We start from the raw sequence: 72,089 nt of genomic DNA on the forward strand, positions 1-72,089 counted from the left end.
ACAAGATGGCAGGCGTATGCTGAAAAAAGAAAGGTAACATGTACAAAGAAAGGATTGGTTCTATAGAAGGAGAAGAAACACCATGTGTTGAAAAAGAAGGGAAGAGGAGGTGAGAGGAGGCTTGGAAGAAGAGTCAAATCTGCTACAATACAACCATGGCCAGCAAATTCCACCCATTATAGCCAAGCATTTCAAGTGTATCTAGTTATCTGGTCCTTCCTCTCACAACACTCCTCATTTTAGCTTCCTCCCAAGAGAGAGACTTCTTGTGCCTCTTAGAGGATTTCATTCCTTTTCAAGAGGATCATCAATACAAGTGGTATCTATGCAAAGATAGGGCTTGGATTCTAACATGAAAGATGCAGAGGGAGAAAGCAACCAAAGAAGGACAATAAATGTAGAGAAACAGAAAGAATAAGATCTTTCCCCTTTTTGGCTCCCCACATGGCCAAAGCTCCAAGTACTATTGGGCACTGAAGATTAGAGGAAGAAGAAGAAGAAGAAGAAGAAAGGAAAGAAGAGTCCTCAACAACAAACACCATAGGCCCTACACCATCCCTCCTCGTTTCCCTTTTGATCCTCCCCATCAAGCCACCCCCACGGAGCTTCGTGGAATTTATCTATTTTGCAATAAGTAGGGGGAAGGAAATGAGTCAATAGAAGATGCATTTGCAAGAGCAACTAATTTTGCATCGAAGCATGAAAAGAAGAATAAGAAAAATCCCAATTTGAAAAGTAGGTAGACAAGTGCACAACATCCCACATCGCACATTTAAGGAGCGAGTGGGTGAGTAAACTTTTCATGGCTTCATCTTGGCTTTCATATAGCAAAAAAGTAGAAGAAGAAGAAAAAAATGGGGCAAATCCTCAAGCAAACGACAAGAGAGAAGAAGAAATGCATGCATGGTTGCAACAATCTTGGGCAGCCATTATCTGCTTTCCTTGGTTATCCCATGTTATCCCTCTAACCCTTAACCTAAAAACACAAACATCTAGACTTAATTTACCACCCTTTGGAACCAGCCTCGCTCTTCTATTTGGCATCAAACCCTTCCTCATTTCCCCCTTTACTTAATGCTCTCAACTATTTCATATCCTTCCATGCATTTGTCTCTTAAGTCTACCTTGATCCCCCAAAGAAAACAAATTCAAAATAAATCATTCATCTACTTCATCCCTCCCTCTTTAACCTTCTAATACACCTCGTTGACCTCTATTAGTTCCATTTTCCTTTCTCTCATCTCATGCAACAACGAAAATCCCTAACAACAGATAAGTTTTTTTAAAACCAAAAAGATTAAAATAGCATTTCCATAACATGATAATTAAGATTAAAATATCAACATTTAAATACACACAAAAACATTCAAAACATACAATCAAAATGGTTCTTTGTATGCTCTACCCTCTTTATTCACGTATCTCCCTCATTAGCCTCACCTACTCATTAAAGGTTCCCATCCATCTCCTTATCAATGCCATGGATTGCCCATGTGGACCCCTATTTTGATCGCCCCTTCTTTAATCATTGTGAAAATATAATGCATCCACGTTAACTTTTTAAATTTGGCTTACTCTAATTACCATAGGAACATATCTTATAGAAAAATTCAAGGTATGTCTCCAAGTTTTCCCCTCTTCCCCTAACCATAGATTCATATCCATTGAAATACAAACCTATTCATAAGGGCATATTTCTATCCTCTCCTCTTTTTTCATACACAAGTAATTGATAGATTCATTTTGATGAGATGCCCTTTCAGTTACACTATGAAAGGAGTTATCCTTCTTCCTTCATTGCAAGGAGAAGTTGTTCTTGTAATGAATTATTGAAGAGTGAACCCTATTTTTCAACAAGTATGCCAACTTTTTAGTGTGGTATGATTGAGGCAAGAGTTCCCTTACTCTAGTGGTCATGGCTTTGGAGTCCCATACCCTACCATGGCTAGGCCTTGTGATTGAAGTAGTTTTACTAACAATTTTGGAAGTGTTTTGTGTTAGACAGCGGTTCTTCTTTGGCAAGGTTCATGAGGATGCTTCACGTTCCACTGTGGCAGGAAATGATGACACCAAAGGAAGCATAAAAACAAGGCACAAAAATGACCATACATACACCACATTTTCATCTTTTGTAAAGGGAATAGTATTCACTTTGTTACAAAATCACTAAAAAGAGATACCACATGAGGGGGCCACATTCACATTCATCAAAATAAATTGTATACATAAAAGTGTACGTGCATGCATTTAGAAGGAGCTAAAAAGAATTAAGATGTAAAGGCTAAAGTCTTACGAATGCAAATGTATTAAAAAATCAAAGAAATAATAAAGAATATGAAGGGTTGTGTGTCTTTTGGGGAAAAGGTGGGTTAGAGTGCATCGTTTATTATGTGCCTCTTTCTCTCCTTTCTTCCAAGACACACATTCTCCTTTTGTGTGGTTCTCTCTCCTCTCTCCTTTGTGCAAAAGTTCTATTTCTCTTTTCCCTTTCCTCTTTTCTTTTATACAATTGAAGTTATGGAGGATGAAGATGAAGATGATGATTCTATTCATTTGTTAAGAGCAAGGTTTATGATTCTTTCTTGTTTTGAGATTAATGGCTCAGCCATGTGTATAGATTTTGCAGGCTTCTACCCTGGTTTTGTGTTTGTTTCTATTTGTGGGAGGGCTGTCTTCAGTTATGTATCTTTTGGTGATTCTACAAGGAAGATTACATGTGGCAACCTCATTTTTGCTAGAGGTGCCAAGGTTGGGAGCTTGTATCCCTTACTTGTATTTAGATATGTTAATCATGTTTTGACCGTGATCAATCTTCCACATATATCTCTTTGGAATTAGGCATATGTTCCTAAGAGGAATGAATTTCTTGACTTGTTTGCAATATATTCCACCAGTGGACTTTTCATATTTTGATTCATATGATCATTGTTTATATGATTGGCAAACTAGCTCCAAACTGGTAATATGCATCAAAATCTTGGCTCTATGTGTACAGGTGAGCCATTGGCTCGAGTTCATTCATATGTTTGTGGTCATGCTCTACAATCCTTGGGTGCTGCAAAGTATTTCATTACATTCATTGATGATTATTCACGTAAGGTCTAGGCCTATCCCATAAAAGCAGAACTCATAAGCTCTACCTACATTTGTTGTGGTTGAGAGCCAATCTAGGTATAGGCTGAAATGTCTATGTTCTGACAATGGGGTTGAATATCTCTCTAAGACATTTGAGCAGTTTTATGATGAGAGGGGTATTAAGTATCAGTCGATTGCCCCTTACACCCCACCCTATAATGGTGTTGTAGAGTGCATGAATAGGACTATTCAGTAAAAGTCTACAATATGCTTACTCAAGTAGGCTTACCACACACTTTTGGGGTACAAGTAGTTACTACTACCGTTCACTTGATTAATAGATCCCCATGCATTACTCTTGGTGGTAGAGTTGTAGAGGAGATATGGTTTTGAAAACCTCTCTCACATGCCCATTTGCAAGTCTTCAGGTGTGAGACATTATGCCATATTCCCAAATACAAACACAACAAGCTAGATAAGAAGTCCATCAAATGTATCTCTTTTGGTTATGATGATACAAGTGAGATGGTCTATCACTGTTGAGATTCACAAGCTTGAAAAGTTATCTACACAACCATGATATTGTCTTTCATGAGAGCAAGATCTATAAGTTGCTAGAGCTAGTTATTGAGGTGCACAAGGTGATCTTTCAGGAGGAGCATATTGTTACAATACAACCATCCCTATCTAAGAAAAGCTACGAGAGCCACTGATTGAGGTGCACAAGGTGATCTTTCAGGATGAGCATTCAATTACAATACAACTAGCCCTAGTTAGATAACATGTAGCTCTATTAATGATGATGTAGTGGCCTAGGATTCACCTATTGTGCAGGATCCTGATGTTGCATAGAGAGGATATGATGTATAGCCCCCCTAGCCAATTTTGAGATGCTCTACCAGAGCCTCGCATCCTCTTGATCATTATGAGCCCTCTATGCATTATATCGTGGTGACAAATTTTGGTGAGCCCCTTATTTATGAGGAGGCTATGCCTAGAGGTGATAGTCACTCTTGGGAGAGGGCCATATAGTGTCTATTTGATTCACTGCATAAGAATCATATGTGGGATTTAGCTCCATTGCCCAATTGAAAACATGCATTGCCATGCAAGTGGGTGTGTAAGTTAAAGAGCACCATTGGTCACCCTAAGCCAGCATATAAGGCACACTTAGTTATTAAGGGTTTTAAATAGGAAAAAGGAGTTCACTTTGATGAGATATTCTCCCATGTGGCCAATATGATAACCCTCTTCTTAGTTTTGGCCTTGGTTGCACATATAGATCTAGATTTTTACTAGATGGATGTTAAAACAACTTTCTTACATTAGGCTGCATGAGGATATCTATATGCAGGAGCTGAAGGGCTTTGGGAAACAAGGCACGAAAAACCTAGTGTGAAAGTTGAGAAAGAGTTTTTATGGACTTAAACAAGCACTTAGGGAGTGGTATCATAAGTTTAAATGCTTTTATGCATTCATAAGGCTATTCCCATAGTGATATGGATTTGTGTCTTTACAGAAGAAAACCCATGATGGTAGCCTTATCATTTTGGTATTATATATTGATGATATGTCGATTGCTGGTAGTGCTCATGCCAAGTTGGATACTTTAAAGACTCTGCTTAAGAGGAGCTTTGAAATAAAGGATATGGGATATGCCTCTCACATACTTGGTATGCGCATTACACACAATTGCTCTAAGAGACTTCTCTACTTATCCCAAAAGGAGTACATCCACAAAGTACTTGAGCAATTCCATATGCAAGGTGGTAATTCGATTGGCACCCCTTTACCTTCCCATGTGAAGGTTAGTCATGTTGATTGTCCTTAGTCAAATGATGAGAAGGTCGAGATGGCCAAGTTTCCATGTGCATATATAATGGGCAGCTTGATATATGCCATACCCAGTAGACCTAACATAGCATTTGTAGCGGAAGTTGTGGCTCATTATATGGTGACATCTAGTGACATTGGGATGTTGTGAAGGATATTATGAGATACCTCAAGGACACTGTAGACTTGTGCTTTAGCTATGATAGCTAGGATATTAGAGTCATGGGTTACACAAACTCTAATTATGAAGGATATGCAAATAATAGAAAGTCCACCTTTGGCTATATCTTCACCTTTGTTGGGGGTGTTGTTTCTTGGATGTCTAAGGTGCACAAATGCACTACCTTGAGGCTGAGTACATTGAAGCCACTAAGGCTTGCATGGAGGCCCTATGGTTAGGCTACTTGGTTCCAGACCTTGGTATGACAGATATGACTTCTACATTGCATTCAAACTCTATGAGTTTCATTTAATTGGAATGTAATCCATTCTCTCACATGAAGATCGAGCATATTGAGGTCCAATACTACTTTATTAGCCAGAGAGGTGCTTGAGGATCACTAGATAGAGCTTGTTAGGATCTTCAGTACAAATGAGAATCCTATATATCTAATCTCTAAAATTCTCCCAATGGAACATTATACCTTCCTTAGGAAGATACTGAGATGATGTCTATCTCTCATCCTATTATGCTTATATGTACATTTTGTACTTTGTCACTTTTTTCTTATTTTCTCTATACTCAGGCACATTTGACTTTAAGTGGGAGGTCATTGGGGTTTAAAGGCCACTTATGCCTAGCCACTGACATTCACTTTGTACACAATGCCTACACACGTGCACCACAAGTGGCGGCTGTCCACAATCACTAGCACTTTATTCTTCATTCTTTATATGACAATAGAATAAGGGAAGGTAGGTCACACCTTGTGACTATTGGAATTCCCACATACCATCTTAGTCTCTCTCTTGCCTAAATCTAGGATACACCCGAGGTATGTGAAAACCAGTTTTTCATGACATCAGGTTATCTCTCCTCTTGTAGTTATTTTTTTGGGGTCTATTTTAGATAGTAGGCTAAAGATTGTCGAGAAGGAGTTGTGTGCTATTTCAAGATTCTCTTCTTGAGTTGTGGCATGTTGATCATCCAACTTCTTAAGGAAATGGATTTTTTCTCTATATTTTTGTACATTGAGCACATTTAATTGCTATTTAGATAGGCAATCTTCTTTTCTTGCCCACTAGCTCCTAAAATAGTATTGTAGGGATTCTACTTCTAGAAAATTGTCCTTACAGAGCTTTGTTTTGGCCTCTATAAGTTGGCCATGGAGATCTTCATTTCCTTTCTCAACCTAAGCTTTTAGGGTTATGGCTTCTTTGGGGATTGTTTGTCATCTCTCTCTATGAATTTGAGTTGCTTTATTGTGATGTCTCTAAGAAAATTTTGGGTATATTGAATAGCTTTCCTCAAGGGGATTTCAATGGGGTAAAATCATTGGTCCATGTTTTAAAAATCTCTTCATGCACATAGTTGAATTTTAAGAGAGTTTGTGGTCCATGTGGAACCAACCTGGCCGCATTGTTTGGGAGGAGTTGGATAATAAAAGCATTACTAGTTAAAGTAGGATGTTGTGGAATGTTTGGACCTTAGCATCCACAAAGGTAGTTTGAAGTCCTATGGTAATATAGAACCTATCAAGCCTCACTTTTCTTAGTAGGTCACCCCTATGATTGTTTGACTAGGAGAAGCAAGAATTGGGATTGGGTTCTATGAGGCTATGAATCCTTTAAGGCCTAGCCAAGATCCTCTCTCTTTACTTGAAACAATTTGCCCTTTACCCACCACAGGATCAGAGGAGATTCAACCATGATGAAATCTCTAGCCAAGATGATGGGGCATCTTATTTGTTTAAGGGATTCCCATAGTTTGGGTGAGGGCTCCCCATGCATACACAGAAATGATTGTTATTTCCTCTAAAACTTTCATGTGAATGGCTACCCATCTATTGTTAGGGTTGATGTGATCCTCCTTGAGGCTTGGAGCTAATCTATCATGGATGCCAATAGTAGCTCCCCCTACTCTAGCTTCATGTTTGGTGGTAAACCACGTGTACTCTTTATTACTGATGATTTTTAAGTTCATTTGGAGGTGCACCCTCTGCTTGTTTTAAGCTCTCGTGAGCACGCAATGTTTAGGAAAGTCCTTTAGACTTAATCCATTTTTTAATTACTAGCGCCCTACTTTTGTTGGTAACATCTTTGTAGTTGTAAATCATAACCTTAAGATTGTTCATTTCTTACCTAATTTGTTAGCCTTCTTATTCTTGCCATTCTAGGATGTCTTGTGGGGGTTGTCCATGCTTCCTCCAACTTTGGGTAGTCTTCTTTTGCTTACTTGTTCTAGTATCCCATTGGAGGGGGTAGATTGAACCATTTAAGGGTCCTCATTAGTCTTGGGCTCAAACCATCCCTCTGGTTGAATTGGTCACTCTCATCATAGGGAGAGGATTAAAGTGAGGCAAGGATTCCTCTTTGGCTTGTGAGTTGACGTCCAACTTCTTGTCTTCATGACCAGTCAAGGCTACATTAAGGTCATAATTTGTCATTTATTTCTCGAATTCATCTACAAAGCTAGTGTTCTCTTGAAAATTTTGGGTGCCATCTATGAACTCTTCATTGTGGAAGGAAGAGTCCAAGTCAAACATTAGAGGGTGAGTTTCCATTTGGTAGTCAAAAATGTGCAAAACTAGGGGGTATACTTATTGTCCAAGTTAGAGGAGGAGACATTTTTCCCTTTCAGGTTTTTCTTCCCTTTTTTGGAGTTGGCTTTCTTTAATTGGGCTAGTTGGAATTCCTTATTAGTTTGCTCCTTCCCTTTTAACAGCCTTAGGTTTGGCTTTGTCTATCTATTTGGCTTGATTTTCTTCATTATCCTTGTCCCATTCAAGGAAAACTCTAATGAAGCGACCCTATGCACGATATTTAAAGTAGGAGTTGCATAAATTATTATAGACTATTTCCTACTTCCTAGTTGTGTACCCTCTATCATTATGACAATTGCAATTTTACTCAAATCTACTTCTACTAAAATTTGGGGATGCAAATCAAACTCTTCAAACCACTCGAAAAGCATCAAAGAGGAGTTGTGTAACATACATTGGCCATGGGCCATCACATTGACAACCATTTCATGGGACTCAAACAGAAAGAGGAAGAAATTATTAGGTAAGTATCTAGTATAAAGGACTTTGATTCTTAGAGGGTGCCAATGATCCTTGACCCATGATCTTAAGATTTGGCGACCTTGCGTTGTGACATAAACCATACAAAACATGAGTTTGATATTCCTTAACCCTGTGAAACATAGATTCGTTGGGGAACTAAATAAAAAATTTACATTCTTGATCCTGCTCATCAAGTTTGGGGCCGATTGAGGGTGCTCCATTGTTGTCTTGATTGCGCTCTTGTTGGGGCAGTTGTTGCAGTAGTGATTTTGGGGGGGTTGGGGGGGACTTTTCTTCCTCTTTCACCCATGTCCTAAGAGGAGCCTTCTTGTGAACCAGTCAGGTATAGGGAGTTGTTGGTATTTTGATTGGGGTAGTTGGGGGGAGAGTGGTGGGGTTTTTAGGGGAGGGGTGGTATTCTCCATAAGGTATTCATGCAAGGGATTGATGTTGCACAAAGTTTGGCAGACAATAACAAAACAATAGATTGTTATGCATTGTTAAGAGTGGGGTGTGAAGGAGGGGACTTGAGACAAGCATCTACTCTTGTTGGTAAATGGTTGTGATTATTGAGTGAGGGGGTGGAAAAACCATGATACTGGAGCTCAATGGAGCAAAAACGCTAAAATGGAGTGGTAGATGAATTGATAGGGAGTTATTGAGTAAGGGGGTGAATTGCTAGTCATTGTTTTGGAGTAACATGATATCGGGAACCAATGTTGACTCACCATGATGGTCTTGAGCCGAGGTGGACTGTGGGAGGATGAGACTCCCCTTGGGGTTGATACTTTTCAAGATATTTGATGGATGTGATCATCATGCATGTCTTGGGAGAGGCCCAGTTCTGGCCCTAAATTTTGCTCTTAGCAGGTATGTTGCTAACAAATCCGACCTCAATGGTAGACTTGGCACACCAAATGGGCCTTATTTTGAGAGCTAAACGCCACCTAGGTGGCCTACATTTTTAACTTTCTTTTCTCATCGAGCTCTCCTACTCACCTTGCCTTTTGTGGAGATAAAAGTTGCAATTGTGGCTATGGATTCACATGATGTGCTAAATCTAGTGATTGTTCATACAAAAAGAGAGAGAGAGAGAGAGAGAGAGAGAGAGAGAGAGAGAGAGAGAGAGAGAGAGAGAGAGAGAGAGAGAGAGAGAGAGAGAGAGAGAGAGAGAGAGAGAGAGAGAGAGAGAGAGAGAGAGAGAGAGAGAGAGAGAGGACATATTTATTAAATGATTTATAATATCATATAAATATTCTAATTACAACACACTTTATTTTTATATATTACCAAATGTTATTATCTATTTGTAATATACATATTTTGCTAAATAATTTTATAAAATTTTAACTCATTTTACATATTAATATTAAGGAAACATTTTATTTATTGATACCATAGATATTAATATTTATGAATGTAATGACACTTTTTTACTTATTATAAATACAAAATATTTTTACTTATTAACATTAATGTTTTAAGTTTTATGTTTATAGAATCTTTTCACTTATTAATAATTCAAAACATTAATTTGTATTAATATGACAAATTATTGTGCTTATTAATATTATTTTAAATTATTGATATTAAAAATTTAATATCAATTTATATTGCAAAACTCTTTACTTGTATATATTATTGAAATAGTCTAGTTTTTAATATTGTAGGATATTTTTTAAATGTATTAAGACATTGTTATATAATACATTTGTGCATATCATTACTTTGTAATGTAGAAATCTATAGCTGATATTTATAATAACTAAAAAATCAATACAAATAATATTATATATTACTTTTATAAAAATAGTTTATACATAATTAGTTGGTATACATGATAAGCAAAGAATGCTTAATGTTAGGCATAGATTCAACTCTTGTGTGTTTCCTAATTCCTTTGCAAAAAAATTTATTGTCTGCCATCTATAGCTAGACAATCATTCTATGTAATGGACATTACTTTGACCAATCTTTTTTTATAGGTCAAATCTCTCTCTTCTAGTCATCCATTTTTACATGATTGTTTGCTAAATGTAAATCTGACCTTACGTTATTCATCCACTTGTACATGATCATTCAATGCACCTCATTTTCATAAGGTTACATTGATAGTTAATGGAGACATATCAAATCTTGTCCCAACATACTTCATATATTTTTACATTCTTCTATTATTATTAATGGAAGCTTTTGGGAGAGTAGACATTGTTAGCTCCCTTGAAAGCTTCAGTGGGGGAATAAGCACATGCCACATGGTGATGTGAAGTAGGTGGGTGGATAGGTTTTTGCACGAGCACACAAACTCTCCCCCCCCCCCCCCCCCCCCCCCCGCCTCTCTCTCTCTCTCTCTCTCTCTCTCTCTCTCTCTCTCGTGCAAGGCATTTCTTACCTGCCCCCTCAAAATGTATATGAATTATAATTATATTATGTACACTATAATTTATATATTGTAATAACTATAATAATTATGTTATAAGGTAATTATATACATATACATATAATAACAAAATATCTAATATGAAAATTATAACATGATTACATGATTACATGATAAATAATATGTTATAATAATTTAATATTATATGTTATAAATTATATAATAACTTATTTAAGTATTACAAGTTATATTTAACACACAATATATGCTGTAATTATAATGATATAAGTTATATTTATTTATAAATATACATAAACATAGTTTTATGTTAATTATATATTAATATCAATCATATTATATATCTTAGTTATGAAAATTAAGAACTTAATTATGTATACATTAATAATAATAATAATAATAATAAATAGACACACACACACAAATAATATTAAAAAAGCATATATATGTTATATTTAATTTCATTGTACATATACATGTGTGTGTACGACATATCAATGTAATATGTGTTGATATATAAGATTGTGACATTTGATTATGATTAGTGTATTTCACATGCGCACGCGCGCGCACACGCACACACACACACGCACACGCACGCACGCACACGCACACGCACACGCACACGCACACACACACACATTCATATTCTCGATCATTAGTTATTGATATCTAATACATACATTATTAATGCATATATACTGTATCTACATATTTCATTAATCTAATTAACATATTAAATATTAACACTAAATTTCTAATATTTTCTACTTATTATTTAATGCTTTTTAAGGGGGCCACATGTCATGCCCTTGAAAGTTTTCTAAGGGTGACCATGTGAAACAGCTTTAGAGCTTGCATGCATGCTTGCTTTGGAGCCTGCATGATTGCTTATTGTCTATTTTGCACTCCTTTTGCAATCTATTTGTGCACACAAACATTGAGCTACATGCTGTGCGATTTCTCACCCTCACCTGCCACCACTCAAGAGAATGACAATCAAACTTCATTGGAACCCACACACCCATGCATTATCTGCCCGTACCCCATTTTCAATCCACTCACACCTATAGAGCCATTGAGACCCATGCCATGTGGCTTTTCACCCTCACCCTGTCTCAAACTTTGTAGGGAAGGCTTGCCACCCCTTCAACTATTTAAAAGTGGAGATATGTACAATCTTATTTTGAAGACTCTAATACAAGGGCCTGGGTATATGATACCTCTCTCTCTCTCTCTCTCTCTCTCTCTCTAATATTTAGTAATATATGTATATATTATTTTATATATACTTTCCTTTCGTTCTCTATCTTAGATTGTAATGTTATATTTCTTATGTATTAATAATTAATATGGGATAATAAATCTATATTACCCGAAATATGTATATTTTTAATTCTTCATGTTTTCGTATGGTCGAGATACACAAACTTGTCTTATGCACTAATCTATTTATAGGATTTTAATATCACTATATGTAAGGATATTGCTTATTTATTTGTATACAAGTAAATGTGTAAGTTAAATTTCCATGATGAAATTGAATAATATTTTTGATTTAGTTTTATATGCATCTTAGAATCATATTGAGAAAAAAACTAAATAACTTGGTATATTTATAAAACATGTTTATGCATGGATACATAAATACTTATACATATACAAAAGCTTTGGGTCTCTTACATCGCTAGGGGTATTTATCCATTTTTACATAATCGTTTAGCGCACTCCGTTTCCGTAAGGCCGCGGTGAGAGTTAAACCAGCCTGATGCTTCTTCCATCGATCTGCACGCTCGCTCCCTCGTTTTAGCGATCGGCAAACAGAGGGGCTCAGGACCATGACCGCCCGTTTCATTGACACAGCTCAATCGCCATATCTATGCCTGACTTCCAGATGCATCAACACGGGCCTCCTCCCGCACGGAGGGCATCCCCCTATGGGGAAACGATGGCTAGTGGCGCACCGGCGATGAAACCAGACATCGATCCTCCTCCAAAACCATGGCCTTTCCTGCCTGCTGTGGCCGTGCTGGTTGTTCTGGCCTTTGTGTCTCTGCAGTTTCTCTTACCAGTCACGCATGTTCGTCACCCTGCGGATCCTCATCGTAACTGGATTCCCGTGGAGGAACTCAGAAATAGGGTGTCTGAAGACAAGCATATCAACAAACCTCGTGTATGCATTTTCTTTATACGATGTTTTGCTCATCTTATGAGAAGCTGTGTGCTAGCTCTATGAAGCGAGGGATCACAAGTTGCTGCGTACAGCATTTAGAAGATCACCTTTTGCAGGAATGAAAGTGAGCCGTATGTCACTTAAATGATTTGTCTTTTCATTTACGGAAGAAATGTCGGCAGTAAAAGGGACATCTATAGATGCTGGATTGCCATTGATGACGAGAATGTCTCGGTTGTCTGTTTGGAGTTCAGTACCGTGGAGATGTTTGTTGGCATGCATTCTCTTGTGTTTTCTTTAACGTTACGTTGATATCTTTATTCCAAATCCGATGGAGTGAGTGCTGGACATCTATATGAGTACAATTGTCATTGATCAGTTAGTATTCTTTAAGAGTTCAGTAATGTGTAAAATGTTTATGTGCATCCATTCTCTTGTATTTCCTTTCAATGTTGCTTTGCAGTTTAAAACACAAAGATAACAGAAGAGAAAACAAGCCAGGATGTTGAAGCTTCTATTAGATATAGTTGCTTTCTTCCTGCGTTTACCTGAATACTACTTTGTACAGGAATGAATCAAATCTTGCAAATGGGATCTGACTTTGTCAATCTTTTCTTAAGGCCAATGAAGGCAAAGGGGCTCTGATAGTTACAGCAGCTAATGGAAGAGATCTTCGCGCTGTATCTGTGGTCCTAAACTCCACATTTGCTAACTCAAGGTTAGCAGTCTCTCTATCAGATGTGATCATCTCAGTTTAATGGCAAGGTGAGCTATACATCGGTTCCGTCTTTGTGACAGGCAGCCCAAGGAGTTGTACTTCTGTGTTGTTGTACCATCTGCTCTCTCTGATTCAGAAATACAGAATTTGAAAGCTATCTTCTCAGGTTTAAATCTTGAGGTTATCAGGTACCTTTCTGTCCATACTTGAGAATAGTTCTATCTTTGGATGTAAATAAATGTGAAGTGAGAATATGCTTTGAATGGTGCTTGCTGTTGTATCCATATTAAAATCTATTCTGTCAGCAGTTCCCAATACATCTTGTCCCTTTTGGAACAGAGACGCCTTCATTCTTGAAAATATTAAACATCTTATAGCAACAGAGAGTGCTAAGGATCAAGCATTGGAGTTGCTTCCATTTTACCTTCCAAACCTATTTCCCAGTTTCAAGCGGTTGATTTATTTGGAATCTGATTCTGTCATGCAGGTACACAATGCCTGTCACATCTGCACTTCTGAATTTTGAAAGAATTGATGCTTGCTTTGTTGAAACTCGAAATATACTTAGGGTGCTTAGTAGGGCTCTGGAGAGGTTGGCCATTCCCAATGTAATGTATATGAATCATTAGGGACTGAGTAGGGTCCTTACGAATCCTATATCGCAATTGGGATCATTCTCTACAAGTATTAATCATTGTGACTGGGTTAAGTATATATGTATATTTGGACTTCATCACAGCAGCCCACTTGAACTGCTATCCTGGGCCAGCAGAAAGTCTTACATTGCATGTAATACACATGTTGAGTCAGATGCTGTGCCATTCTCTCTCTGTTAACCCATTCTGTAACTATGTCCTGTGAGTTTGTGGCTGCGTGGACTCCAGACATTAGGTCCAAATGCAGCTAAAGAATCATACTGGCTAACTTGGAATTCTACAAATCAGCTGAGGCAAAATACAGACAGTAGAAACTTGGGCAGTTCACATCAGCAGTTGTTAACATTATGATCATCTCTTGCTTGTGAGGCCTGTCAGTGAGTCAGTGGAGCATATCAAGAGCTTGTTTGTGAGGTCTGCCATTGAGTCAGTGGAGCATATCAAGAGCTCTGAACTTTTGTTGGCCATTCGTTCATTTTAGTAATTCTCTGGGTCTTTTGGGTGCTCAATGGCTGCTGCCGAATTGTCTTTTAGACTTTCCTCATCAAGCATTCCATCCATGCCTATTTATAGACAGCCTGTCATTTTGGCAACCATGCAGTTTATGCTATACTAAGTTTTCTGACTTCTCTTTTTCGCTTATACACTTGTGTATTGTGATTCAGTGTGCTCAGTTCATTTGTGCTACTCTTTGATCTTTGAATGTGGGAGCTTTCACAGAAATTGGCTGGCAATGTCATAGAAGAGGCAATAGAGCAGAGAAAGAGATGAAAGGCTGCAAAAATAGCAGGATAAGATGGTGTCACCTGCTGATGCTAGTCAGCAGTCCTCTGGCTTGGACTGCTTGTGGGATGTTTCTGTTAGAAGTGGATGTAGTGATGGAAGCGTGGAAAAACTGCTGAACACAAAGAGACAAAGGAAAGAGAAAGAGAAACGCTGCAAAAGAAAAGAACACTGCACAAGGAATTCAGAAGCAAAGAGATGCTCGGGAAATGGAATCCATCAAAAAAGATATGAGACTATATGGAACCAATGTGAGTCATCGGCTGTGAAGGCACTAGCACTTGCTCCTCTCCCTCCACTAGAACCAATTGGGTGATGAATGATCAATGAATGTGGAGGAGAAGCCTGAATAACTAGGCAAAAATAACACCGGCCAGCAATAAATGCTAAAATGACCATCATAAAATGCCAAGAAAAGTGCCCAAATAATTAGGATAATATCCTGGTGCCCCAACCCATTGACATGCACAGACTCAACCAGACATAACTGCTAACACCCTCTCTCAGATCATGGATGATTTGATACAATACAATATACAATGATAGTCCCATGATAGTACATACAAGAAGGACCACCAAAGTAGAACCATTGATACCCAAGTAGTGGGTGCGCAAGCCACCACCAAGGTGCCTCGGAGAGAACCTGATGTCGATGTTGATCATATCAACTCCTGTAAATAGAGAAAGATCATAGCAACTCTCAATATTTGTCAATAATGTTGCGCAATATTATATAAGACCAGCTTGTCAAAAATGTCTCTGAACATATGTGACCATGGATTCCTCGCCTTTGGTGTTCCCTTGTGTGAGCTCAAGCTCTCTGTCAAATAATTAGCTCATCATGAATCTGGATGCCAATCCCAGCTCCAAGATTTGAACCTTCTAAACTTCGATTGGTGTATCAGGGAAACCCTTCTCTGGAACCTGTGTACCTGTATACTTGGATAGATGAGGGTCACCTACCCCATCTCACCACCCTCTTGCACTCTCTCTCTCTCTGGCACTGGAGAGTTGTGAGGGATGATTCCATCACTTGCACTAGTAGCTTGGAAAAGGGAGGCCCTTGCAGCTATCGTCGGGGCCACATAGATGGAGCCTAAACCAAGACCCGGAGAAGAAGTCTCGTCGAGAGCGGCATCACCTGTCGTCACCGTCCGCATCGGCTCCTGTTGTAAAGTTGCTAATGTCGTGCAATCCTTTCGGAGATGGCGCTTCTGCCATAATAATAGCATTGAGACTTCTTCTTTGGCCATGTGGCACCCCTTTTGGAAACTGGAACATCTGAAGAACCAAGAGATAGCATCCTTTCAAAACCCGAAAGCTGGACATAGCAAGTCTCCAACATAACACTTGTGGATGAGTAAAGAATATTTGCATGCTAACCATTAGGAGATGCCGGAGGAGCCATCATGAAGGAGATACTGAGAATATGAAGAAAGGAAAGGGATCTTCAAAGAGAAAAGTATGCCAAAATTATAGACTCACAAGCATTGCACTAGTTCCAAGTAGGAAAGAAAGCACATAGAGAAAAGATCAACAATAACCAGAGTGTAGTGATGAGAATACGACAACCGCATGCACATGAACCCTCTATAAATGGACCAAAAATAACCAGAACTAGCGTGAAAATACAGTCGCCCAGCCTTGCACAGGAGCAAATAGCCAAAATGTAGGTGCTGATTAGTTAATTGCAGGCAGCAGACTCCAAAATGTAGATTTTGAAGGGTTAGCAATAGGTCCCTAGCCTTGAAATAGGCTCAAAAAGCTGAAAAGGAAATGGCAGTCTACACAACACGGAGGAAATGGGCTGAAAATGATCAAAAGATGGCTACATCAGTTGTAGCAGTTAGAATAGGTCCAATCAGCAGAGGAAAAGTCAAAACTCAGACTTCAAATAGCATAAAACAGCAGCAGGAATAATGATCCCGCTCTCTAATACCATGTTAGAAGTGGATGCAGTGATGGAAGCATGGAAAAACTGTTGTGATAACTTGGTGAACACAAGAGACAAAGGAAAGAGAAAGAGAAACACTGCAAAAGAAAAGAATGCTGCACAAGGAACTCAAAAGCAAAGAGATACTTGGGAAATGGAATCCATGTACCAAGATATGAGATATTAGAGAACCAATGTGAGTTATTGGCTGTGAAGGCACTAGCACTTGCTCCTCTCCCTCCACCAGAACCAATTAGGTGATGAATGATCAATGAATGTGGAGGAGAGGCTTGAATAAATAGGTAAAAATAATGCCATAAATCATGTCAGGTTGGCCAGCAATAAATGCTAAAATGACCATCATAAAATGCTAGGAAAAATGCCCAAATAATTAGGATAATATCTTGGTGCCCTAGCCCATTGAGATGCATAGACTTAGCCATGAACTGACATATTTGCTAACAACTTCATAGGCATTGCATTGGTTGTTAGTCATAGTATGTTACTCAACAAAGGGTTAGTTAACTTTAAACCTATTTTTTAGCTCATTAGGAATCCCACAAAAACTCAAATATAAATGGACCTTCAATGTTTGGGTGCCCACACTTAATACACCCAAGGTGTTTGTGCACCACCCAAGACAACCCAAGCACCACCCAAGAGAGTTGGTTGCCTCATGTGACTATAAATAGGGGTCTATCTGACCACTTTGCATATCCAGATCCTCTTGCATCCCTTGTCTCTCTAGTCTGCCAAACAACTTCAGTTGTTGCAGTGACTTTTAGAGGCTTTCTACACTTGCATTCGGTTACAATTGCTGTCCCTCCTTTCTATTGCTACAGCCCCTACTTGAGTGTTCCCAACTATTGCCTTAATCATTATGAATTGGTTGATTGCTGCCTTTTCAACCCTACAAGCTGCCTTGCTATTGTTCATTGTCTAGAGCACTTTTTCAGCATCAGCCTGATCTGCATTTGTATTTATAGTAGGTTATTTCTGAGTTTTCAGCTATTTTGTATATCATCCTTTGCTCCGATTGGTGGTTAGTACACTCAAGATTGGTCTTCAATGGATGATACACTTTTGATACCTCCTTGGGCCCACTCCGTTGAGAGTCTCGGCTGTTGGATTGCTTTGCCTTTGAGCATTGTGTACATTTGCTCATTTACATTCAATATTCATTCATTCATTCACTAGATTTTACTCTTTTACCCATTTTTATGTTTTTGTCTAACTTATTTTGTTTTAGTCTTGTTTATACATTTAGGTTTTCTTAGTGTAAACCCTAGCATATCTTTATATGGTATTAGAGCTAGTGGTCTATTAAAGAGTATCCTGTGGCTATCATGAAGGCTTGATTTTTGTAAGATACGAAAGTGACATGTAAGTAACTCAAAATGGCTGAGATACCTTACTCTTGGGAAACTATGGTATCTTCTTAGGCTTCTCTTCATTGGAGACCTTGAGATGGCATTATCCACTCAACTAGGATAACATATCCTCTCCCTCATCTTGAATAGATATTGAGGAGATGTTGGATGTGAAATTCATAGAGTACTTGTAGAAGAGATGGCTTGACCATACTTCTCTTTCAATACTTTGTACTCCATCAAGAGTTGCACATTAGTCAAAGTATCCAGTTGGTGAGGTTGGCCACCTCTCCACTCAAGGAGGACACACCACATTCGGCACAATTGGTGAATCCTCCTCTTCATCACAACTAGGCTCGCTATTAGGTTCATATAATCCTTGTGATTTGCATGAATTGAAACCCTTCTTTGTTATTCCTTTTGTTGTGCAAGATCCAGTTGTAAGTGACCATGGAGATCATGACCGTTATTACTTAGTCAATGTCCATAGGGGATGACACTAGCCTTCTTGGTGGAAAGGGTGGTAATGACTTAATTAAACACTAATTATAGTAAGCATGAAATTCACATAAATTGAAATGAAATTTGCCAATTAATCTTGGACAATGGACTGTTGTGGTATTTCTTTAGCTTTAATTGAATTTAGGTGAAGTAGATTGAGATTGCTCTCCAATCTCCTTCAATTTCCCATGCCCCTTGCTTCCTGGCATGGACAATAAGTCTTCAATTTAATTTCCCCCTTGATTCTTGGGAATTGGTCTCCCATTCACCCCTTGGGCGAGAAATTTGGCTCCAAACTCAATTATGGTTGGGAGGACTCTTGAAATAATTTGAATTTCCCCAAATTCAGCGACTAAATTCCAAGTCCTAGACCTCAATTTCTAAGCATGCTTCCCAAGGTGGCTATCAAATTTTTGTTGTAAATTAATTTGGCTGAGATCCTTTAAGGCAATTTGAAAAATGGTTGGGAGAATAGAGAGGAAGCTGCCACAGAGAGAGAGAGAATTCAGGGATTTGCCACTAGAAATTAGTTAAATGGAGCTACTATCTTTGTTTTAATGGATTCACAGCAGCAATTGGAGCATGAGAGGTTGTAATCTTCAGGAGAAAGTGCATTAACAGCACTTGCCAGCTGCCTAAGGTCATGAATATGTGGTTGTCTTCACCAAAATGGTCTCCAATGATTGGGAAATAGCTCCAAGAGCAAGTGGCAACTGTCCAACACCTCTCCCCAACAGGCCACAATTTGAAAAAATTCAGTTTTTCTCTCTCTTCTCCAGCCCCAAACAGCCCTCCCCTTATCCGTTTTTCAGCAATTTTCAGCCCAATTAATTAATTTTCAGAATATTAATTTTGAAAATTGGCTAGGCCAATTTGCCACCCAAGCTGTCATGAGTTTTTATTGGCCCTAGAAGTGGCATTAGTTAATCAATTAGTGTCAAGAAAAGTGATGGGCTAGTATGCACGCACACCATGTCAGAGAAATAATAGGGTTTATGAGGAGAAACATAGTGTGTACGGCAAATTTTGAGAGAAAAAGACTTAGAAACTCATAAGAAGACGAATGATGAACATTGAATCACGCTGAATAGATAAAGTTGGTACAATGGAGCAAAAGCTCGAAGATGATTGCACTGTCTTGACTGATTAGACGGCAGTATTTGTAGGGAATCTGCATGTGAAGGGAGCAAATCGCAGTCCTTTGGGTAGTAGGGTATAGAAGATAAATGTTGCATGATTGTAGAGGGAGTTGTTGCCTAGGTGCTAGGGTGGCAGCAAGAGTTGAAAACACACAATAATGATGAAGATAATTTGCTGTACCAATTGAGGGAGGAGTCAAACTAGCAAATGCAGTAGTAGGGATGATGAAGAATAGACCACGAGGCTGAAAACACAGCAATTTGGAGTGTTTGATGGCGAACTTCTTGAGTACATAAGTGGATGGGACTTAAAACACATTGGTAGGATATCGAGGATACCATCTCTACATTGATTAAGAGATAGATGTTAGAAACTAGATTGTAGAATGGATCTATTACTTCTACGACTTCTCCTACTTCTACTTCTATTGCTACTCCTTTATGGCTTGAGCTTTTGCCTAGTCCACATTCTTTATTATCTACTCTTATTTCAAAAAATGAGGATTCCATTGATAAGCTGGTAAAGAATGGAGGATTTGTAGATTAAATTTTCTAAGCAGGAAGATTCGAAGAGAGCTAGCCCTTCACACTCTCTACTTAGGAATACTTCTGTGCACATAGATACATATGGCATGATAGTCCTAATCATGAGCACAGAGATTGTGAAACATTTGGGGATGTTATGCAAAAGAATCTAGTTTTAGCAAGATGGAAAGATTTGTAAAACTATGATAGGTAAGACTATTGCTATCAACTTTGGGTTGAGCTAAAACACGCTTTTTAGTTGATTAGCATTCTTAAACAAGCCCCAAAACACAATTAATTAATAAAAAATCCTAAAAAGGGGAGCGGCCCAAGAGAGTTTTAGTGGTCTCCCAAAAACCCTGATTCTTTGGGTCACACTTCAACATCTATAAATAGACAGGTTGCCCCCATGGAGCCTTATTCTCGTCTGTGCAGTTTTCACACCTTTGAGTGCAGATTCTAGCCATCAGTCCACATAGAAGTGGCTCGTTGCCACACCTGCTGCTGCTTTTGCTCCTCCAATGTGTAGGCGACAGCTAGGAGTTCCTTCATCTCCATCATCAGGCAACTTGCTGTTGTGTTTGGACCTATTCTACACTTGGCGACAATTGGCGATTGTATCCATAGCTTGCGTTTGTTGTCTTCTTCCTAGGCGACAGCTTCCTCCATCAAGTGACAGCTCCTCCACACCAAGTGATAGCCGCTAGCCCTCTTCATCATCTGTCCAGCTTGCGTTTGGTTCTCCAGGTTCTCCTAACACCTGCGTTTGTTGCATCCTCTCCATCCTACACTCCGACTGGTGGCCACAGACTTGGGATCTGCCTTCGGTGGATGTTACTCTCCGACACTTTGCTCTGCCCTTGAGTATTTGTACACTCTTACATTCATTTGCAGTATTCATTCACTTCAGAGTTGTGTTCTCTCCTTTCTTCTCTTTGTGTTTGAGTTTCCGTGTTTGAGTTTTGAGTTTTGCGTTTAGGGTTCGAGTTTTGCTTTTTGTGTCTGTGTCTCTCTTTGTGTTTTTGTCGTGTTAGTACACTGTGTGTTTCCTCAATGCAAACCCTAGTAGTTTTCTTCACATGGTATTAGAGCCAATGCTCTTGTAAAGAGTATCGTGTGGATAGTGTTCTTCATCATTGGAGGCCTTGAGACGACATTATGGACCCGGTGAGGAGGACGACACTCCACATTCACTTTCATCTTCTTTTTCTACTCCTATTTTAGATTTCACCCAAATGATAGAGGAGTACTATCGCAACAAGTATGGTGATGTTTACACCCCTTCTACCAGTTTTACTACCACATTTGGACCTGTTGGTGAGGCTGGCCACCTCTCCGATCATGGAGGATATACCGCACTCGGAATGTCTAGCAATCCATGTTTATCATCTCAGCCAAGTCCAATGTCAAGTTTGTACAATCCTTTTGAGTTGCATGAATCAAAACCCTCGCCTGTTTCTTCTTTTGAGGTACAGGATCCGAATGGTTTTGCGTATGTGAACTTGAATAGAGGGGGTTCTTGAAGCAAACGTAATTCAGGTACATCTATAGCTTGTGTTTCATTTGAGCATGTAACACACACTTCTCAATTCCCTCCCATCCCACCCTCTTCTATATCACACCTTGATCACTTCATCATCTTTCCAAAACCTTGGATTACACTCCACATCCGCATAACACATACTAGGGGTTGGATCTTCCATCTCCGCTCCTAGCACTCTCTCATTCTCTACCCCATTCTCTCTCTTTGCACCTTGGTACTTTATTAGGGGAAATGTTACCCTTTAATATAGTGCCTCTTACCTTTCTGCAAATGAGTATACCCATAGTACCAGGGATGACTGTGATGGGCATCCCCCTCACTATCCCCAGATTCACATCTCACATGACCACTTAGATGCAGGGGTTTCCATCTTCAGCGTATGGTGCGTCTTCACACTCTCCTTGGGTTATACCTACGCAAGGATTCCCATCTTCTACTCCATGTGTTTCCATCCCACCTCCTTGGGTTACTCATGTGGCTACCATGCCTATGCCTAGTCAGCCTATCCCTACCTATGGATCCACCTTGCACACTATATGCATGCTTGGTGGACACTCTAGGGTCCATAGTGCACTTCACTCTCCCATCTTACCCCCATTACACTTTTTCACACTACCCATCTCTGAGCACTACCACTCCTGTTGAAACAGACAAGAATGCCTCTATGGATAAGAATAGTTTTAACGGGTCGAATTTCACCACTTGGTCAAAATTCATGCAACAAGTGTTTGAGTCTTAGGGTATTTGGGACCTCGGCATTGGTCTAGAGCCTTTGCCCTCAACTAGCTCACCTTGACTACATCTGTCAATGGAGAGTGTGTAATGCCACAACCAATGTTGAGCTGATGCAAGGATTGCTTCTTGAGTTTCACTCTTAGTTACAGTACTTCCCGCTCGCGTTAGAGCGTTGGAGTCACCTTCTTGACCGCTATGCAGCCCGAGATCGTACTCGGCGCATTAATCTCCACTTTGAGCTTCAAGAGTTCTCTATTAAGGAAGGGGATGATTTGAAAGTCACGTTGGCTGAATATAGGCGGTTACTCGCCAAGTTCGCCACTACTGGCTCTCCAAAGTTAGACGATGATTAGGTTACCTTCTTCTTGAATAAGTTGCTAAAAAAATACTTTAATTTCATTCAACACATTATCTCGCAACCTTGATTGTTAACCTTCTATGAGTTTGAGTGCTAGTTCTTGCATTACGCGAGGTTGCATGATTAAGTCCACAAAAAATCCTCATCACAGTTTATTCATAGTAGAGGGGGTTGGTTGCCTCTTCCTCGGGAGGAAAAACTAATAGTGGTAAGAACTCGCAAGATGCAAAGGCAAGCCAATCAAAGGGTGACTCCTCTTTCTTGGATGGAACCAAAGAACCTAGACCTATTTGGTAGCAAATTCCTAAGACAAATCAGTTTTGCACACACTGCTAGAGAGCAAGCCATGTGGATGGGGAGTGTTGCTTCAAGGCCCAAGGTCTTGCACCTAAAAAGCCATAGCAAACCGCTGCGATTGTACAGTCCAGTGGGGCTACGTTTTCCACTCTTGTTTCATCTGCTCCTTTTTCACCCATTGCTGCTGCTGGACATGTGGCTTGAGTGCACTCTCAATAGATAGTCTTTTTCACTACCCTCGAGGGCCTAGTTGATTGGTCTGCAGGTTCTGATACGTTGCACTTCATGCATTCATCTCACCTTTCTCTCCACCTTATTAGGCGTTCCCTTGGCAGAGCCTTGCTACTGGATGTACGTGATGGTGGACATCTTCTTAGACTAGTATGTCTCTAGGTCCTTTAGGATACCCTAGGTCAGCCTAGCATCCATTTTTTTGCACTCTTAGAGTCGGGCCTGAAGGATTCATTGTCCTTAGCTTTTCCATTCTTACGTCTGTCATTGCATTTACTCACACATATACACATTCATTGCATTGTCTTTTCAGTTAGATTTTCTCTCTGCTATGTTTTGCTATGGAGCATCTCACCACTGATCTTTGTGTTTGCAGATTCTCATCTCATTTGCAGGGTTTTGTCTTTCAGTGTAAAGCTAACTTGTAGATTGCTTTGGTTCTACTTGGGCTTGAGACGTGGGGACGTGCACCGTCCTTTTCATGGTTTCATCATCCTAGGAGTGATTGTTTTTCTTCTCTCATGGAAGTTTCCCCTCCCTAGGTGGATTGTGCAACATCTCTCTCGATGTTATCATAACGGTGACTTCTACCTTGCTCTTCCAACGGGGTGCTTCATCCATTTCCTTTTCATAATCTTCTTCCATTTCTTATGGTTCTTGGCACCACACGAAGACCGACATTAGGCTCCTTTTCCTTCTTCGGCATCCACATCCAGGTTGAGAGGGGTTTCCTACCCTTCTTGGTATTCTATAGGCTTCAGCACTTTGTCTTCGACATCGGCTTCTTTCCCCTGTTGTACTTTTCCTTTTGCATTGCATGATTTCATCATCTTTGTACTAGGGCGCTTGGGCAAGTGAACTATTTTCCCTGCTTTGCATCTCATTGTGCAGAGGACCACTTGAGCGGATCCTAAGCTATTTCCATTGGCGGCTGTTGTCACTACACCACCATACTCCTTCATCACATGGATACCTTATCACCTATTTTTCCTCGTCATTGACATCCTTGAGTGGATGGGTAAGCTTTTATTGTTTTGTGATGTGTTGGGTGTATCCTCCCTACGCCCATCTTCCAGGTCACCATTACTCAATCGACCGCATCCCATAAAATTCAACTCACAAAAAAAAAAAGTTCAATGTGGTTCCATCTGCCTTTGTAGGGCTTGGTAGGCCACTGGGCAGTTGACATGCACTCTTTGTCCGATAGCTTGTCCTCTCTGGGGTGATTGCTTGGACTCCCTTGGTAAGATAACCATCACTGCTGTAATCTTGGTAGGCCACTGGGCAACTGACGTGTACCTTTTGTCCGATACCCTAGTTGCTTTGGGGTGGGACGCCTTGGGGTTGTGAAGGAAACTGCTAGGGTTTGCACTGAGGGGACACAGAGTGTATGACCACGACAGAAACACACAGACACAAACATAGACATAGAGGGCAAAACTCAAACCCTAAACGCAAAACTCAAAAAACTCAAACCCTAAACGCAAAACTCAAATCTCAAACACAAACAGAAGAAGGGAGAGAGAGAATACAATTCTGAAGTGAATGAATGCTGTAAATGAATGTAAGAGTGTACAGTGTGCTCAAGGGCAGAGCAATGTCGGAGTGTGGTGTCCATCGAAGACGGGATCCCAAGTCTGTGAACATGAGTCGGAGTGTAGGAGTTCTAAATAGTGAATGGCAGCAGGCTGGTCACCAAAACGCAGCAGTTTGGAGGCTGGAAACTGGTAAACGCAGTAGTGTACCACTAATTGGAGGCTGGAAACTGTGCACAGTCTGCTGTAAATAGCAGGCTGAAACAGTGTCTGAGAGTATCAGGGCCTGCAATGCTGAAAACCCAGGCTGACTGGCCCTGGAGATGATGGACAGCAGGTTGAACAACAGTTTGGGACAGTCTGGAGCAGTCGCCAGCAGCTGAGAGCTGTCGCCTATAGCAATGGATAGGTTGAAGATAATGTGGTTGCAGTCGATGGCTGGACAGTAGATGGAGGCGGACTGTAGGCTGGAAACTGGGTGCCAACAGTAGCAGAGGGTGTGTGGGCTGGTGTAACTTGCAAAAACAAGGATGATGGCTGAATGGGGGCAGCCTGTCTATTTATAGATATGGAAGGGCACCCCAAAAATTGGGGTTCCCACTAAACTCTCTCGAACCACTCCCCATTTTAGGGTTTCCACTGAACTCTCTCGAACTGCTCCCCATTTTAGGGTTTTACTCTAAAATAGCATTTTTAGTGTATTTTGGGGCTGTTTAAGAGGCTAATCAGCAAGTAATGCATATTTTAGCTCAACACCCCCTCTCAGGTCCAAAACTGAGCTGAAAGGTTAGGCTAGCCATTGTGATGTTTATGTATCCCAAGGCGTCCCACCCCAAAGCAGCCAAGGCATCGGACGAAGGGTGCACATCGGCTGCCCAGTGGCCTACCAAGACTACAGAGATGATGGTTTGAAAATTTGGGGCTTTTGATCGAAATTATCAAATTTGTGCCATGAATGCTTTTGGAGCAAAAATTGCAGTCAAATTTTGGGGATTTCACATGTAATTGGTGCCTTGGCCTCTAAATGTGGCTATAATTGCTTGTGGAGTGCAACAATAGACACTCTCTAATTCAGAAAATCCATTTGCAGATCTGTAATTTGTGCAATCTTCTGATTTTCGCTGCTGGTTGGTACTTGCAGTGTACCGTGGTCACTTGTGTGACATTTGGGCTCGCATTTGGTGACTCGAGTCAATTTAGTGCTGCAAATTATGGCTGGAAAGAGTGATAGCAACATTCTTTTACACATCAAGAAGCTTGAGGGTGCACATAATTTTGCACTATGGCAAAAACAATGCTACAATGTCTTGGTGCAGAAGAAACAGGCGAAGCCCATCAAAGCGAAGGGAATAAAACCAGCAAATATGGAACAAGAAGAGTGGGATGATTTGGATGAGCTCGCATGCTCTACCATTGAGCTCTCAGTGTTAGACAACTTGCTCTTTAACATTGAGAAGCTGAATTCAGCATATGCAATGTGGCAAAGACTTGAAGAATTGTATGCTCAGAAAAGTGTAGCCAACAAGGTTTATTGACTGAAAAAGTTAATGGACTTTCACATGAAGAAAGGTCTAGCCATGTTTGCACATTTGAATGAGTTCAACTCAATTTTTAGTCAACTGATTGCTTTGGATTTCTATATTGATGATGAGTTCAAGGCTACTTTCTTGCTATGCACTTTGCTTGAAAGTTGGGATACTTTTAGGACAGCCTTGAGTAACTCAAATGCTCAGCTGTTATATTCTGATATGGAGAGTTTTTTTCGGATGGAAGAACTCAACATGCAAAATAATTCAGCAAACAAGTCTTCTAATGCATTGCACACTCAAGGCAGATTTTAGCCAAAGGGTAATTTTGAAAATAGAGCATGCATCAAGTCTCGTGGCAAAAATGTGGAGTGTCATCATTGTGGCAAGAAAGGGCACTACAAATGAGATTGTTTTTAATTGAAGAAAGAGAGGCAAAAATAAAAACATTGAAGACCATAAGGCTGAGAAAAAGGACAGTCAATCTGCAAAGAAGAGCAGTGTGAAGATAGAAGAGATAAATGTAGTCACTCATGCGAATGACAGTGATGGTGATGTACTTCTTATTGCTTCTTTGAGTGTACATGCATTGATTGCGATTCTGAGGGTGGCATGTACACTTGGAAACTTGATTCAAGAGCGTATTTTCATGTTACACCACATCATGAGTGGTTTTCTTACTACAATGGTGGTGCACATGGTATTGTCCACTTGGGGGATAACTATGCATGTAAAATTGCAAGCATTGGCAATGTGAAACTGGATTTTTAGCATGGCTTCGTCTTTGTTTTGCATAATGTGAGGCATGTACCTTAGCTCAAGAAGAGCTTGATAAGCATATGCAGCTAGATAATGAAGGCTATCACACCACCTTTGGGGATAGCAAATGGAAAATTTGTAAGGGCTCTCGCATTGTTGCCAAGGGCTCCAAAAGTGATACTTTGTATCGTTTGTATATATCTAGCGTGCATGACCATGTAGTCGCCATAATCGAGCAGCCAAGTGTTTCTTTGTGGGATAGTCGGTTGGGACACATGAGTCAAAGTGGAGTGAAAGTGCTTTCTCACTTGGGTTATTTGCCGTCTTTAAGGTATACTGATTTCAAACAGTGTGATCATTGTATTTATGGTAAGCATGCTCAAACGTCACATAAGAATTCTCTTTCTCTAAAGTCTTCACCCTTGGAGTTGGTACATTCAGATGTAAGTCAAATGCTAGGGTTATCTTTAGGGGGCAAGATGTATTTCATTACCTTTGTTGATGATGACACACGCAAAGTATGGGTTTATCCAATTCGTTGCAAAGACGAAGCCTTGGATAAATTTAAAAAATTCTTGGTACTTGCTGAAAATCAGACCAGCAAGATATTAAAGTATCTTCGCTCTAACAATGGTGGGAAATATGTGTCCAAAGCCTTTTAGGACTTTTGTGACAGCAAAGGGATTAAAAAGGAGCTCACTGCCCCTCATAATCCACCCCAAAATGTTGTTGCAGAGCGTATGAATAGGATCATTCAAGACAAGGTCTGTACAATGTTGTCACATACTGCTTTATCTCATGGATTTTGGGAGGAGGTGGTTATTACAACCATACACTTGATTAATCGATCACCAAACAGGTCTTTGAAAGGGGGGGGGGGGAGTCCCTCAAGAAGCGTGATCGGGTAAGCCACCTTCGTATGCTCGCAAGGAAGAATGTAACAAACTTGAGCCAAAGTCATGTAAATGTATTTTCCTGGGATATGGTGATGAAGGTGAAATGGGATATTGATTATGAGATTGCGAGAAAAGAAAAGTCGTAAGTAGCAATGATGTTATCTTTTGGGAAGATCGCATGCACGAACAACTCGAAAAGAGAGAGGAGGTTAGAAGGGTTGTATTCTAGGAGGATGTACCAATAGAATAGCAAAGAATACCCGTTAGACAGCAATAAATATCTACTGTAAATGTTCTTGAAAATGTAGGGAATAGTGCTGAAAATGATCAGCAAGATCTTGCCCATGATGTACCACAAATTCAGCAAGAACACATGCCTTTGGAACAACGAGAACCAACTCTACAACATGCTAAACCTGCAGAACAGCAAGCTGTTAATGGAGATTTGTAGGCGGAATAGCTAGTAAATCTTGACCTTTGGGTGTGTAGGTCAACCAGAGTGCAAAGATAGCCAAATAGGTTTGTTCCTGATGTCAATTATGTGGTTGATTATGTCACGTTGATAGATTGTGGTGACCTGTCATGCTTCCAGGAAGCAATGGACAGAAAGAATAGCAAGAAATGACATAAGGCAATGTTGTTAGAGATCGAATCTCTAAAAAAAAATGGCACTTGGGATTTGGTGCATTTGCCTAAAGGATAGAAAGTGTTACCATGCAAATGGGTTTACAAAATGAAAGTCACATCTGGTTCTTTGCCAAAGTACAAGGCATGACTGGTTGCTAAAAGGCACAAGCAAGAACATGGAATTGATTTTGATGAAATCTTTTCTCCTGTAGTCAAAATTACTACTTTGCAAACCATCTTGGGCTTGGTTGCATTTGAAGATATGGAACTCATACAGATGGATGTAAAAACAACTTTCTTACATGGTGATTTGCATGAGGAGATCTGTATGCAGTAGCCAAAGGGTTTTGTTGCAAAGGGAAAAGAGCACATGGTATGTAAACTTAATAAGAGTTTGTATGTACTAAATCAGACACCATGAGAATGGTATCATAAATTTGATACATTTATGCAATCTCAGGGATTCCATCGCTCTCAAGTTGATCATTGCTTATATACCAAGAAGGTATTCTCTTGGTTTTGTATGTGGATAACATGCCGATCGTAGGTTGGGATGTTCATGTCTTGGACTACTTGAAGTAGGGTTTACACAATAGCTTTGAGATGAAGAATCTTGGTGAGGCCAATCACATTCTTGGCATGCGTATACATAGGGATAGATCAAAGGGTCTTCTTTATCTGTCACAGTTGGAGTATGTTACTAAGGTTTTGCAGTGCTTTAGTATGGAGGGGGGGAAAGCCATTGGCATACCATTGCCTCCATATGTGAAACTTAGTGCAGATGACAGCCCTAGATTTGATGATGGAAAGGTTGGAATGGCCAAGATACCTTATGCTTCAGCTGTGGAAGCTTGATGTATGCTATGGTTGCTACACGTCCTGACATTGTATTTGCAGTGGGAGTGGTTAGGAGATACATGGCATATCTTGGCAAAAAGCATTGGGAAGCAATGAAGGGTATTATGAGATACCTTAAGGGCACAAAGGATTTGTGTATCTGCTTTGGTAAGCAGAAGTCATTTGTCGTTGGCTTCACGGATGCAGACTATGCTAGTTATCTTGACCGCAAGAAGTCTACTTCAGGATATATGTCCACCTTCATAGGTGGAGCAGTCTCTTGGATATCCAGGCTGCAAAAGTGTGTTGCATTGCCTACTATAGAGGCAGAGTATGTGGTTGCCACCAGTGAGGCATGCAAAGAGGCTTTATGGCTTTCACGTCTAGTGAGAGAGCTTGGTATTACAGAGGTTCCTATCCTCCATTGTGATTCTCAGAGTGCTATCATGCTAGCACGGAATCCTGCCTTTCACACAAAGACAAAGCACATACAGGTGAAGTATCATTTTTTCAGGGATGTACTTGACAACAAGAGTATTGAGTTTGTCAAGGTACATATAAATGATAACCCTGTAGACCTTCTCACGAAGGGTCTTCAAGTAGAGCGGTTTGCTCATTGCCCCTAGATGATGGGGCTTGGATAGTATATGTGTATTTCAGCTTCGTATATACATAGACTTAGCTGATTCTTTTCTCTACCTTCAAGCACGTTGCCTCCCGTTAGGTGGGATCTCGGTTGTTCGGAATAAAGGCCCACTGTGCCTTTTATGGTGTTTGGGTGTGAACGGACCCTTGTACTTGTACTTTATATATATTATCAAAACCTAAAGTGGTACATCCCGGTATTGTACCAAACACTTTTTGTGTCGTGCTCTCACTCCTTTTCCTCACTCTTTCTACTTTGAACTTTGCACTTAGTCTATCCTATACTTTGTCTCGATCCTAGCAAGTCGGCCATCAAAAGCCTTTCATAAAGTGGTTGATGGCTGGGAATTGTTGGTTAAGTCGTGGGGTGGTAGTAAGAGCTGAAAACACACAATAATGATGAAGATTATTTGTTGTACTAGTCCGTGGAGGAGTAAACTAGCAAATGCAGCAATAAGGATGTTGAAGAACAGGTTGCTAGGCTGAAAATGCAGCAATCTGAAGTGTTCGATGGATGTGCATTGTGAAGAAGACCTCTAGAATGAAATCACTTGTTGGTATGGTGTTATGATCAGCTAGACAGCACCGCAAACTAAGTTATCCACTAAGGTAATGTTGTGGATAGTAGTGGGCTGAAGTTGAAGGTGTGACGAGGGAATGATGAAGAATGAATGAGAGAGTAAGTGTGGAGTGGAGTAATGAATGGATGAATGTCCATATTGATGCCCTATTTGTAGGTCTATGAGCCACTAAACTCTCTCGGGTGGCACCCCAACTCTCTTGGATGGCGCCTAGATGCTAACTATTGATACAAATAAGGCCTTTTTGGAGCTGTAAATGGACACTAACTAAGGTAATGAAATGATCTTAATGAATGGCTTTCTCAATAGTTAGCGCCTAGTTCCCAACGGCACCATTGACATAAATGACTAATTAATTGTCCTAGGCCAATAATTCTCACCAAATACCACCTAGTACATGACTACTTAACTTATTACAACTTTTAACTTTGACATCCATTGACTTTTGGGGGCCCTTGGCTTGACATTGGCGATTTTTTAATTTGCACATCACATGGTACCTCACATTTGCACGTTTGATTAGTAACTTAATCGAATGCTAAGCAGAACATCAAAATTTCACATCCTCGTGACAAACTCTCCCCTTGAAGTCCTTGCAATTGTCCTTGGTTGCAGCTCATTGTGCCAAAACAAGAAATTGCAATGGAATCTCCATGAGGCATCATAGTAAAAATAACATTGGCCATTACTAGTTAGCCATGCTATCGCCCAAACACTTGTTAAAAAATTTCAGCCAAAATAATCAAAACATAAAAATTCAAAAAGAATCCAAGGCTGCTGCTAGAAATGCATAGGATGCATCTCTTACTAATGTTTCTCATTTGTTCTTGCCAGCAATCATAGTGAAACATAAAATAGGCATAAACCATAGCTGAATTATTAGTGGCATTCACAAAATGCTCTGCTGTCCGTAAAACCAACAGAGTACCATGAACAAATTGTGCAATATGATCAACCTTTATTTTCTTTCTCATTAGAATGAAATGAGCTTGCTTACTCAACTTGCAAATGATAGTCCATACCCTATAAGTGCATGCTACTCTAAAGCTTGGTACTTTATCATTTTAGGAATGCCACCCACACACATTGTACATTATGTATTACCCACAATTAAGCACACGTCTATCCTTGGATAATTGTTTTGGATATTCCTCTCATTCACCTTGGACATTTATCTACAACCACTTACATAGGGATATACATCCTTTGCTTATTGTGAAACTCCTTACATTCCATAGGCCACTCAAATGTAGGGATTTCTATCCTCTACTTATTGTGCGTCTATCCATCATTCTTGGGCTACTCGTATGGCTCCCATGTCTATGCTTATTTACACATACACGTGGATCAAGTGTACACACATGTTCGATGTATAGTGGGAACTTTGGGGCAAATCTTGAATTGTTCTGGAGTCCTCCACCTACCCATCCTACTCAATACTCAATGCTTATACTCATACTTACATCCTACCCATGCTACTTAGCACTCGCACTCTAGTTGTTATGGCTAAGAATACTTTTAGTGACAAGATTGGTTTTAATGGATTGAAGTGTCATAATCACAATAGAAAAAGAATTTGTATGCTTTTTATTATTTTGTATATTTAAATTTTTGTTAAATTTATTTCCATTGCACTTACTAGATATAAAGAAAAGTACATTAGAGCTGGCCACTAATAAGTGGTGAGAGGTTATGGTGGACCTACAAGTGGTTTAAAGAAAAGATAATTCAACGACCTCATATAGAACAAGAGGAGGTCTCATTGGGGTTCCATATCCCATAAGTGCATGCTACCCTAAAGCTTGGTACTTTATCGTTTTAGGAATGCCACCCACATGTCAAAAGATGATGTACTAGTGAGACAGTAGGGTTTGCGGGGAGGAACACAGAGTGAACTCGGCAAACATGGAGAAGAGAAGAAAAGAGAGAAGAAACTCTGATGAATGGAAGGATGAAGTTTTGAATCATGGAGTGAATGTGATACAAGGGAACAAGGGTACCGTAGCATAAGGAAACTGATGAGGACAGCCACGAACCACGAATCGCAATGTCCTCTTGAAGGGGTGTGAGGGCAGTGGAGAGGTTGGAGAGAGGAGGTGACGGACTAAATGAATCAGCCGTGAGAAAGGAATGAGAGAGTGGCCTATAAATAGGCATAATCAGTCTAGGGTGGTGCTGCTTTTTGGGGCTGCAAACCCTAAATGCAAAATGCAAAAATGCAAAAACTCAAACTGCGGGTGAAGGGTTTCTCAACACCCCCTCTCAAGCCCAAATAAGAAAAGAAGAGAAGAGTGAAGTGGAGATGGAACACTATATGCTAAAGAATGCTCATGCGGCAGGTGCCACTTGGACAATGTCCCTCACGGGGAAATTGTTCACTTGTCCAAGCACCCTTGTACAAAGATGATGAAAACATGCAATGCATAGGAGAAATGTCGGACTTTGTGTGGTGTTGACAATCATAAGGATATGCCTATATTCGATCTCAGGAGTTGGCTCCATGTTGACCAAGTGACCAAGGCAAGAAGAAGAGGAGGAAGAAGATGTAGAGAATCCCTAAGATCCAAGATTTCCACTTGAAAGGTAACCTGCAGTAAAGAATAGTAGACATAGTAAATTGGAGAACCCAAAACTCAACCTCGAGAGAGAAGCCACTAGCTTCGTGCATCCATGCAAGAAGGAATACAAAGGCCTCGTCGCCAAGCGTGAACCTCCAAGGCCTTGAGCTAGGTAGATCCTCGAGATCCTGGGAATCAATAGGTGAGATGACTGGTGGAAGGAAGCCACCCAATCCAAGGGTAGAAGAAGAAGGTAAAAGGTTTCCGCCAGGGTGTGCGAAGGATTGAGCGGGGGGTGGGGACCCCCTTTGAAATTAGAGGAATAGGAGTCCCCTCTGAAGTTGCAGTATATGTAGATGTCCCCTTAGAGGGCAAAGAAAGATCATCCCCCTCTTAATCCCCCTCTGAGGTAGATAAGGAATCCAAAAACTCATGGATCATGGACTCCGAAATGTTTGAGAACGAAGGAAGTACCGTCGGTCGTACTGAAGAAGGAATCTGGGGTGGTGAAGAACTCCGAGAGGTGGCCTCTCGAACTTGAGTAGGCGAGGGTGAACGGTGGGGCTCAAACTGAGCAATGAGTGGGCAACAATCACTGCTTCTCAATGGAGCGGACTGGGAAGCCGAAGAAGAGGAAGGAGTTGAGCAGCCATTGTCTCTCGAAGGAGCGGATTGACGAGGAGACAGTATCAAACAATCACTGTCTCTCGATGGAGAGTGACAGATGTAGTAGAAGAAGACTGTGAAGCTAGAAGAAAAACAGTCAGGATGGGTGAGCACGAGTGATTCCTTTCACCTCCCAGCCTTGCCTAGTATGTTGCTGGCCAGACCATCGTGATCCGATTGCCAGCCGTCAAACCTTGGTGAGTCCTACTATTCTTGGACTCTCTTTATTTCTAGGCTCCCCTTAACCCCGTTCGGGCGCCCAAGAGCCTGGACGGTCATCCTCATGCGTGTTCCCCTTGATTCACCTTAATGTCACATTAAATGTCACTTTAATACCACATTCAATGTTTGTGACCTTAATGTCACATTAAATATCACTTTAATGTCGCATTAATGTCACATTTCCTTCCCCTTAAGAATCGGTTTCGTCCTCGAAAACGATACTTGGAAGGTCTAACTGTAAATCGAGAAACCTTTTCTTTAAAGTACTTACTCGCTCCCATGTTGAGCTTTCTTCTGAACAATCTTTCCACTTAACCAAACATTCTTGATAAATAGTATTCCTTGTTCGTCTATTACGAACATTTAATATTCTTTCTGGTTCATGTGGATTAGATTGGTCATTGAACAGCTCCTCAATGTTATCATTTAAGATTAGATTATCCAAATCACCCAGCTTCTTCCTTAATTTACTTACATGAAAAATTGGATGTATTTTACTACCAGCAGGTAGTTGGAGCTTGTAAGCCAATTCTCCCACCTTTTTAAGTATTATGAAAGGACCACAATACCTTGGTGAAAGCTTTGGACATTGTCCCTTTTTCATAGTTTTAGTTTGTTCAGGCACCTTAAGATAGACCAATTCTCCTTCTTCAAAGGAGATATCTCTTTGGTGAGGATCTACATATGCTCTAGCTCGATTTTGAGCTTTTTTAATATTTTCTTGAGCAAATTTTAACATACTATTCATATCCTCCAAAAAGTCTTTAGCTGCCTGAACCTTTTCCTTATGCAGTCCTACTGCAAAAGAAGCTCTAGGCTGAAATCCATACATTAACATAAATGGACTATATCCAGTGGAAGAGTGCTTGGCATTGTTATATGCAAACTTTGCTATTGGTAAATACTCTTCCCAATTAGTTTGCCTTTTACTTACATATGCCCTAAGCATATCTTCAAGGATTTGGTTAACCCTTTCAGTTTGCCCATCTGTTTGCGGATGATCCACCGTACTCATGCTAAGTTTAGTATCCAATTTCCTAAATACCGCACGCCAAAATTGGCTATCAAATTTTCTATCCCGATCAGAAACTATATTTGCCGGAAGGCCATACAATCGGTATATGTTCTCTACGAACAATCTAGCCAATTCTGGTGTTTTAACATCAGTTGAAGTTGGAATAAACCTAGCCATTTTGGTTAACCTATCCACAATCACCCACATAGAGTCGTGGCCCCTCTGTGTTCTAGGTAAAGCAACAATAAAGTCCATGGAGATACTCTTCCATTTTCCCGAAGGAATTTCTAGTGGATGGAGAAGTCTTCCCATTTTCAATCTTTCAGCTTTATTAACCTGGCATTTATTACATTTGACCACATAGTCAAGGACGTCCTTATTCATTCCAGGCCAATAGAACTGCCTTTTAATAAGACTATTAAGTCTTATTAACTCCTGGATGTCCCGCACTAGGGGTATCATGACACTCAAAGAGTATCTGGCGTCTTATTTCTGTATCTTTCGGGACACATACCCTACCCTTGTAGAGTAAATAACCATTATCAATGGTAAAATTCTTCCACTTGAATTGAGTTTGAGCAACCCCTGATGCTCCATTTCCTTGTTGAAAATCCTCATATATTCTTTCCTCATTAGAAGCACTTTCATTTGGATCCCCATTTTTTATTGCTTCCCATATGTTGGAATATGCCTGATCAACCTCGCATTTCCCTTTTAAAGATTCAAGCAAGTTGGAAGTGAACTGAGTAAAACTCAATTCATTAATGATGGGCATTCTGCTGAGTGTATCAGCTACTATATTATACTTTCCTTTTCTATATCTTATCTCATAGTCGAACTCTTGAAGGAGTTTGGCCCATCTGGCTTTACGCCCGTGTAAATCCGGTTGATCATTAAGCCACTTAATGCTTTCATGATCCGATAAAATCAAAAGTTTGGCACCGTACAGATAGTGCATCCATTTCTTCATTGCATGTACTATGGCATACAGCTCCCTCTCATAAACAGAATAATTCTGTTTTGCACGGTCTAATTTCTTGCTTTCAAAAGCAACTGGTCGACCTTTTTGTAATAAGACCGCGCCTATTGCCTTATCACTGGCATCCGCTTCAACCACAAATGGTTTATTGGGATCCACTATTAATAATACTGGAGCTGTAGCAATAGCTACCTTAAGTTTTTGAAAACTTTCATTTTGGTCTGTTTCCCAATAAAAACTTTTTTCTTTCCCTTTAAGTTGATCTGTCATTGGAACAACTATTTTGGCATAATCTCGAATGAATCTACGATAAAATCCAGATAAACCTAGAAAGATCTGCAGCTCTTCCAGGTTCCTTGGAGGTGGCCATTTAATAATTGCCCTTACTTTTTTTGGATCCATGTTGATTCCCTCTTTCAAGATAATATGCCCCAGATATTTGACCTCTTGTGTAAAGAATTCACATTTAGTTTTCTTCGCATAAAGGGAATGTGTTCTTAACAGTTGGAATACTAATTGTAAGTGTTCCAAATGTTCTTCTCTTGATTTACTAAAGATCAAGATATCATCCAAGAAGACTACTACAAAATGTCCTAGATAGGGCCGTAAAACACTATTCATCAGCTTCATAAAGGTAGCTGGTGCATTAGTGAGGCCAAAAGGCATCACCAAAAAATCATAATGTGCGTATCTAGTACGAAATTCTGTCTTGGGAACATCTTGTGCCTTAATTCTTACTTTGTGATAACATGATCTTAAATCTATCTTTGTGAAGAATTTTGCCCCTTGCAATTGATCAAAAAGATCTTCCATTCTGGGCATAGGAAATTTATTCTTCACCGTTATTTTATTAAGTGCTCTATAGTCAATACAAAGTCGCATAGAACCATCTTTTTTCTTTACTAATAAAATTGGTGAAGCCCAAGGTGAATTACTGGGTTAAATAAACCCTTTATCCAGGTAATCCTTAATTTGTCTTTCAACTTCTTGATGCTGTGTTTCACTTAACTTATACGGTGGTTTAGAAATAGGGTGTATATCCTTATTTATATCAATTGGGTGATTTATATCACCCCTATCTGGTGGAAGGCCACTTGGTAAATCAGAAGGAAACACATCTTTAAAATCATCTAACAAACTACTTAATTCATTATTAACATTCAACTCACAAATATAAGAAAATTGTTGCTTTATATTACAGAAAGTAAAAGTGTTCTGTACAGGAAGAAACCATAATATATATACCTCACAAACTTCCTTCTTTATCAGCTTCTGAACTTCAGTAGAACACAGCAAAGGATTATCAGATACTTCGTGTTCACCTTGAATGACAAAAGTCTTACCATCCCTTTCAAATTCCAGTGTATTATGGTGATAACTACGTTTTAAGGATGGTTCCAATCCCCATAGCCACTCTCTCCCTAGAGCAATATCAGCTCTTTCCATGTTCATAATTTGGAAATCAAGTTTATCTTTATATCCTTGAATCTCAATTTCCAAATTGGATACCATTGTATCCTATATTTTATTGTCTTGGCCTTGCATCATACGAACAACATATTGATGCCCACTCTTTTGTTGGGGAAGTTTCAATTTTTTGACAAGTGCATAATTTATAAAATTATGTGTGGCAGAGTCATCAATCATGACTCTAACCCTCTTTTCAGCTATCAATCCATGTACTCTAAGTAAATCATGTGGCCCAAAAGTAGGCTGCCACATAGAAGTTGACATGCAACACTTATGTTGTACATCCATGTGCAAGACCTCCAAAGATTTGTACTTTTCATGCCCCTTTAATTCTAAGGTCTGCACTACATGGATTTGTTTTTCTTTTTCCTTGCCCTTGTCCTTATCCTTTCCTTTGTCTTCCCCCTTTTTCTTTTGAGAGCAATTCCAAGCAGCATGGTTAGGGGATAGGCAATTGAAACACAACTTTTCTTTTTTGGCCTTATCAAAGTTATCAGGACTTAACTTTGGCCTCACATATGGTTTCTTTTCAAAAGGTTGTTTTTTACCCTTAAAGAATGGCATTTTCCTTTTAAATTTGCCCACAAATTTTGAGGTTTCCAATTCCTTAGACTTGGGCTCCGTATCAGTGAGACTAGTGAGTGTACCTGGACGCATACTATCTTCATGAATTAATGCAAATTTAATTGCCTCTTCCAGCGTCTTAGGTGAACTCCTTTTTCCTTCCTTTTTACAGGCTTTGTCTAGTCCCCTAATGAATCCTCTTGTTTTTTGGAATTCATCTATTCCTTCAATTTTTGAGGATTATCTCACAATATTCCTCCAGATATGTCAGCAGGGGTCTTCCCCTTTGTCTGACATAATCTCAATCTTCCCAATTTCTTTCCATTTCATTTTCAGAAAGGAATTCTTTCAAAAAGACGGATTCAAATTGAGCCCAAGTTTCAGGTATTTTATTTGCCTCCTTTAAAGTTCGCCACCACTTATATGCTTTGGGCCCCAAAGTTAAACTAGCCTCCAGTGCTTGGAGATGTGGTGGGGTATTTTTAAGTTTATGTAAATCTTCCCATTTTTAGAGGAAATTAAAGATTGTATCTTTATTTCTATCTTTTTCCTCCCCGTGAAATTGAGGGGGTTTCATATCCTTTAGAATTGGATTATCTCTCAATTTATGGTGGGGTTCCTTAGGATCTTGCATAGTCACATCTAAATCTTTCGATGAAGATGCGACATCCGAGGTTTCTATCTTATTTTTATCTCTTTATAACAATAAAGTTAGTTGAGATTTTATTTCAGTGAGTGTTTGGGTTAAAAATTCCATTTGAACCCCCTGAGCTTGCACACGAGCAATAAGGGCATCAAATTGCTCTCGTGTAGCAAAAAATTCTTCCCACTGTTCTTCTTGCATTTCTGGTTCATGGGGATCTACCATAGGGTGGTCCCCAGAACTAGAACCTTCCATTACTCTCTCTTTCCCTTTTTCTGCCATTAATACACTGGAATTGGAAAGCAAAGATAAGAAATTTGCATACAAAGTAAAGTACTTCCCTGGTTTTAATCGCAGGGCAGTTGCTGCTGGATTTATTAGTAAGCCCGAAGAGTGAGGAACAATCCTTATCTTCCCGGACTAGACCAGTCACGCTGAAAATGAAAATTTTCAGCAGAAAACGGGACCATCACTTGGACCACCAATATGTCTTTTATATGTGTGACAAATCTGGCTGATTTCAGTCTGTTGGTGGAGATTCAAATGCTGGTACTTATCATCACGACTACAGCAGTCGTCTTTATGTTTCGCCTCACAGCTTCTTCATATTTCGCCTCACAGCTGACGCAGCTGGACATTGCGCCTTTCGTTGACCAGAAACGAATCCCTTTTCGTTTCACGCTGGGTCGTTTTGCCTCACGTCTGCGCCGGGTCGGTTTTTTTTTTTTTTCTCACGTTGACCAGAGACGAATCCCTTTTCCCGTCACGCTGGGTCGTTCTGCCTCACGCCAGTCGTTTCGCAAAATGTCACTTACGTGACGTGGCACACCACACGTAACCACTTCGAAAGGGTCTTCGACGATTAATGAATGGCGGGCGACCCTCACGCGACTGGCATCCTGGTGGGCGACTGAAACCCATCGACTGAAATGAACCGCGACCCGTCGACTGAAACGAACTGCGAGACCCGTCGATGAGGAACTCCACAAATCCACACGACTAAACCTGTCAGCTCTGATACGAATGACAGATGATTCAGAAGAAGACTATGAAGCCAGAAGAAAAACAGTTGGGATGGGTGAGCACGAGTGATTCCTTTCACCTCCCAGCCTTGCCTAGTATGTTGCTGGCCAGACCATCGTGATCCGATTGCCAGCCGTCAAACCTTGGTGAATCCTACTATTGTTGGACTCTCTTTATTTCTAGGCTCCCCTTAACCCCGTTCGGGCGCCCAAGAGCCCGGACGGTCATCCTCGTGCGTGTTCCCCTTGATTCACCTTAATGTTACATTAAATGTCACTTTAATGTCACATTCAATGTTTGTGACCTTAATGTCACAGAGAGGAATGTAGAACCGTAGGCTGTGGTAGCCACTATACCCAAAAATAGGTGCGAGAAGACGGTCTTTGGCATTGCGACGATCTCTAGGAGGTCGTAGCGTCAATTGATCCTCCATGTCCTTGAAAGGACTTAGTGCGCATCGGATGCGTCTTATTGCCTTGAGCATAGTCCTCTGATAGCCGATGCAGAACGATCTTTGTGGCCCAGAATGGAGAGGTGGAACCAAGAGTGCTTGGTGGAAGACACATATACTCTGGGTAGGTCGGGAGCAAAGATCCAGGTCGGCAAGCATCGGTGGTGTGTCTGGTGATGCCACAGTAGGAGTGCCCAGTAGTCTGGTCATTTGTTGGTAAAGAAGCCATGGGTACCAGTGTGCCTTGCTGAAGAAGGAAGAGGTCAGCCACGAAACACGAATTGCAATGTTTGCCTCAAGGGCTAGGAGGGCAGTGGAAGGGCTGGAAGTGAGTTGCTAGTGGAAGGAGGAGGATGCGATCAACAGTAAGAGGTTACAACCAGTAGAAAAATGTAGGTGAGGAGAGAGAAATACTAAAAACGCAGGTGAGGAGAGAGAGAGACAAAAAATGCAGGCTGCAGGAGAGAAAACAACAAACGCAAGAGAAACCAGCAGCAGCAGTTAGTATGCTGAAATCAGCTCTGAACAGTGTGTGGTAGGTTGGAAATAGGCATGAGACTATTATAGACAACAATAGCCAGCTTGGACCGCAATGTCCTCCGCGTTCGGGGTGTGGGCAGCAAGCTGAAATACCTGAAATCTACAAAAACGAGTGTGCTTTCTGAATGGAGAGTGATCAGCAATAGTTGCTTTGCCGTAAATAGCTGTAAATTGTGGGTGGAAGGCTGGAAACAGGTGCCAGACTGTAGATGACAGCAAGGGATAGTTGAGACTGTGATGTTCTCCGTGAAAGGAGTGTGGACAGTAAGCTGAAAACACGTGAAACCTACAAAAATGGGATTTTGGTGCAACGGAAAAAGAATAGAAGTGGATGCCGAACTTGCCACTGGTCTTTGCCATCATTGTAGTAGAGGATCTTTGCCACTATTTGAATAGATCCAACTCTGATACCATGCCGAAAGATGGTGTACCAGCGAGACAATAGGGTTTGCGGGGAGGAACACAGAGTGAACTCGGCAAACATGGAGAAGAGAAGAGAAGAGAGAAGAAATTCTAATGAATGGAATGATGAAGTTTTGAATCATGGAGTGAATGTGATACAAGGGAACAAGGGTGCTGTAGCACAAGGAAGATGATGAAGACAAGCACGAATTGCAATGTCCTCCTAAAGGGGTGTGAGGGCAGTGGAGAGGTTGGAGAGAAGAGGTGACTGACTGAATGAATCGGCCATGAGGAATGAATGAGAGTGGCCCATAAATAGGCATAGTCAGTCTAGGGTGGTGCCCCTTTTTGGGGTTGCAAACCCTAAACGCAAAATGCAAAAATGCATAAACGCAAACTGCGGGTGATTATGTATTACTCACAATTAAGCACACTTGTCTATCCTTGCATAATTTTCTTGGCTATTCCTCTCATTCACCTTGGACATTTATCCATGGCCACTTACATAGGGATATACATCCTTTGCTTATTGTGAAGCTCCTTACATTCCATAGGCCACTCAAATGTAGGGATTTCTATCCTCTACTTATTGTGCGTCTATCCATCCTTCTTGGGGTACTCGTATGGCTCCCATGTCTATGCTTATTTACACATACACGTGGATCAAGTGTGCACACATGTTCGACGTATAATGGGCACTTTGGGGCGAATCTCGGATTGTTCTGGAGTCCACCTATCCATCCTACTCAGCATCAATGCTCATACTTACATCCTATCCATTCTACTTAGCACTCGTACTCTAGTTTTTACGGCTAAGAATACTTTTAGTGACAAGATTGGTTTTAATGGATTGAAGTGTCATAATCACAATAGAAAAAGAATTTGTATGTTTTTTATTATTTTGTATATTTAAATTTTTGTTAAATTTATTTCCCTTGCGCTTACTAGATATAAAGAAAAGCACATTAGAGCTGGCCACTAACGAATAGTCACAGGTTATGGTGGATCTACAAGTGGTTTAAAGAAAAGATAGTATGGTGACCTCATATAGAACAAGAGGTCGTCTTGTTGGGGTTCCATATCCCATAAGTGCATGCTACTCTATAGCTTGGTACTTCATCGTTTTAGGAATGCCACCCACACACACTGCACATTATGTATTACCCACAATTAAGCACACATGTCTATCCTTGGATAATTGTGTTGGATATTCCTCTCATTCACCTTGGATATTTATCTACGGTCACTTACATAGGGATATACATCCTTTGCTTATTGTGAAACTCGTGACATTCCATAGACCACTCAAATGTAGGGATTTCTATCCTCTACTTATTGTGTGTCAATCCATCCTTCTTGGGCTACTTGTATGGCTCCCATGTCTATGCTTATTTACACATACACGTGGATCAAGTGTGCACACATGTTCGACGTATAGTGGGCACTTTGGGGCAAATCTCGAATTGTTCTAGCGTCCTCTACCTACCCATCCTACTCAGCACTCACTACTCATACTCATACTTACATCCTACCCATCCTACTCAGCACTAGCACTTTAGTCATTACGGCTAAGAATACTTTTAGTGACAAGATTGGTTTTAACGGGTTGAAGTGTCATAATCACAATAGAAAAAGAATTTGTATCCTTTTTATTTTTTGTATATTTAATTGTTTATTAAATTTATTTCCTTTGCGCTTACTAGATATAAAGAAAAGTACATTCGAGCTGCCACTGATGAGTGGTGACAGGTTATGGTGGACCTATGAGTGGTTTAAAGAAAAGATAGTACGACGACCTTGTATGGAACAAGAAGAGGCTCTCGTTGGGGTTTCGGCCCTTGTACAATGTCCCACAAGTTTTGAGACTCTTAAGATATGTCTCATCAGATTTGACCAAGTAGTGTAGGTAGATTCGTTAAAATAAGTCTTGTTAGTAAATGCATGCTTGGCTAAGGAGGAAGAATTATGAGGTGTTGGATAACAAGGGTAGGGTAGGTAGTAGGGAGAAGGAGATGGATAGGTAGGAATTGCTTGTAATGGTCCAAAAGGTGTCACTTGAGGAGGCATTGGGACTTGATAGCCTTGCCCAACTATCCTTAAGTCATGAGAATTGTGGTACCAATTGATCCACCCTTTGGGAAAGTTGGGAGGGGATGCCACACGTAAAGCTTGAAAAAGTGTGAAATGGAGGTTAAGCTTCCCTAGTAGGGAGAAGGAGATGGATAGGTAGGAATCGCTTGTGATGGTCCAAAAGGTGTCACTTGAGGAGGCATTGGGACTTGATAGCCTTGCCCAACTATCCTTAAGTCACGAGAATTGTGGTACCAATTGATCCACCCTTTGGAAAGCTTGGGACGGGATGCCACACATAAAACTTGAAAAAGGGTGAAATGGAGGTTAAGCTTCCCTCATCGGTGCATCTGCACCACCTAAAAAGGTTCTAAAAGATGTGTCAATGTTTGGTGACCTCCTTGGTGTGATGTGAGATGTCATTGGTGGTGTTTGCATAGGAAAAGTGAATGGTTTGAATGAAATTGTAGTGGAAGAAGTGGGTGGGATGGATGGGAAATTTAATTGAGGTGACGAAGTGTGGGTGAATTCATTAAACTGATTTTTTGAATTAGCTTTTTGAAAATGAAATACGGACGAAGATGGAAATGAAGAATGAGATATCTTACCTACTTCGTTTAGGACTTGTCAGAGAGGAGAAAAATATGTTTTTCGAGTATGTTGCGACATTTCATTTCTTTACAACGTCAACTTTGAGTCCCACTTTTCAAAATTTTTGCATTTTGTTCGAATTGTGTCTAAGACACAAATATATTGATTCGTGAAATTGAGGAGATGATTGTAAATGCATCTTTTTACAAGGTTTTTACTTATAATTTTTTTGTAGAAGTATTGAGGATTAAAACTAGGATGTCTTGTTGCAAGATGGTTAAGGATTTCAAAAAGATTCTATGATATATTCTTTATGAGCTCTTAAACCTTTTGAATGACATAAATTAATTAGGTAAATTTGGGTACTGTAATAGAGCTATACACATTTTCTCATGTCAAAGAAAAGGACAATGTATAGCCCAAAAATGAAATAATAGCTCATATGGTTAATGATTACATGAGCATAGTAGATAATTGATGTGTTAAGAGTAGAGATTTTTTGAAAACAAAACACTGTTATGTCCACTGTTTGAGGAGGATTTCACAGCATCAACTCCAAGCACAATACTTGCTTGCAAGGAGAAGCTTTTCTTGCAAGGAAGCTCATCATTCAAATATATTGTGCTTGATTTTTATGACTGGGATGAAGGATTTTCAGCCTTGGTTTATTGGCCTGTATTTAGGAATATTATGCAGTGCAGAATAGTGTATCTTGCTAGAAGAGTATAGCTTGGATAGTGAGCTGCACAGCATGCTCAATTGTGGGCAATTTTAGTCACGAATGTTGAGATAGTGGTTATGTAGGAGTGCCATTTGTATAACCAACTATGTGGCTACCTCTTTGGTGAACTGATTTCTCAGTTGTGAAAGAAAGAACTTGTCTTATCCAAAACCCTTGTGGCCATGGATTTTGAGTGGCAATATCAAAGTGCTGGCCACTTGTAGGCATGGTTGTTACGTTCAATGGTGTCCAATTAGTACCATTCGATACTAGTACGGTACTAATCGGACTAATAAATCTTGGACCTATGTTTGATGAAAAAAAATTGTACATAAGATTTTAAGGCCTATACTTAATGTTGGGATTTGAAATAATACACTCAAATGTTTAGAGTCTTTACACTTGGAGTTTACATATGGAGAGTGATGATAGAGAGGAAGGAGGGCTTGAGAGTGGAGGTAGGGCAAATGAGAGCTTGAGGGAGTAGGGGGTAGAGAGCTTGAGGGGAGAGAGTTTGGGAGAAGAGAGCTTGAAATTTGAATTTGAAATTAGACAGGGAAAGAGAGGTAGAGAATATATTGTTGGAGAGAGAGAGAGAGAGAGAGAGAGAGAGAGAGAGAGAGAGAGAGATTAACATCTACATAAGGTTTATGTGGCTTATGAGAAAAAATCCAAAGTACATCCATGTCTAATATCATCTAATCAATAAGGTGAAGATAACAGTGGCCTATGGAACAATGCTAATAATAACTTTATGATGGGACTATGCTAGAGTAGAACCGTGTCTAGTGTTGTTCCATTAGTAGAAAGAAAAGGAAACCCAAATTTGAGGTAACTATCTATAGAAAAACGTGGTGGAGACTATAGGCTGTTGTTGATCTCAAGGTTTGCACATGATCTCGGCTATGATGTCTCTAATTACTCCATTGATATGCCTAGTGGTGAGTCTTCAGTGTCTCATGATAATGGCTTTGATCCGTTGACTGTGGTGCGGCCTCCTCGGACACGGTCCTGGTAGATAGGGTGGTTGTGCCGAACGAAGTGAAATGGCTCTATCCAATGTAACTCCATTGTGTGGAATGGAAGGTGTCTGGCGAGGTGGCTTTGCCTTTGCAAGGCTAGTAGTATCAGTAGGGTGGAATACCGTCCTCACATGTCATAGTAACCGTATATCTGCATATGTAATGCTCCTCTATTTGAGGCTCTCGGCCACAAAGTTAGCAAGTCCTATCCTCTGTTGGAGTATTTGTCCATCTACCTTTCTCCATCTGTGGCCTATGAGAAGAGGTTCAAATCTGTCCAATAGCAACCCGTATGTTGTGGGAGAGAGGGGTGCCCATGTATGTTGGCTGAATAGTGAATCCATCATCAAAGAGACACAAGAAGTGGCTTTGGTAGAACTCCATTCTCGATCCTAGAGGGAGTGGTGGGTGGATCCATGTCCTCTTTGTCTTAGTCCTCGATATATCAGCTCTAATTGCCTAGTTCAGCTTTGATGTATTGAGAGAAAGTGTAGGACAGGTCAAGGCTGTAGTCAAAAGGTTGAAGGCACGGTCAATATCCAAACCATGTAGGCTCATCCACATAGTCATTTTTGATAACCAATAGTTCTTGCTGCTGTCTTAGTCTTCAAGATGCCACCTTTGATCACCTAGTTCAACTCTGATGTGTTGAGAGAAAGTGTAGGGCAATCAAGGCTGTAGTCAAAAGGTGGAAGGCGGTCAATATCCAAACCATGTAGGCTCATCCACATAGTTATCTGTGATAACCAATAGTTTTTCTCACCCTTTGCTGCTAGTTGTCTAGATGAAGTTAGTGCCAATTTGGAGTATCTATGATGTGGGAGATCCCATAGTTTGTTCCAAAAGGTCACTACCTTGAAGAGTGCCTTTGTGACAATAGTTGCTGCATCCAGCTTTGCTTTGACAATGGGATGTGGGGTGGAGGGCTGGCTTCTAATTATTTGTGCTATCATCATGATCAATGGCCTTTCCATACTATCCTAGCAGTCATAATAATCCCTCTCTATGTCTGTCTAATCAGTGAGTGGACTGAGGCTCTTGTGGTATAAGCTGTAGCCCCATACCTCATAACTTTGCTTCATATAGTAGTGTAGGTGTGACTAGGGTGTCAAAGAACCATAGTTTGGTGTGAGGCTCTTGGAACTGTATGTGAGCACATGATTCTCAAGTGCCCCTAGTGTTGCATAGCCTTGTGCCAAACGTGTCTCTAAAGTCCCTCTCAATGTAAATCATGGGCTAGAGAAGGTGACTCCTAAATAAACACATTCCCTCACATGCTGCATTATGTCTTCTCCAAAAGTGAAGTGGTACATAGATCTAGTCACCCATGCTATTGAAGTATTGAAGGCCATGATTTTGGTCTTCCCAAGGTTTATTGTGAGGTCTTTGTCTCTACAAAAGACGTGCAAAGCATCTAGGTGGTGCTGCAATCCCTTTGGTGAATTCGAAATAAGAACAATGTCATTTGCATACAATAATATTGGTATCAACATCCTTGGTAGGCTGGCTTTGGCTCCTCCGCGATCAATGCAATTAGACACTTCATCTATATATAAACCAAACAGTGTGGGTGAAAGTGGGCGTCCTTGTTTTACTTCTATGGTACTATCAATCCTCTTTGATAGCCCCTTAGGTGCTCGTATATGACTTGTCATTGTCTCATATAATGCACAAATACCCTATTGTATACCTTTTGGTACTACAAAATCTTGCAATCTTTGCATAATGTGTGTATGAGACATTGTATCAAAAGCTTTGCAGAAATCTACAAAGCAACAATAGATCCTCTCCACCCTCCTCGATAATGGCTTTGAGTTATGAGGATATGGTCCAGTGTGGTATATCCACATCTGAACTTGCCTGTCCTTGTGCTCTCTTGCCTTGCATCTTAGCCCACTCACCGAATTCATGTTCCAATATAGATCCATATATCTTGGCCAAAGGATGCCAATCATGATAGTCTTATAGGTTCTAGGGATCAAAGGATCACCACTCGCAAAGAGTGGAATTAAAGGATGCTTAGAGAGTTGTGGTATTCCATGTTTCATATGTCCACAAGAGAGCTCGAAAGTCAAAATAGCATGATCTCCTGCTATGCCAATTGATCTCTTAGATACCTTAAGGCTTAAAGTTTTGGATGTTCGGTATCAATGTTGGTGACCTTGTCAAGTAATCCATAGTACTTGCCCCTCCTTTGTAATTCCAACATGTGAGTGTGTCAGACCTTGGCCATTGTGGTAGACCATTAAAGATGGCTAGTCTATGTGCACTTCCCAAAGCCAATAGTTGTGTCCCATAGGCACTCACTTCTTTGTCCCAAGCTCTCCTACGTAGGGCTATTTCATCTACATCAAGAATGACATTATCATGCATATAAAAGTCACTCACTCTATCTCCAGTGCATGCATTGAAATCTCCCCCACTAATAATATGTCCCCAATGCATATCTCATAATATCCTTGTAGAGTATGTCAAAGGGAGATCCATCTCATGTGGCATATGTTGAGTTTGCAAGAGGAAAGTAGCATATTGCACAATGAATATATCCTGTAGTCCTCCTATATGTATCCTAATCCATAAGTATTGTGCATCATCATCTCTTTTCATTACTTGCACATTTGGCAATTGGCCACTTTTACATTGGTGTGTTTCTGTGTACATGGCTATAGCCAGAAGCTATCTTCAAAGTAACCTGCGTCCAAGTGTAGGGCTTCATTATGTGAGAGAGGACGGCAAGATCGAAGCTCAGCACAGAAAACAGTAGACAATAGAGAGTGAAGCACGACAAGTAGACAATAGAGAGTGAAGCACGACACCCAATGCAATAGTTTGAAAGAGTGTGAACTAAAAGTACAAGGTACAACCCTTAAACCTTAGGGTTGTAGGGGGTTGTTCACACCCGAACACGGTAAGTGCCCGTAAGTGTGTGTCATAAGCACATACGAAATATACCATAAGTTTGGGGGAAAAAACCTCTCCTACCGAGAGTAAAAAGTGCCCCAGTGTCCTACTGATCACCGACACTCCTATGTGAGCGTAGGCGTAAGTGAGGCGTGAGTGAAATACCCAACACATTACAATTCCATATTGACATCCTAAGTGCCTCATAGGCCTCGTACTGTCATGCAGTCCTTTTGTCAGTGATGATGACTATCTATCCCTATAAACAGCCCATTTTCCCTCTTTGCGGGATTCCAACACTCTTTGGCATGTGTTCTCTGCGATGTGCTACTGTGCTGGGGTAAGATCCTCATCCAAATAAGTCTTCACCTTTGAGGGTGCTCCTCCTAGAGAGCGCGAGAGAGGGATTGGGTGTGTGTGCATGTGTGTTGTGGGAGAGGAACCCGAAACAACACCTACAACTACCCCTAAAGTAACCCCAAATGGTCACAAACAGGCACTTTAAAACAGTCAGACAGTTTGGTTTGGACACCATTGGACATGATTGGATGTGTCGTACTAGACAGGACAGATTGGACGAGTCCATCCTGTTGGACTTGGACAACTAGGCTTGCAGGCTGCAGCTTGCTCTTTTTAGCCTTCCCATATTTCTGCTCCTCAAAACTAGATTGAGAATTAGGCAATGTTTTGAGGATCTCAAGTAGACCTAAAAGGGCTCTGGACTGCTTGCAGGTGAATGGGATTCTCTCTGTAACGAGATTGCTGTGAGGCAATTGTCTCATTTATGAGCAGGCAGGTTGCACGAACAACAATCATTCCAGAAGCACAAAACACTCGGTTTTAACTTTTTACCAAAGGAGGTGCAACAACCCAGCTATGGTCTTTCCTTAGTATGTTCTTATCAATGGCCATTAGTAGATGGCTGCATTGGTTGCTCTGTGTGAAGTCCAATTGTTACAATCTAGCAGGCAAAGCTATTTTCAAATACTTCAATGCCAAATGCATTCTGACCTTTTTTCAGAAAAGATAACTGGCAGTTAATGGTCTTCTCTGAGTTAAAGCACTGCTTCCAATGATGCATGTGCCATTTTTCAGACGCTTTAATATGTTCTCATGATTTTGGACCAGGTGTAGCGATCTGAGTGGATTGTTAAACTGACACTTGACTAGATATTTAGCATCTAGCAAATGAAAGCCTCCCAAATATTGGATATGTGTTGTGAAAAGGTCAACAATTTGCATGCCTTGAATATGAAAATCTTAAACAGTGTATTTTTAAAATCTTATGAAAATCTTAAACAGTGTATTTAAAATCTCGAATTGCACTATAGGTCCTTTTTTTCTGGGCAATCGTAGTGAAAAATTGCTGGATAAAGGCTGATTCTGTGTGTTTCATAGCTTTTATTTGGCTGTGAGCTAATGATTTTCTTTTCTTCAGGGAAGTGTCGATGACTTATTTGAGTTGGACATGCAAGGCTTTGGCATTGCAGCTGTTGAAGATTGTTCTCAAATTTTTGAGACCTTTTTCTCGTTTGGAATATTGGACTCTTTGAGATTGTCTAACAGACCAGGAAAGCCATGGATGCCATCGCAGCCTTACGAATCCAAAACATGTCTTTTCGATAGGGGTGTTTTGGTTTTTGATCACAAGAATTGGAAAGATAATAATATTACAGAGGCTGTACATTGGTGGCAACGGTTTGAAGACAGTCTTTTCAGGTGTCAGAAGCATGTCTTTTGTAGAAGGGTTTCTGATAATTATTGTCTAGTGTCTGTTTATCGATGTGGCATTTGGGTACAGGGCTTAAATGCATCATAATAGGACTGACAATCTCTTCATTTGCATTTCAGCTCTGGCTTTCCAGACCTTCCTGTACACTTGGCACTCTATCAAAAGTACAGAAAGTTGGATGCTTTGTGGAGTGTGAGAGAGCCTTTGACATTTGAGAAGTCAAGTACCGCAAAACTGTTACATTTTGATAAGCAGCGCAAGCCTTGGCATCATGCAAAGTCTGCAGGTTTGAAGAGGGACGTGATGGCGCTCTGGTGGAATTATCTCTCACCATCTGCGAATGAAATGTTGGGCCGAATGTAGTTGTGGAAATTGTGAAGTTATTTTGCTAAAGGCGAGACAAATAAATACACAAGATTGTAGTCTCAGCATGGCTATTGTCAGAGCTAGCATATAAGTTAAAAGACACGAGAGAAATAGATACTGTGAGGATGGACAGACATGCTTGCAGCTCGAGCTTGTGAAGGTTTTATTGTGATTGCATATAAGGTTGGGGGTGGTTGCAGCGGGCCCTGGGGGCATAATCTGCTTGCTTTAGATCGGTCCACGCCTCCATGGCAAGGGCTACATGGGTTAGGTGTTATGCGTGCCTGTGCCAAGGGAGGCAGCCACGCGCACAGAGAGAGAGAGAGAGAGAGAGAGAGAGAGAGAGAGAGAGAGAGAGAGAGAGAGAGCATACATAGTGTTGCCTGGTTTCGAAAGCGGTGCCCTCTTACTATTGAGCTCTTATAGTATATTTGTTCATCATTTCTTGTCCCAAACATTTTAGGTGGAAGTGCACTCCTATGTTTCAATCTAAAAAGCTTATTTCCTCAAATTTTGGGTAGGTGGACAACCATGGGCAATTGGGAAGCATTTAGGTTGTTTTATTTGGTACTTATTGCATGCTTTATTGATCTAGCATGCATTGAATGCAAGTCGGTTAGCTACTATCCCCTTTCTTAAAATATAGGTTGTCCATCTCCACATTCATTTATTTTCATCATTTAGCTAGCCATTGGTCTCTTTTTGTTGCATCCTCCTCTTCGTTTAGCACCCACGTTGATTGATGCTAAATAGTTGTGTGTTGGGGTTCATAGTTGCAACCTGGTCTCATTTAGTCTTTTGTCACTTTTATTCCTACTGTCTAGTGTGTTTTCGTTGGTCTCCTTCTCTATTCACCATGTTCACTTTCCTTTCTATTGCACCCTCTCACATGGTATCATTTGCCTTGGTAGGAGCTAGAGTTAATTGAAGAGAAGCATCTAGTGAAATCATCTAGATATATTAAACTTTTCCTAGCTTGTGTTTTTTGTCCTAGTCTTCCTTTCCCTTATATTTTGTAATCTTGCACCCTCTCCTTGTGTTTAGATTGGACAACACTCAAACTATTAGGTTGCTATCCTAAATTGTTGGTGCTCTCAAACTAAGCTCCATTTTTACACCAGAAAAGACCCTTGTAGCATTTGACTAGGTTAGCCTTGTATGAGGTTGCCTCTTTTGCCAAAACACCTTCCTTTTGCATTTTTGTAACCAGGCATCATGATACAGTAGTGTTTTGACAGATCTACCTCAAACACTCCGCTTGCTAATGTCATCCATTGACATGTTGATATCACCCTATAGGTTGTCTTCATTAGCAGTGGGTTGTCTTCTACATTGGTAACCACTTTTCTTGTCTCTTTACATATGACAAACTAGAACGATTGATGTGATTTTGTGGATCACTTTCCCTCCAAATGGAAGGTTGCATTCCATGACATCTCTAAGAGTCTTGTCTAGTGCTTCAAAAAAACAATTTGTTGTGGGTGCTTCATTCCAAATAGTAAGGCTAGTTGCTTGTATCAAATCCACAAGTTGTCCTTGAATTGGGATATTGCAACATGAGGTGCTACTTAGCTTGAGGGATATCTTGAATCTAGAGTGAGCGCTATGACCTTTCGGCAACGAAAATGCTACAGTTCCAGATGATGATGTTGCTAACATGATCTTTCCTTACCCTTGCAATCTTGCCAAGAGACAATTGTATAAGTATGTTTTCCTTGACCCTTAGGGCCATCCATAAAAACACAACATTTTGCAAATTATTCACAAGTGTGAGAACATCTAGAACTGCCCTCATTTGGTAAGCATTTAAATTGGATTCCATTGAACATGCCATCCTGTGCAGTTACTCAATGTCTACATCTGAGTTCTCATGAATCAAAGGGCTACGAAAAGCCAAAACCAATGCTCTATCTATCTTAGGCGTCCCCTCAAATTGATCAAGGCTTCATCCATGTTGCCACACTAAGTATTTTAGCTTTGGTCCCAAAGATCCATGTATATGAGCTCCAATGATTGCCTTGCTCTATTAGTACTCCTATTGAATCTAGTTCTTTGTTTTTTGCCAAATTGGCAAGATGGGCAAGGGTGTTGTTTCTCATTGAATTGAAAAGCTACTATACTGTCCAGAAGTTCTCACTTCTTCAAGTTCTTTGATGGTATGATAGGTGATGTGATCTAGTCCCTTATACCAAAGATTAAGAGAATGTGATGAAGCATAAGGCAAAAAGTTTTCATGATGAGTATTGTGAGAAGCATGAAATTTTAGCTTGAAAAGTCTTTCGTTCCTTTCTCCACCATGGGCAATGACATTTCCTTTATCATTCACTACATAACATCATTTTTTATTGAATTTGACTTCATGACTTGTCTCTACAATTTGATCGCAATTTACCCACATTAATACCTTAGACATTATGCTATAATTAGTGATCAAAGTAATTAGAGATGTTACATATTTTGTTGCACATTAGCAACTTCAAGAGTAGTAATATTTGGGAGCATCGAAGGCCTTGTATTTATTGATTTTTTGGAGATATTTGTAGGGATTTTTGATGGAAAATAATGAAGATTCACTTTTGAAAATTTTAAAGTTTATAAAAAACAAAGTCAAGTGGTAAAAGTGTAAACCTTGTTGCCCCAATTTCAAAGCTCAAACAATTTTGCATTTTGACTTCAAAATCAAAAGTTATGGTCATTTGAGTTTTGTTCAATGTGCAAGAATTTTTACTTTTTTGGGGCTCTTGCATAGTGAGCAGTTTTGTTCTCTTGGAGGACATGCCACTTTGATGCCACTTTGTAGGCACGAGTAAAGATAGAGAGAACCTTTTTTAAGCTTCTCCCCCCTCTTATCCACACATGTACGAAAGCTTTTAAAATCCATGAAGCTTCTCTTCTCTTCCCCACACATGCATGAAAGCTCTATCAAAATTCACTAAGATTTTCCTCTCTTATCCTCCATCATGGGAAAGCTCTATCAAAACCCGCTAACCTTTCCTCTCTTCTCTAAAACCATGAGGAAACTCTACAAAAATCTGCTCAGCTTTTTCTTGTTTTTCACAATTGCATCGAAGCTTTGTTAAATTTAGTTTAAATGATGGTTCGTAAGAGGTATTGTAAAGGTAAGGAGGTTATTCAGTTGAGAACTCTAGGAAGACATCCTAGTGAAGAATGTAGAAGATGGCATTGAGGATGTAAACCATATCATATCAAGTGGCAATAATTGGGTTTGAGTGTTGTTTGTTTTATATTTATTTGGATTAAAAGTATCACTTTAGTTGAGGTTGTTTATTAATTAAGAAAGATTGTATTCCTTGCTTTGGCATGTTTGCTTTATGATTTTGCATGTGATTTAATAAGAAGATTTAAGAGGTTATGTGGTTGTTGGGTCCACAAGATCAATAGAAAGAGGGTATGTGGCTATTGGATCCATGGGACCAATGAAGTTGACTAGCCCTAAGGTCCAATGGGAATGCACGTTGATTAAGATAAACGCAAAAGGGCACCACTTAGTATCTAGGGTCGAGAGCTAAGTGGTGAAAAAGGTTAAGCATGTTGTTGATATATTTCTATAGGTGGAGAAGCTTAAGGGGGATTTGAGCTAGTAAATCCATAGATGGCCTATGATAGGGGTGTAGAGCTTCATGAACCCCATTGTTGGCTAGGATGGATGACCTCAAATACTAGTCAATATGTGGAGTGACCTTGAGGGGTCAAGAATCCTCATGGGAGATTGAGATGGCTTTGCAAAAGTTAGTATCCTTTTGGGGATCATAATAATGGATTTGAACCTTAATTAAAATGAATTACATTTCTTATTGATTTTATATATATTGTGCTTAAATTTTATGTAATGAACCTTGTGTCATGGGATAATAAAATGAAGATGCTTTTATATGTTTTCATAGTGTCATAGCATGCTTTGCTACTAAAAAAAATAGGTCGGCACGGCCCTTGCTCTAGACGTCTAAGAGTTTATGGTAAGATCTACCTAATTAGTTGGGTAACCTTCAAGTTGGTAGAATAGTTAATCGGCTTAGCACTGATTTAGGGGGACCAGAGCTAATTTTTACCTTATGGATAGGGGGGATCAAGTTACACTCTTTCTTGTTTCTCACTCTCATTGAACCAAGTGTGATGTTAGCCCATTCTCACCTTTGATTGGTTACAGAGTGACGCTTCTTAGGTGGACATTAGATTGCCGTTTAGGAGATTTTCGTAGTTTAGGAACCCTCATATCAATCATTTGGGTTGAGACCTTCACATCCTGTTGCAATGTTGAAGTGGAGACTATCTAATTAGCTAAGTTCATGCATTCAAATTGAGTTTGCATGGTGCTGCTCGTGAAGAGATGCCCAAGCAACTACTAAACAATACCTACTCTAGCCTATCTAGGGACAGGTATGTGGTTACATTAACAAAATAAAATCAAATATTTGGTAATACCAAGGAAACAAAGAACATTCAACAAGTCCTTTACTTCATGTGTTTACATTGTCATTATGATTCCCTAAAATCTTGATTGAGAAGGCTAATAGATACTTACTTTTTCTTGAATGTGATATTCATTATCATCTTTAGCGAGGGCTAAATCCTCTCCTTGGTTGGATTGAACTATTTTGAACTAGTCATGATGGTGTCATGTGACTAGATGCTCTTGACTCATGATACCACTTATCTTCCAACTCTTCTTGAACATGAAACATGTAAGTAGATAGAAAAGGTTCTTCATGTTGATTTAAACTTGAAGTCGCACAATTGGATACCTTGTTATTGGCTAATCCATCTATGAGTTGGGGTCCTCCATTGATTGTTGTGTTTCTTTAGTATAATCTTATGAGTTGGGGTCCTCCATTGATTGTTGTGTTTCTTTAGTATAATCTTTTTGTCAATGTCCAGGGATGCCAAAGTATAATAATTGCTAGGTATTCTTCCATTATCTCTTCTTCTTGGACCTTGGTGGTTGTCTCTTCCTCTTTCAAAGTAAGAATGTGGCTGTAATTTTGAAGCTAAAGTTGATGAATTTGTAATTCTAGAGTTGATGTCATGATGCTTGCCTCTTCCATATATTTGAGAAGCAATGTAAGATCTTCTAATGAGAAAAACTTTTATATTGTTGCAAGAACGTACACAACATGGACAAGTGCATTTTTATTTACAACACAAGATTCCTCAATATCTTTTGCCTACTAGTCATCATGACAAGACATTGAGCGATTACCCTTTGTCTCCTCATCTAGAATCTTTAACACAAACTTATGATCGTAGACTATATGGAGGATGGGAGGAATCTCTTCCTAGATATGGAGAGCTCTTTGCTTTTGGGTGCTTGATATTTGATTGGTTCTTTCACCATACCAAGTGCAAAGCATGGCCCATTTATTATGGAAGATGTAAATGTCCTACATAACTCTAAGGTCACATTGATGTCTTTTTGTGGTCATACATATCACTATGATCTATGGTATGAGCTTGCTCAATACATTCAAAGGAGTACCTATGGACTTTGTGCGAATGCAACCTCTCTTTCCGAATGAGATCTCAGGCATCATCATCACAAAGATTGTTTTCACATTGATGGAAAACCCTTTCTCGAGGGAAACATAGCAAGATGTTGATAATATTGAATGAGAGGTGTAAGGATAAATTATAATTTTGTCAAGTGTGCAAATGGTCATTAGCCTAGGTACGTGACTTGAGATTGGCAAAAGTGCAAATGCTCATGAGCTTAGGCACATGACTTGAGATGCCGCTATCTACATGATAGTTTAGGCCATCACATCATTGCATGCTAGGGATGAGTTGGCAAAGACCTCTAAGAGCTCCTATGGATTGAGAAATTGTTAATAAAAAAGGCTCTTTTAATTCATTGTATTTGCCTAAAAAAGTCTCTAGTAAATGATGCACATTATGCTTTTTCATTGGCATTAGTTGCACTTAGTAAGCAAATGCTTAATAAGTATTTCCATAAGGCAAGAATTATGTTTGTGAAATATGTGCATAATCATTATTAAACTTGTAAAGTTCGTTTTACATATGTTCTTAGCTTTTTGAAAGCTACATTTTTAGAATCTCTCTCCTTAGTTCATCTAAAAAAAGTATGGTTATATGGTTATGAACACACACACACACACACACACACACACACACACACACACACACACACACACACACACACGCACGCACGCACGCACGCACGCACGCACGCACGCACGCACAGACGCACACAGAGAGAGAGAGAGAGAGAGAGAGAGAGAGAGAGAGAGAGAGAGAGAGAGAGAGAGAGAGAGAGAGAGAGAGAGAGAGAGAGAGAGAGAGAGAGAGAGAGAGAGAGAGAGAGAGAGAGAGAGAGAGAGAGAGAGAGAGAGAGAGAGAGAGAGAGAGAGGAGGGTTTTTCCTCTTATGATCTCTCTAGAAGTTCTATAGAGCCAATGTCACCTTCACAATAAGTTGACCATAATAAGATAGTGTTACAAATTTGGTGTTATAGCAATCCCATGTGAGCATACCTATAAAGACGTGCCTATCATGATTTTTGTCTCAAAAAAGCTCTAAATGCATCCTAGTAGCCAATGTATTTGATAGGTAACTTATAATTTTAACAATTTAATGATAATGCATCTTTATTGGCACAAATTCCAAATTACAATTTAGAGAACAATGTGCACTTGCTAGCACAAGGTGTTTCTTGACTCTAGTTAGAGTGTTTGAGGATTTTGCACAAGAATGATCCAAGCATGTACAAAAAGCTCAAAAAATCAATGTGCATAGCTATGCAACAAAGATATCGACAACTGTGACAATGATACACTTGATGACTAGTTTGTAAGGAGCGAAGGTTCCCATTAAGGTAATGATGTTTACCTTCAAAAGGAAGCACTCCAACCTATCTATCCTACTTCAAAATTGATGCAACTAAGCACAAGTTTGTTGATAATCTCTAAAATCCATAATCTTGGTTACAATACTATTAACACAAGTCTCTTGCTTTTAATGCAACAAATCTTTGTATTTATGATGCTCCTCATGTAATCTTTATTCTTTCTTCTTCATAGCTATATGCCAATTAAGTTTTCCTCACAAAAAACATCATTCCAAAGTCCAAAGCTTACATAAAAAAGATTATGATGCAACTTGGCTTATGCTACAACATGATTCATGAATGTATAAATAGTTGAATTTGAGTATAAGCATTTGACTACTTATCCAAAGTGAGTGATCTTCAATATAAAAGTGTTGCAAAAAAGGTGCCATAAAAATTAGTAGTACACTTTCCACTTACTCCACATATAAAATATACTTTTCAAAACTTTGAATTATTATAATTTATGCATTAGAAAACAAAAAATGCAAGCAAAGATGAGATTATGTGGATCCCAATTGATTGTTCCACCTCCAAGCTTGTTGATGTCACATATGGCTAGAGTTTGAAATAGAGTTGTGCAACATCAAAATGGTTGTAGCAATGGATGGTGTCAACCCCTTCATGAGAAAATTGTTGACATGGTTGATGGTGGTGATAAACTACAACTTGTTCCCTTTACTTTGTATTAAAAATAATAATTTATGCTCTCTTTATTGATTCCATGCAAACAATAAGGAAAAGAGATAAACATATTTTTATAGCCTCTTATTGATAACCTATAGATTTTATGGAATGGGATAGATGTAACCAATTTATCTACGCCCAAAAGTGAGCAAAGCTTCAAAGTCTGGATTATCCATGACTTCGTAGTTATGGATTTTGCTCAAGTATACATTGCTTTCATTTTGTTTATATTGACTTCAAGTTTGTATTCAAGCTAGTGATATGTGAGCTATAGTGATTGCTTTTGTGTAGATTTATCTATTAGGGGCTACAAGTTTGGTTATAGCAAAAAATTGAGCAATTTTTTTTACCTTAATCATTAACACTTCTTATAAGAAGACAATCTGCTATGTAACCCTACACATGCAATACAATTCAATGAAAAGTTTGAAAATAGAAAATGTCACGTGTATCATACTCGAATGGACTACTATAAGAAGTAGACTAAAGGTCCATTGATTGATCCACAATCAAATGTTATCAGTGAGAACAAGGGCCAATAATGCTTACAAGTCATTAGGAAGCAATCCATGCCTTCGTTTAAAAGGTAGAGCTCAAGTGGAAGCACACAAGTGGAAGGAAGAGAAAAGCATGAACTATGGTTGATGGAGAGAGAGAGAGAGAGAGAGAGAGAGAGAGAGAGAGAGAGAGAGAGAGAGAGAGAGAGAGAGAGAGAGAGAGAGAGAGAGAGAGAGAGAGAGAGAGAGAGAGAGAGAGAGAGAGAGAGAGAGAGAGAGAGAGAGTGTATGCGTATGTTGAAAGTCCAACAATCACAATGTGTGATTGACCTTTCCTTAGTCAAATGTCATTGAAAGAATAAAGAACGAAGTGATAGTGATGGGTGCCTTCCACTTGTAGTGTACATGTATGTATGTACTATTAGTATAATGAATATACAAGCAGTATAAGCACATATGCCTTTACCCTCAACAACCTTCCACTTAAAGGTGAATGTGTCCCTAGTGAGGAGAGAAGAATAAATACTTGACAAAGTACAACATGATAAGAAAAGACATCATCTTATCCAAGGCCCATCAACTTCCTAAGGAAAGAAAAACACTTTGCTAAAAGACTTTTAGTGATTAGAGTTGCAGAATTTTGGTCAATTCAGATCTTGACAAAGCTTGATGGACTTGTCCTCAACAACCTTTCTGATAAAGTGGTAATGCACCTCAATGTACTTTATCTTCACATCGAAGACTGAATTCTTCACCAATTGAATAGTACTCATAGAATTTGAATGAATTCTAGGGACCACATCAGTAATACCAAGGTTGCCTAACCAAAGAGCCTCCTTACAAGCCTCTATGGCTACAACATACTCTACCTTTGTATTAGATAGGTTGTGTATTCCTGCAACATGGACATCCAAAACACTTCTAGCAAAGATGAGGACATAGCCAGAGGTAGACTTCCTACTATTTGCATGTCCTACATAATAAGAGCCATTGTACCCCACGGTGCATGTATCTCGGCCACCACAACATATGTATATGTTTGCATTGCCCTTAAGGTATCTCATAATACCCTTCATGGTATTCCAGTGCCTCTCCTACTGGGTGTAGCCATATAATGTGTCACAAATCCCATTGCAAATGCTATGTTCGGACGAGTGGCTTCTATCATGGCATATATTAAATTGCCCACTGTGGATGCATAAGGGATATTAGCCATCTCAGCCTTTTTCTCATTAGACTATAGACAATCGGCCCGATTAACCTTCATATGAGAAGATAAAGGATAGCCAATAAGCTTAATATCCTACATATAAAATCACTTAAGGATCTTTTGGATATATTCCTTTTGTGAAAGGAAAAGGAGCTCCTTAGAGCAATTGCCATGTGATGTGCATTCCAAGGGTATGTATCACTTGTCCCATGTCTTTCATCTCAAAGCTCTTCTTGTGCTGACTTTTTAAGGTATCTAACTCATCATGAGTACTCTCAAAAATCAACATATCATCCACATAAGGTATCAAAATCATAAGGCTGCTATTAAGGGCCTTCATATATAAACTCGAATCCATATCACTATGGATATATCCTTGTGAGTGCATGAAAGTATCGAACTTGTGGTACCATTCCCTAGGTGCCTGCTTAAGGCCATAAAGGCTCTTTCTCAATTTGTACACTAGGTGTTCCCTGCCTTTTTCCTCAAAGCCCTTAGGTTGCTGCATATAAATCTCATCATGCAAGGCCCCATGTAAAAAAGCCATCTTGATATCCATCTGATAGAGGTGTAGATCTAGTTATGTGACTAAAGCCAATACCAAGCATAGGGTAATCATCTTGACTACAGGAGCGAAGACTTCATCGAAGTCAATACCATACTCATGTTTGAAACCCTTGGCAACCAATCTAGCCTTATAGGCTAGATCGGGGCATCTAGGGGTACTCTTCAACTTGTACATCTTCTTGCATGGCGAAGAACGCTTTCCACTAGGCAAAGAAACTAAATCTCGCGTATGATTTTTCTATAGTGAGTGATCCTTTAATTGCATGGCCCTCTCTCAAGAGTGACTATCACCTCAATGCATGGCCTTATCATAGGTAAGAGGCTCACCATCATCTATCACTTGGAACATAATCCATGGATGTCACAAACCGATTAAATCAACATCTATTTATGGTAGACTATCTCAAAATAGGTTATGGGGAATGTACATCATGTCTACCATCGTGGTTATGGGTCTATGGAAAATTAGCTGCTACAAATTGTCTAGCAAGTTGTATAGTAATAGGAGGCTCCTCCTAAAATATTATCCTACGTACCTCAATAACTTGCTCAAATTGCTTATGCATTTTCTCCTCATTGAAAACAACATCATGGTTGTGGATGACCTTTCGAGTGTGCGGATCCCACATGCAATAACCCATCTCACATGTATTCCTATAACTAAGAAAGATACATTTCATGGACTTAGGATCTAGCTTATTGCGCTTGTCTTTCAGGAACATGGGAAAAAGACACAACCAAAGATACACAAATGAGCATATGATGGAGGTTTTCCAGACCCCTCAGCAACCTAATAATCAAGAGTAGTACATGGGGATCGATGCATCAAATATATGGTAGTAGTAATTGCCTTAGCCCAAAAATGTTGTGGTAAGCCTGCCTCGCTAAGGGCTCACTCGTGAATTGTCCTATTCGTGCACTCAGCCATACTATTCTAGGGTTGGATATATGAGGGAGTCAACTGACATGTAATACCTCTCTCATCATAAATTTTTTAAAGGCTTTAGATACATACTTACCCCTATTGTTAGATCATAGGCATTTTAGCCTATACCCAGACTAGTTCTCAACAAAAGGAAGCCAATGCTAAAACATAGCCAAGAATTTTGATTTTTGCTTGATGGGGTATGCCCAAACCTTATTTGAGTAACAATGAAAGTAACAAAATACTTCATGTCTCCTAACAACTTGTAGGGTATAGGTCCACAAACATCAAAACATCAAAATGAATAAGAGCCAAAGGCTTATCCATGCACATAATGCTAGACTTATTATGCAAACTATAGGTCTGCCTACCATAAGACAATAGTCATAAGAATCAAAGTATTTATAATTAAGGGGTGGAAGATATTGCAAATGGGTAAGCATTTTCATTCCCTTGGAAAATGGTAAGAAGCAACTTTTTTAAGTGAGTTTTTTTTGGCAACCTCTCTATTCTTGTTCCACATAGTTTACTTATTCCACCCTTAGATGTATCCACCTCCACTTCCATTTCCACTTCCACCACCACCACCACCATCTTCACTCTCACTCTCACTCACACACACACACACACACACACACACACACACACACACACACACACACACACACACACACACACTCTCTCTCTCTCTCTCTCTCTCTCTCTCTCTCTCTCTCTCTCTCTCTCTCTCTCTCAATACAAAATAATTTTTGCAAGTAATCCGAATCTTGATTTGTATTACATTGACCTGCAGCAAGAGTTCTATTGTTCCACAAATTAATAGACAATGATAGTAAAATATTATTATAAATTTGATCATAACTAACCAATTGCGCTATGTCTGTATTTTCTAAACAAAATAAAATACATTTTCTCTAAGAATTAGCAAAGTCTTTGCTTTGCTAGTCACACTATGGGTGACGTTGGAAAAGTTATTCTCTTTGTAAATATGATATGTAAGTTTCTCTTTGGTAAGCATGGGTTGGTGTATAAACATGTCTACATTTGCATCCATTCTAAACACTTACTAAATATTTTTATTTATACACGGCTCTAGCAACCTCATTAAACATTGGTTAAAAAGTAAAAGCTCATTATTAAAGCTTGCACATTTGTAGATTATTTATTGTGATGGCAAGAAGGGATATTGATTGGTAAAAACAAGTATAAATTCGATACTCAATCGATATTATTTAAGAGAGAGAGAGAGAGAGAGAGAGAGAGAGAGAGAGAGAGAGAGAGAGAGAGAGAGAGAGAGAGAGAGAGAGAGAGAGAGAGCATCATCTTGATCTTTCATTGTGCACGTCTTTGCTAACTTGACATCATGTTGTTGTAATATGAATATTCATAGGCTATAAAATATAGTTACACTTCTTTGAACTAATCATATGCATGTGCATATGTGAGTGCACATGTTAGGACTTTCAACACACACACACACACACACACACACACACACACACACACACACACACACACACACACACACACACACACACACACACACAAGTACATGTACACATTAATATGTATATATTTTAATGAGAGAGAGGGAGAGAAAGAAAGATTTTTAGTGACAATAGTTTTTGAATAAGAGAGAGATAGAGATAGAAGCAAGTTCTTAATGAGACACACATATACACAAAGCGAACAATCAAGGTAGGTTTGTCTAATGCATATTATAGAACTAAAGACATAGCTTTAAAGATTATTGCTCATACAAACTCTAATCTACCTTGACTAAGTAGTTCATCAATGGTTTGCCTAGTCTTTAAAATTAAAAATATATTCTAGATACTTTGAATGTAAACAATTTTAATTGGAAGGGTATTAGGACTCAATGGATAAGAAACTGAGGAGAGGGAGATAAAAATAACTTTTGGATTATATATGTATGTATGTATGTATGTATGTATGTATGTATGTGTGTGTGTGTGTGTATGTGTGTGTGTGTGTGTGTATGTATGTATGTATATATATGAGAGACATGAGAGATGTGTCTTTTTAAAAATAGTTGATAAGAGAAAAGAGAAAAAAATGTGAAAAGTAGTTTGGATAGAGAGGTACCTTTTACAAATCAATGTAGGAGAGGCCCAAAAGTAATATTGTAGTATTATAAGAGAGAGTGCTAGAAAATTTTAAAGCCAAAGAAGGGGACACTTGCTTCAAAAGTTTCTAGTACTCTCTCCTATAATTCTACCTTAGACCCTCTCCTATATTAATAGCCTTAGATCTTTACACACACACACACACACACACACACACACACACACAATCTCTCTCACATATATGTATGTGGCTTTATAAAATTCTAGTAATTTTATCTTACAATACTACATTTGGGCCTTTTCTACACATTAACAACTTTGTATCTTTATCAAAACACACACACACGCACATACACACACACACACACACACACACACACATACACACACACACACACACACTCTCTCTCTCTCTCTCTATATATATATATATATATATATATATATATATATATATATATGGCTTAAAACAATTCTAGCAACTCTCTTATAGTACTACAATACTACCTTTGGGCTTCTTTTACATTAATAACTTTAGATCTCTCTCTCTCTCTCTCTCTCTCTCTCTCTCTCTCTCTCTCTCTCTCTCTCTCTCTCTCTCTCTCTCTCCTTGAGATCAAATTCCTCTATTTAAAAGTTTTTGGTCTAAGTATAATTAGACTAAAAAGTCACATTTTGATTATAATTTTGATAGTATAAATACTTTTAAAATATTTAATAAGGTCTTTATTTTTTCAAATGCACAATACAAAAGACAATAGCTATTATATGTTATGTTAATTATTAGTTTTCTATGTTAGGAGAAAATTCCCAAAAGAGAGGATTGTTCAGAATGTCTGAACATTTCAATATAGTTCATTCACAAAGTCTCAATCTACTATGTCTCAAACTAAAATATATCATAAATGCACATATAGTATGATATTCTTAGTTTGTAATGAATTTTTATCTCTTCTTTCTCATCAAACATTACACACACACACACACACACACACACACACACACTCTCTCTCTCTCTCTCTATCTATTAACTCTCTTGAGTTCTAATGAGAGAGAGAGAGAGAGAGAGAGAGAGAGAGAGAGAGAGAGAGAGAGAGAGAGAGAGAGAGAGAGAGAGAGAGAGAGAGAGAGAGAGAGAGAGATGAAAGTAAGGGCCATGGACAAACACACACACATAAAGAGAGAGGTGCATACACACATGCACTACTTAATTTATTGCTTAGTTAATAACTTAATTACTAATTATTTTTTAATCAATTACTAAATAAAAATATAAAGAGAGGGGAGAGAGAGTGACATAGATGAATGAGAGAGAGAGAGAGAGAGAGAGAGAGAGAGAGAGAGAGAGAGAGAGAGAGAGAGAGAGAGAGAGAGAGAGAGAGAGAGAGAGAGAGAGAGAGAGAGAGAGAGAGAGAGAGAGAGATGCTGGCAATCCCTTCTCGAGATGATTTTTTTTACAAGTCTCCTTCATTATTTTTTTAAGGGGACTTGTGAAAATTTTTTACGTCAAATAAGGGGTTGCCATAAATTCCTTCTTGGTGAAAAAAAATTTCACAAGTCCTCTCTTAATTTTTTTTCACTGAATAGGGGGACTATCAACAATCCCTTCCCAGCCAAAAGAATTTATAACTCCCCTCAGAGAGACGAAGGAGGCAACTTGTGAATTTTTTTCATCTAGAAGGGTTTGCCAATAACACCCTTGTATGGTAATAATTTTTTTAATGTCCCCTTAGAGAGGTGATGGAGGGCTCTCCTTTGAATTTTGCTTCTCAAAGTCGGAATGAGTATGGTGTTTCCTCTTCTATGCATTATGCCTAATTATCATCTTTTCAATTTTCATCTTTCACTCAAAATCAATTTAATGCATCTTCATCATTGTTCATACCACAATTTTCAAGCCCACCCACCCCACCCGCTTCTTCCAATGCATCACACTTTAAATTCACCTTTTCATTGCAAACACCACCAATAATTGCACATACCACACTGGGGCTCTTCAAACGTAACCTTACTTACAACACCATGACTTGAAGTGACAAAAAAACACTCCATTCATGCTCAAATTTGATAATTAAACCATATGATAGAGATTAAAAGACCCGAGGTTATCAAAAATTTCAAACCAACCCATACAATACTCATAGTCTTAGCACAATAGTCATTGTCTTAACACAACACCAAAAGCTCAATACACTTCACACCCTCTCTTCTCCACACTCATCATATACAAAACAACATCCCACTCTTCTCCCTTTGTTGGTTTTTGTCTTGATTGTATCATAGGAGGCATCCTTGCTCATCTCCCTTGCAACTTCCTCCCCATAACATGGTAGTACACTACAATAAGAATTTTATAAACCGCATTTTATTAACATTTCAAAGCACATGGCAAAAACTCACGCACAAAAGCATATCATCCTAGAGTGCATATAATGTCCTAAATAAGTCAATAGTAGTAACCTTGACAAATGGTCTAGGACGTGAGGATGGACCTAAATACAAAACAAGCATAACATACAAAACAATTAACTTACGTATATCCATAAAAAGAAGCATACCACTATGAAAGCTACCATGCATACCAACATCAAGTGGTGGTGAATTGTCATCAACAAAAATTTCACGATCTAAAACAAAACAAACAAAGAAACATAAATCTTTATTTTACAAGGAAGGTATATAAAGTATCCAACATAGAGAGCTAGCCTTCTCTAAGTTGCATGAGACATGAATATGCAAAGTGAAATAAGTAAAAGTCACATGTACTCTGTGTCTCACTAATTTGAGCTTGCTTGCCCTTTTGAGCTTGCTTGCCTCTTTGAGCATGCTCACCCCTTTACGCTTCCTTGCCCCTTATTTGATGACCTTCAAAACCACTTCTTTGTTAGAAAAGTAAAGCTTAAGGAAAGAGAGGAGACAGTTGTGGAAGCCACTTTACCTTGACTTAGACAGCCACCACTTGCACCCTTTCCCTTTAATTTTTGACATTCCTCAAAGTTAGCTTTCTCACTTGGCAATACATGGGGCGAGGGCAAGACAATCCACCAAGGGCATGTCTCAATCTTAAATGGTGAGAGACCAATCATATTCTCCCCATACATAGTGGACTCTTTATTAGTGATATCCACCCATGTTTTACAAGCCTTGGGCAAATCAACAAGTAGCTTGAGGTCTCTCAAGTGCAAAAAATACATGGAATATTCAAAGATAATTTATATGGGTCCCCACAAACTACACACTGCAATGTCAAACAAAAGGCACTAAAATAGAGAACCAACCGATAGGGCAACCGACAAGCGGCTACATCAAGATGGGACTGAATAGGTTGATCCTCTTTTTAAAAAAAACTTTTCTTTAGCACCAATTTTCTTAATGTTGCCAAAAATATGTTTTCTGCCCTCGTATCGTATGGATGCGAAGTAAACGTGAAGAGATGGCTCATCGGAAAAATTAATTGGATGCTCTGTGGTAATTGCTATTCTTATCTCTTGCTCCAAAGAACAAAGTGCATTCATTTCTATCATGTCTAGCAATAGTTCCCTAGACAACCACCTACAATGATAGAAATAATGAAAGGCATGAAAACATGCAAAGCAAATACAATTTTTTTCTATGAAGCATAGAGATAAAGCAAGAAAAGTGAAAAACTCTTATGCTCTGAACTCTGTGTTTGTTGATGGCATACCATGGGTATTGCAAACAGATCTTGAATTCTCAAGCAATCTCAACCAAGTTATCTTTTTCTCTACTAACGGAAGAGATTGTTATTAAATTCAACTTTTCAATACCCACAATGTTGTCCGCTCCATCAAATTGAAGAGAAAACAAAGTTTATCTCCATTCGTTGCCAAGGGATGGATTGATAATATTCAAAACCTAATAAATATACCAAAACCATTTCATATTAGTAGGAGACAAACACAACAATAATAATTCTAAACAAATCAAACATTGCAATACTTCTTGCATACGATCAGTGTACTTTCGTCGCAACTCAGTGGAGATCTCCTTTTCTTTTAAAGACCTCTCCTCCGCACTTAGACCTTTTGTCACCAACTACTTTGGTCCTTACTTCCTTTTGAAACTCAACCTACAACATTTTGGGGAAATCATTGCATACCATATTTTCTAATCCTCTCATAACCAGAAAGAGCCCAAATATATATCTACCTGGTAAACAAGCTAGGCCAAATCCTCTCTAGCCAACGGATACCATGGGGGTGAAGTCTTTGATTCAAGCTTCTTTTTGGCTTCCAAGGTTTTAGACACATTAGTAGGTTGCTCTCGCAAATAGGATTTAATGTCACACTCACAAATATTTGCAGCATTGACCAATGTATCCTTCAGATTTGTGACTATGACTGCATGCTCATTCAAGCCTCCAAAAAAAAAAAGATGCATTTAATGAGAAGGATCACATGCACATTGTGTTTTGAGAGGAACTTACTCATTCATGCGAAGAAGGCTAGCAAGCAAGGAGACTTCACTGAGTCTAATTGGATCAACAACAGTGCTAAAGACCCTCAAATGCCATTCTTTATCATCTTTATATTTCTCTGTAATGAGCTCCATCCAAGCCAGAGTGCGATGGTTCCCCTCCCACACATAGAACATTTTATTGGAAAGAAAAGACAACCCCTTGTTGGTTCTCAACTCATTCTCAAACTCTTTATCTATAGCCTGCCAGTGGGCATCCCATGAAGCCCTCATCTCACTTGTCACCAGAATTGCAACACCCAAAGGGGAGACAACAGAGACAATGAAAACACCCTTCTCTGGACAATAAGTTTCACCCTCTAAGGCTATTTTGAGTAGTGAAGTATCACTTCTCAAACCTCGAACCCTAGGGTATGGAAACATCCTAGAAAGAGGAATGGGTGGGCACCTTGAAACATCTAAAACCCTGCATTTAGCCAATACATCTCCACCTTTCATAATTTCCACCACCTCATTTTCGCCTTGCTCTTCTTTCTCACTACACATGGACTGCATAGTGCTGCTAGCGGATTGAGACAATACTTGTTCTTTTTGTCTTCTTTTAGAAATCTAGGAACATTTGAAACATAGAACTTAGAAACTAGAAAACTCAATATAAGCAAGATAAAATATGCCCTAGAAAAAGCATACAAACAAGAATGTGGATAGGAGAGAAATCATCGCCCCCACTCTCATCTGCTGTAGGACTAGATGCGCACACTCTTTTCTCATTGCTCATTCGCTAAATTATAAATAATTAGTTCACATAGAAATATTAAGAAATCATTAGTTCACATCGTTGGCTGAATTAAGAAATCTTACTGTAAGAGACCCAAACTCCCTATGTTTTTTTGCTTGTTATCTCTTTTGTGGAGGCATGATTATTCCCTAACATTTCACATAACATTATATTGGTGTTAGAAAATTAAGATCATGTCCCTCTACACTCACACTAACTCACTCTAACTCACACACCCGCACTCTTTGACACACACCTCACACCACTCTTCTCTCTCACACACACACACACACACACACACACACACACACACACACACACACACACACACACACACACACACACACACACACACACACACACACACACAGACACACACACACACACACACACACACACACACACACACACACACACACACACACACACACACACACACACACACACACACACACACACACACACACACACACACACACACACACACACACACACACACACACACACACACACACACACACACACACACACACACACACACACACACACACACACACACACACACACACACACACACACACACACACACATGGCCTCTTACACACACACCAACACCAAGGGCAAGAAAGCCAGTGTTTGTGGCCTTAGCTTCTTGCCACCAAGGGCGTATGGGATTTCTTGCCCTTGGTGGCAAGAAGCTAAGGCCACAGACAATGAGACCTTAGCTTTTTGCCACCAAGGGCAAGAAAGCTCATATGCCAGTGTATGGGCTTTCTTGCCCTTGGTAGGAAGGAGCTAAGGGGAGTGCTGTGTGAAGTGTGAAGTTCTTGAACTCTTTGATGCTAATGGGATCGAGATCACTACTGAGGTTTGGTTTGCTTATTTCCTTGATGCCTGATACATATGCAAAGCATAGAGTCATTTTGTCAAAGCTTGCCCTCAAAAGGATACAGATTATGGCACTCTTGACCATGCACGATTCTCTTCAACTCAGTAGGAAGGGCAGCAGCCTAAGATTGACATGCAAGCATGGGCCTACGAAGTCCCCCTCATAAGGGCAAAGGAAAGGCAATGCTAATCTGAATCCAATGCTAATAAGGAAAATGGGTTCATAGCCCCAACTAATCGCACATCAAAGAAGGGTAGACGCCACCCATTACTCTTGTCGATCACCAAGGGCTTCTTGCCACCAAGGGCAAGAAAGCCCATACGCCAGCACATGGGCTTTCTTGCCCTTGGTGGCAATAAGCTCCTACCTTACGCACATTATGTTAATGAAGACAGGTTAACGAAGACCTGCCTATTCAACCTATGTTCAACCTGGGTTCATTGCTTTGACAAAGACCTGCCTGTTCAAACAAAAAGTACTCAAGCAAAAATTATTCGATTAAGGGCAGTGAGTATCCTACCTGTGATGTTGCGAGTATCCTACCAGCTTCACCATCTCCGCTGTGAGTATCGCCTCACCATCTCCGTTGCGAGTATCCTACCTGCAACCATCCCATTAAAATAAAAGATTGGATTTGCAGGGGAGGAAATAGCTTGTGCTCATCGAGGTAAGGGCCCAGTCTTTTGGAGGCGTTGCGAAGACACGAAAAGGTGTTGGCCAACTTGAAGGGTTCTAGATTATTGGTGCTCCAAAATTTGGAGAAGAAAGTGATATGAAAGGCACCCTCACAAGTTTTGAGGTCACAAATTGTGGGCAGTGGAAAGAGTCGTCTTCAAAAACCCGATGGCGTCCGATGAATATATAATTGTTTGAGTCATCTCGTCTTCGGAAACCTGATGGAAAGGGTCGTCTCATTCTCTGACAATTTTTGGCCGATGACCACCATCAGAAATAGTGATCTCCTCGAGCGCGAATATGCTTTTAGCTAGTGGCAAATATATTCAATAAATGCATCATACTCATTAACTAATGATGCAAATATTTGAATTTAAATGCAATCATATGTGGAAAATATTAGTACTCATATCTCGAAAAGGGAGAATGGTTTTGGCTTGCTTGATATATTTTTAGACATTCGTCAATAGCTGCATCTCGCAACAAGCAGAATGGTGCACGTCATTGATATTCTTTGCTTTGGCTCTTTGAAAATTTTATCCATCCATTTTGATTCAGAAGATGTTATTTAGAAAGAGAGAGAGCTTCAAGAGTACTTCTCCTTAGGTAATAATAACTTATCAATGGAGAATTAAAGCAATGTACTACCTAGGATAAAGCTAGCTGATGATGTTTATGCATTTAAACTTACTGCAACAATGCCAAGGGAATGTACTGTGTCTACTTTATCTCTACATTCCAAGGATGTTGTGCATCGTAGAGATGATGGTGGGCATATATTCTCATCAGTAAAAATCCCTCTTTTTCCTGTTTGGGAACTCCATCAATCCTTGAACCCTGTCTATCTAGTTTAGGGACACCCATAGAAAATAAAGTTCTCAGTATATTGTCTTGTATATTGTCTTTGATTAGACAATTGCCTGTTAATGACACTGTTCTCAATGCTTTAATGAATGCATCGGAAGTTAGGAAAGTTGATGAATTTCCATCACAGTACGTGGGGATATTGTTTTTGAGCTCCCTATTGTGCCACAAGGTAAGCCAATGGCTAGGATGGTGCAAAGATATGATGGTCATGTGTGGGTGGAGTATAACACATGTACAAAGGAATGTTTTGATGGTGTTGTTAGGCATAGTTCTTGTGGGGGGCATCTAAGATGTTGTAATGTGGAGTGCCCATATTGTGAGCGGACGAAGGGAAGCAATCAATCTCAACGGAAGGGAAAACTTAAACAGGTGCCCAAAATTGGGCTTTTTAAGTTCTGAAATTGGCACTTTAGTTTGTCGACATTGCTCTACTTTACCGGAATGCTTGACTGTGTGTGAGTCTTGTATTTATTATTGCTACCCTACAGATAGAACTACTACAACAAGATGTGTCATACATCAAGGTAGTCACATGCATCTAGTGGTAGTTGGGGTGTCACAAACAAATGAGACTTTTGTGCATACTTTGGTGCAAGATAGAGCTTCCCATAACCTTTATGCAGAGTATAAAAAGGTTGAGACAGGTGTACCTCAAGATATAATTATGGACATGCTCTTTGATGATACTAATATCACTCTTGATATGGGAGATTTGGGGGTCGAGCAGCTTCTGGAAAGAGTTACACCTCTTCTACACAGAAAAATGTTAGGTCTAAA

General features: G+C 39.6%; 1 protein-coding gene and 1 pseudogene across 1 annotated transcript; one reads left to right on the plus strand and one right to left on the minus strand.

The window, feature by feature from the left end:
- Positions 1-12,221: 12,221 nt before the first annotated feature.
- On the plus strand, positions 12,222-51,345 carry LOC148011794 (uncharacterized). The gene is made up of 6 exons (XM_087670519.1): positions 12,222-12,703; positions 13,324-13,421; positions 13,502-13,609; positions 13,761-13,908; positions 50,175-50,455; positions 50,588-51,345. The coding sequence occupies exons 1-6, from the start codon at positions 12,410-12,412 to the stop codon at positions 50,829-50,831; spliced, it is 1,173 nt and encodes a 390-aa protein (XP_087526645.1). The 5' UTR covers positions 12,222-12,409; the 3' UTR covers positions 50,832-51,345.
- A 15,626-nt stretch (positions 51,346-66,971) lies between these two features.
- Positions 66,972-67,569, minus strand: LOC148011795 (uncharacterized; annotated as a pseudogene).
- Between the last annotated feature and the right edge of the window lie 4,520 nt (positions 67,570-72,089).

This window comes from Lygodium microphyllum, chromosome 28 (assembly GCF_053477565.2).
Source record: "Lygodium microphyllum isolate KBCC chromosome 28, Lygodium_microphyllum_v1.1.10, whole genome shotgun sequence".
Classification (NCBI taxonomy): Eukaryota; Viridiplantae; Streptophyta; class Polypodiopsida; order Schizaeales; family Lygodiaceae; genus Lygodium; species Lygodium microphyllum.

Bases quoted from the DNA above. Each gene is read 5' to 3' on its own strand.
- LOC148011794 (XM_087670519.1), top strand. From the start codon at position 12,410: ATGCCTGACTTCCAGATGCATCAACACGGGCCTCCTCCCGCACGGAGG. The intron at 13,610-13,760 runs GTACCTTTCTGT...CTTTTGGAACAG, and splicing joins TTAAATCTTGAGGTTATCAG to AGACGCCTTCATTCTTGAAA. The intron at 50,456-50,587 runs GTGTCAGAAGCA...TTTGCATTTCAG, and splicing joins TTTGAAGACAGTCTTTTCAG to CTCTGGCTTTCCAGACCTTC.